The sequence below is a fragment of the Castor canadensis genome, chromosome 13 (genome assembly GCF_047511655.1).
Source record: "Castor canadensis chromosome 13, mCasCan1.hap1v2, whole genome shotgun sequence".
Taxonomy (NCBI): domain Eukaryota; kingdom Metazoa; phylum Chordata; class Mammalia; order Rodentia; family Castoridae; genus Castor; species Castor canadensis.
In genome coordinates this window covers 49,844,308-49,916,396 of record NC_133398.1, presented here as the reverse complement: position 1 = coordinate 49,916,396, position 72,089 = coordinate 49,844,308, and the positions used below count along the sequence as shown (strand labels likewise).

Sequence of the window (72,089 nt, the reverse complement as noted above, 5' to 3'; positions counted from 1 at the left end):
TACCAGACGTTCTTAGAACTAAAAGTGTTTTTATAAACTTTGGGAAGGAAAAGCATGAGATGTTTACATTGAATTTATACTGGCTGGTAAGAAAGGCTAGATAACATTAAGAAGGAAAGTTTTGAGATAGGAGAACAGACCATAGTAAGAAGTAATTATTGCTTCAGATTGGTTGGAGTTAACACTCTGGAAAGCTTATATATAAATAGGGCACAGTGGCCCTTGTGGTTGGGCAATGATGGGATTTAAGTCAATATTTCAACAGAAACAATCTTCTTGGTTGATTTCTTCCATAGCTAATATTAGATTAACTGCCTTGTCTCTTCTCTCCATCTTCTGGTCCTTTTAATTAAGCTTAGGCTATCTTGGAATTTTTCTTTATCTGCAATTATTTACTTGAAATTATTCTGGTAAACAGACACAGTTTGTCCTAAGTAACTTGTGAATAGAGATAATCTAGGGTAATTTAATCCTGAACTAGAGATACATGTTTATGTGTATGTGTATATGTATAAACACATATTAGTATGTATCTACAGTTAAATTAGGCAACATGCCTATATAAGAAATACCTGTGTTTTTATATATTATATTATATCGCTAATATAGCAAATAAAGCCAAGAATGGAACATAATATTCAAGAACAGACATTCAGTGAAAAGTAAGGAGGTCTCTGGAACAAGGCCAGGATATTACCACTCACTACTCTTTTTCCAACACTGTCCTGACGAATGCAATAAAACAAGAAACGGAAACAAAATATATAGAGTGGGAAAAGAGAAATAAAACTCTGTTTGTATATTAAATGATTTATATCATGTAGAAAATTCAAAAGAATCAACAAAAATTTTTTGGAACTAATAAGTGATCTAGCAAGAATCTTGCAGGATACAGAGTTAATATACAAAAGTAAATTTCCTTCCTATATACTAGCAATTAACAGGAATTTGAGATAAAAACACATTAACATTTACATTAGCACCATTCAAAAATGAAATAGGTATAAATCTAACAATATAAGGGTTATATGTGGAAAAGTTCAAAACTGATGAAAGATACAAAAGAAGGAAAAACTGCATTGTTAATGGATAAAAAAATTCAATATTGTCAAGATGTCAGTTTTTCTCAACTTGATCTATAGAGTCAATTCAATCCCAATCAAAATCCCAGTGAGTTGTTTTGTGATATCTATTAACTGATTCCAAAGTTTATACAGAAATGGAAAAGACCCAAAATAGTTACCTCAATAGTGAAAGAGAAGAAGCAAGTCAGAGGACTCTCAATACTCAACTTCAAGAATTACTATACAATGATAGTAATCAAGACAGCATGGTATTGGAAAAAGAATAGATAACAAAGAGCCTATCACAGACTCAAATAAATATGCTCAACTGAACTTTGACCAAATAGCAAAGGAAATACAATGGAATAAGAATAGTAGTTTCAGTAAAAGATGCTATAAAAATTAGACATCTGCATGCAAAAAACTGAACTGCACACAGACCTTAGATCTTTCATAAAACTCAAAATGAATCATAGACCTTAATATAAAGTACAGTGCTATAAAACTCTTGGAAGACGAACTCTAGGTGACCTTGGACATGGTAATAACTGTTTAGATACAATAGCAAAAGTATAATCCATAAGCGAAATAGTTGATAAATTGGACTTCATTAAAATTAAAAACTTTTGCTCTACAAAATATACTGTCCAAGAGCATAAGAAGACAAGACACAGGCAAGACAAGACAAAGGAAGAAAATATTTGCAGGATACATTTGATAAATGATATAAAAAATATGGAAAGAACTCCTAAACCTCAACAATAAGAAAATGAACAACCCAATTTAAAAATGGGCAAAAACCACAAATAGACACCTCATCAAAGTACATATACAGATGATAACAAAATATTAAAGTTCAACATCATGTGTAATTAGGGAATTGCAAGATAAAACTGCAATGAGATGTTACTACATACTTAGTAGAGTGCCAAAACACCAAAACACACTACAAATGATAAAATGAGGATGTCACTCAATTGCCAGAATGCAAAAGTAGTACCTCTACTTTGGAAGATAGTTTGGCAGTTTCCTGCAAAACTGAAAACACTCTTACCATATGATCCAGCAATAATAATAATTCACCCAAATTAATTGAAAATATATGCCTATAATCTGCACACAAATATTCATAACAGTTTATTCATAATTGCCAGAACTTGGAATCGACAAAGATGTTCTTCTGTAGATAAACTATAGCAATCCAAAAATTAAATATTATTCAGTGATAAAAAAAGAACTGTGCTATCAAGCCATGAAAAGGTATAGAGAAACCTCAATGGATATTACTAGGTGAAAGAAGCCAGTCTGAAAAGGTTATATACTGTATGATGTCAACTTTGCAACATTCTATATAGGGAGTTTAAAAAAACTAAACTCCCCCCAAATCAATAAACCAATTAAAAAATGGGCAACTGAACTGAGCAGAACTTTTTCAAAGGAGGAAGTACAAATGACTAAAAAAACACATGAAAAATGCTTTCCATCCCTGGCCACAAAAGAAATGCAAATCAAAACCACACTAAGATTCCATCACACTCCTGTTAGAATAGCTACCATCAAGAACACAAATGACAACAAATGTTGGTGAGAATTCGGAGAAGAGGGATGGGGGTGGGGAAGGAACCCTCATACACTGCTGGTGTCTGAGGGGAATGTAAGCTAGTACAACACTATAGAACACAGTATGGAGGATCCTTAAAACACTTAAAATAGATCTGCCATACAATCCAGCAATACCAATCCTAGGGGTATACCCAAAGGAATGTGAGTCAGGTTACAACAAAGGCACCTGCACAACCATGTTTATTGCAGTGCTATTCACAATAGCTAAGCTCTGGAAACAGCCAAAATTCCCCACTACTGATAAATGGATTAAGAAAATGTGTTTTTACATAATGGAATTTTATTCAGCCACAAAGAAGAATGAAATTTTGTCATTCTCAGGTAAATGGATGGAATTGGAGAATATCATCTTAAGTGAAGTTAGCCAGGCTCAAAAGGCCAAAAGTCACATGTTCTCCTCATATGTGGATTGTAGACCTGAAATAAATGCAGCAATATTATGGGATATGGGTCACACTAAGGGGAGGCCGTGCAAGGGAGGGATAGGGCAAGAGAAGGAAACTAAAAACTTGAATGTGGTTGATGCGCTCACTGTACAGGAATGAAAACAGAAATTTTAAACTGGCTGGGGCCACCATGGGAAGCTATCTTTATCTCAAACTAGCAAAAATGTCATGTTTCTCGTTTTATCTTTTATGTTTTTTCTTCTACAAAATCGGAGAACAGGAAGGCTGAACAGATTCTGAGGGGGGAGGGGGAAAATTGGCACCTGTGGGAGGAGGGAGGTGGTGGGGAAAGGGATAAGAGGATGAATATGATGCAAACAATGTATACATGTGTATGTAAAAGCAAAAATGATACCTGTTGAAACTGTTCCAGGAATCAGGGGAGGAGGAGAGCAGTGGAAGGGGGAAATTCAAGTATGATATATTGGATACATTTTAAGAACCTTTGTAAATGCTACATTGTACCCACACCCAGCACAACAATTAAATTAATTAATTAATTAAAACTTTGCAACATTCTGAAAAAGGCAAATCTGTGGAGACAGTAAAAAGATCAATGGCTTCTAGGGGTTAAAGGGGTGCTGGGATGAATAGGAAGGGCACAGAGAATTTTTAGAGCAGCACGATTGTTTTCTATGATATTACAATGGTGAATACATGGAGTTATACATTTGTTAAACCCCTTAGACTAAACAACACTGAGCGAGTCCTAATGTAAACTATGTACATTAGGTGATATGTTGGTGTAGTGAATCAATTCTGGTCAATGTACCACTTTGGTATGCAGTGTCAAGAGTGGGGGAAGTTGGGCACTATATGGGTGCAAGGGTACATGGGAACTCTGTGCTTTCCACTCAATTTTGTTGTAAAGAAATCTGTTCTTAAAAATTCAAGCTTATTAGTTTAAAAAAGTGAAGGAGTTCAATGAAGCAGTCCTGCAGAACATCCACATTTAAGATACAAGCGGAGGTGAAAAGAAGTTTCTGTTAAAGAAACAGAGAATGGAATTCATCAGTTGGATAATCTGGAGAAAATGGTGTTGTGGAAAACAATCAAGGAAAAAAATTTGAGATGGCAAGGTCCACAGTGTCAAAACACACAGAAAGACAGAGGAAGAAAAGGAGCTATAAAAAAAATCTTCTTCTATCTTTTTTTGCAGTACTGGGGTTTGTACTTAGGGCTTCCACCCTGAGCCATTCCTCCAGCTCTTTTTCTTGTGATGGGTTTTTTTCAAGATAGAGTATCACAAACTATTAGCTTCAAACCATGATCCTCCTGATCTCTGCTTCCTGAGTAACTAGGATAACAGGTGTGAGCCACCATCACCTGATAAAAAAATTCTTTTGAGGGGTGGGGGGACTTGGGAGGGAGCTCAGTGGTACAGCATTGGCCTACTATGCATAAGGTCTTCAACTTGATTCCCAGCACCATAAAAAAGTCATTTGGGTTTGGCAATCAGAGTTTTATTGACTGGTTTTGCTGCTATGAAGAGAAAAATAAACCAGACTCAAGAGAATTAAGGAGTAAACTTCAGCAGCATAGTCAGTAAGAAGTATTATACTTCCAAAAAGAAGCATGAGATAGAATGGTTGGAAGATCAGATTCTGGGTTTGCTAAAAAAGACTTTGTTTTTTATTTTTTTGAAAGTCAAGGAAAGCCAATGTTAAAAATAATAGTCATCTTTCTTCCATTTCTTACTAGAGACCACAGATGACTAAAAGGCACTTAATAATTTTATCATGTTATATGTTCTTTATTATTAAACATATGAGGTTTATTCTATCATTGCCCCCTATTTACAGATGAAGAAATAGAATCTTAGGTTAAAATGCTTTCACACATTGCAACCAATGTGGGACATTGGGACAGTAAGAAAGCAAACCTATGTCTTGAGGACTTTAAAGCTCAAGTGCTTGATTTTTGCCTATATTCTTCCCTGTCTCACAGTGCCTCTCATTCTTTTTTAAAAGCAAGGATTGCAGACACAAGAGAAAAGGGAGATGATTAGCAGGAACACATTTTCAAGGTCATTGAAGGGAACTTGTCATGGTCAAGAGAAGGTGGTGGAAACATAAACTAAAATATTAAAATACTACAAACTTTTGTAGATATATCTAAGATAAAGAATGTCAGACAACCCTAACTCAGGATAATTTGATAAGATATATGAAAAGTACAAAAATATGTATTATTTGATGTCACTTTCTAAAGCCCTTTTCCAGGACTTTATCCTACAGATTCAATTACATATATACTAAGAGGTTATATCTATAAATTCTTTCCACTTAACATTATTTCTAGTAGACTTGAAACAGATAATTGTCTATTAATACATGCAACTGCATAAAAGAATGGCATGGAAAGCCAAACATGGTAGTGCCCAACTGTAGGTTGAAGCAGGCTTATGAGTTCAAGGCCTGGACTACATAGTGAATTCAAGGCAAGTCTGGGCTACATAATGAGACCTTGTCCCAAAAAGCCCAAACGAAAAAAAAAAAAAAGCAAAAAGACAACAAATTTCCTATAGTTTTATATATGTACATATAAACATTTGTGAATGTGGGTAATTAAAACAATGTCTATTAGAATGTCATATATATATGAAACACACCTCAATGGAATACCACTGGTGGTAATATCTCATAACCAATCATGTTATATGTGAAGGGGACAGTGATCTTGCATGGTACAGGAGGAGGTCAAAAAAATAAAAGTTCGCATGGGAGTTAAAACTTGGGTAGTAAAATTTAGGTGGGGTGGGGGAGGTGATAAGGAAGAAGGAAGATGGGGAGAAGGCCTGAAGTGTGAAGATGCAGGTCAACAAAACCATAGTGTGGAGAGATATAGTTCATTGTTGTGGGAAAGAATGCTATTGTCAGGATTGCAAGAGGATAGAAAATTTGAGAATAACCTAAGGGATTAGAATAAGCCACCAGTTGAATGGTCTGTAAATAAGAAATAGGAAAAGTGGAGAAAAAAGAAGGAAAAAAATTTAGAAATGAAAAAGTAAGGAGAAAAACTTGGCAATATAAGACAGAGCCAGTATTTTTTTTTTTTTGAGGAGATGAGTGCATATCATCTGTGCCCTATCAATATACTGGATGCTCCCCCTACCCAATCTCTGGTCTTCAGATTTTTGTCTGTAGTTTTGTTCTATTTACTCATGGATTTACATGATTTACACTGGATTGCCCAGGTGTAACCTGGGGAGGCAGTGGGGGGAGGGGGTGAGCTCTGATTAGGATACCTTCTGAGTGAAATGGTGCATTTCCAGGTATATGAGGTTGGTTGTAGATTCTCCTAGTGGGTTAGAAAGCACTCTGCCACTTTTAGAACCTGTGTTTTTCTCTGTTCAGGTAATTCAGTAGCTGTTTTGTCTTATCCTTGACGAACTTCCCCCTTCAAGTCACATTTTAATGATTGTTTCCTCCAGGATATTTGCTTGATTGTGATCTTTAACACAAGCTCCCACAGAACCAACTTTCCTTTTTTTGTAGCACTTATTTATCTCAGTTTGCAATTACACATGGGTTAGTGTTGTTTGATTAATACTTGGCCTCAATTCTAGAACCTCAACTCCATGACAGTAGCAAAAGTTCCTGCTTTACACATTATCACATCTCCAGAGTGGGTACTCAGCAAGTATTTGTTGAATAAATTAAAGCAGTCCATTGTTTTTAAAGTTACTTTGTTTCCTTTAATGCAAAGAACCTTTGATAAACAATCTACCAAGCCTATTAGTCATACAATACATTATTTATTAGTACGTACATGAATGTCAACCCTAATAGGGTGCTGAATTTTATGCTACAAACAATTCCTTCCTGAAGGACACATGGCTTCATTGTCAGTCTTATTTCTTGATTTTGTCTACTTTGACCATTATTTTAGTGACTTCCACAGTTCTGGGGCCACTAAGAATCTTCATTGTCTCTTAGCTAGAGTTGATTGTGGCATGTTTGTGGAATTTTTGCAGCAATTACTACATTTTAATTTCTTGTAATCTTTACTTGGTATCTTGGGCATATCCTCACCTGTGACCCTATTTATCTTCTCATTCAGGTATTAAAACATTAAAAGACAAATGGCCTGCTGTTAACTTCAGCATCAAGTAGAGGAAAAAGTTGCAGTTTTTCAGATGATAGCCACAGATGGTACTACCTTGAAATTAACTAGGGATGGAGGAGGAGTGGCAAGATGGTTGATTGCTACCAGGCACCACTTCCCTGAGTTTCCACAAATCTGAAAGAAAATCTCAGGTTCATGGGTATAAGGGCAAGTTAGCACACCTAAAAAAGAAGGTGCCAGTATAAGGACAAACCATAAATAGAGTTACCAACTTCTAACTAAGCCTCTAAAAGTGTGAATCTGTCTCGGGGTGCATGGGAGTGGATCCAGACTTGCTCCATTCCGGGCCCCTGCCTGAGGTTTTTTATTTTCCCCTGTCCAGACCTGAATTGCTTCCCACAAGAACCACTCAGAAGGGTCACCTTGCATGCAAAATAACAGGATGGAGGACCAAGAGCAGATTGGAAGCCTTGCCCAAGCCATTGTACAGTAGCTGACCACAGACTACCATTCCTAATGAGCTAGCCACTTTCAGTCCTGAAAGCTACTGCACAGGCCAGCTCACCAAGCCAGAGAAAATTCATTCCACCCCCGAGAAGCCTTGTGACTAAGTGGGCTGAATCTGAACCCTTCCCACCCCCCAGAAAACTTTTGGCTAAGCTGGTTGATCAAATACTCCCAGTTCAGCCCACCTCAGCAGGAGCAGGTGGAAGCCACTTAGCCTAGTATCTATCCAAGGGTGGTTTGGGAAGACAGCAGGCTATCTCACAGGCCAGTGCAGCACGCTGGGCACAAATTTATCTGACCTCCAAGAAATCTTGTGGCTAAGCAAGCTAAATTTCACACACACACACACACACACACACACACACACACACACACACACACACCCCTCCAAGAAAACCTTTGGCTAAGTGGATTGATTGAAGGCTTCCAGAGGGCCCCAGCAAGGACCAGCTGAGACCATTCAGCCCAGCATCTCTATCCAAAGCAGGGGTAGGAAGTAAGGAGGTCACCCAGATAAATCTTAGCATCCGGATCTCTATCTCAAAACAAGGAAGGCATCAAGGTGAACTGCCAGCTTACTAGAGCCCTTAACCTACCACCCAACCCAGGAGTACACGAACAAGAGGAGCTATCCATCCATCACTACCAAAAGAAATTTTAAACTGGGGGAATAGGTGGAAAAGGCTGTTGGGGAAACCATCAAGGAAAGACAGAGCAGTTACTGAATTCCCTGAACGTGAAAAAACACAGTCTGAACGTCCTAAACCTTAAAATGAAAGGCGGGTTTTGCCCAAGGGTTGTTGTATTAGTTTGGTAGGGCTTCCATAACAAAGTATCATAAATGTGTCTTAGTCTCTTTTATGCTGTTATCACAGACTACCACAGACCGGGTAATTTATAAACAGTAATAGTTCATGACATGGCAGGAGGCATTCCATGGCAAAAGAACATGAATAAGAGGGGAGAACTGGATTTTATAACAAACCCATTCTCCAGCTAATGGTATTAAATCATTCATGGAGGTGTTACCATTTTAAAGTTTCTACCTTTCATCATTGTTGCATTGGATATGAGGTTTCCGGCATATGAAATTTGGGGAACTGTTTAAACCATAGAAAACTAGGAATGTTGCAAACCAGTTGTTAGACATAGTCATCATTATCATTAAAAATTAAGCTATATGAAGATAAAGTTATATAAGTTGTTTAAAACAAAGGTAGCAAATACTCAGCACTCATTACTTCCTAAGTATTTTACTACTGTCTATACTTTCGAGGCTGTGTCCCTTGTATGTTTATGATAGAGATACTACCTGACGGAACTCCTTCTCAACTCTGTATTTGGTGATGTTACCCAACTGATATATTGAAATAGGTTATGGATCGAATCTTTATTCCATGGATATTGAAAAAGCTCAAATCAGTTATTGTTTGATATTGTCTACTTTATAATATGATGGAGAAAATATTAATACTGTGGGTTTAATTTGTAAGTGGCTGTAGCTGCTGGGCCAAAAATGTAGCTCAGTGGTAGAATGTTTTCCTAGCATGTTTAAGGCTCTGGTTTTGAAAATCAGTGTCTCAAAAAAAGGTCTGTTGCTCTTAAATTATGAATAGTACAAAAATTAAGGAAATGTAGTCATGTATCCACAACAACGTTTAGGTCCACAGTAGACTGCATGCATGGTGATGTTTCCATAGGATTATAACGGAACTGAAAAATTCCTATCACCTGGTGACATTATAGCTATCATAATGTCATAGCATTGCTGATGTGTTTGTAGTGATGTTATGGTGAACAAATCTACTACACTGTCATTTATATAAAAGTGTAGCAATACAATTATGTATAGCACATAATACTTGATAAACAACTATGATACTAATATATGCATTTACTATACTGTACTTTTATCATTATTTTATAGTATATTTCTTCTACTTATAAAAATGTTTATTGTAAAACAGTATGCTGTTTTATGCCAACAGCTGTCTCATATATCCTCCTTACTATATATTTTTTATTTTATTTTTTCAGTGCTGGGTATCGAACTCAGTGCCTCATGCAAGACAAGCACTCTACCACTGAGCCATACTACCAGACCTTCCCATGTCTTTTGATTGCATCAAGAGGCCATTGGAAGTGTGAATGCATTCTATTATATTCTCATAATTACAAAATTGACTTGCAATATATTTTGCACAATGTAACTAATGTAAATAATAATAATTCTTCAAATGTTTCAAAACTATTTACTGATTCAGCAAAAAAAGTTACTCATGTCAATGATTGACAAACCAGTAATAGTGGTGCACATCTGAAATTCCAGCACTTGGGAGGCAGAGTAAGGAGGATCACAAGTTTGAGACCAGTCTGGGCTACATAGCAAGATGCTGTCTCAAAAACAAAAAACAAAAACCAATGGCTGGAGTTGTAACCCAGTGGTAGAGCATTTGACTGGCATGACCAGGAGGTACCTAGGTTCAATCCCCAGCACTGCAAAAATAAAGGGGCTGGAGAATCAAGTTCAGACATTCTACTCTATTTTACTTGATAATATAGCTGGATCTATCAGCCAACATACATGTCAGAATTACTCTTACTTGCCAATTGCAGCCTTAGGTTGGCTAAAGATAGAAGTTTAGCAAAAATAAGTAAGAGCATTCTGTGAGAATCAGAATAAGGAATTTACAATAAGAAGTATTGCATATTTTATTATTTGTAAGCTATATGATACATTACTTTATGTCAACAAAACATGTAACAAATAGGTATATATATGTGTGTTTCTTTTTTCCAGGAAGCTAGTTGTCAGTTACTGGCACATTACTGAGTACACATGTATTCTCTATAAAAAATGTAGGAGTTATTTGCAACATACATGAGAAAATATGAAGTTCTATCCAGTAGGTATAATCTTAAGAAGATGAATTCACAAGTATGGCTGATTCTTTCAAAAGATATCTTACTTTCTCAAATAAGTACACCACAAATTCTGTTGAAATCAGACCTTTCCACAGCTATGGTCTCTATAAATCCATATTATTACCAGAATTTCTTCATCTAATCAAGTTTTGACAATATAAGAGCAGTAAGAGAGAAATCAATTAGGTTTATTAATTAGGAACCTGTTATGGACTGAATTGTGTCCCCCCCCCAAATTCTTATGTTAAAGCTTTATCCCCCAATTTGACTCATTTGGGGGACAGGGCCTTCAAAGAAGTAATTAAGGTTAAATGAAGTATTTAAAGTTAAATTAAAAGTTGAGACCCTAGCCAGGTGCTGGTGGTTCAAATTTATAATCCTAGCTACTTGGGAGGCTGAGATCAGGAAGATTGCTGTGTGAGACCAGCCTGAGAAAAAAGTTGGCAAGACCCCATCTCAACAAATTGCTAGGCATGGTGCAATGTGCCTGTCACATTGTTATCGGGAGGATTGAGATTCCAGGCCAATGCCAGGCAAAAAAGTTTAAGAGACCCCCATCTCAACAGATAAAAGTTGGGTATAGTGGCAAAAGCCTGACATCCCAGCCACAGCAGGATGCTTAACAGAGAAGGATCATGGTCATGACCAGCCTGATAACCAGAACAAAAAGGGGTTGGAGGCATGGCTGAAGTGGTAGAGTGTCTGCCTCACGAGCGCAGTTGTGAGTTCAAATCCTAGTACAGCGAGAGACAGAAGGAGAGAGAGATACCAAGGGTACATGTGCATAGAGCAAAAGCCATGTGTGGACCCAGTGAGAAAGTGCTATCTGCAAGCCAAGAAGAGAGCCAGACCAAACCAGCAGCAACCTTGATTTTGGAGTTCCAGCTGTCAGAACTTTAAGGGGAAAAAAATTGTTGTTTAAACCACTCATTCTGTGGTTATTTTGTTCTGGCAACTTTAGCAAACGAATACAGAATCTTTAGGTTGTAATAGAAATCAATTCCAGATAGTTTATAACAGAAAGAGGACAGAAAGTCAGGTAAAAGTTTCACTCAGAAACTGGGTATTCTTTCTCTACATCTGCTATCTGCTATGTTCTTCTATCTGTTTTGTTCTGTACCTCTCATTTACTCTATACTTGCCTTCACTCTATACCTGCACTCTCTAATTCGTGAGAATTCACAGAAACAGATTTATAAAGCCCAAAGATACTGACAACTTGTTTAAAGCTAGGCATGGTGGTCCATGTCTGTAATTCCAACAATCAGGAGGTAGAGGTAGGAAGATCTTAAAGTTCAAGGCCAGCCCAGACTACATAGTGGACCATGGCACACAAGTGTCCCAGGATCTATTTATGAGAATGTCTTACATCAAATACATATGCAGTTAGTATAATAAAACTCCACTGCTACTTAAAGAGCTATGGGGTCCCATACTGAAAACAAACCCAAATGAACATCAACAGTAGAAAAGATCAATAAATTTTTGGTATCTTCTTACAAAGGGATACTATTCATGAGTAAAAATAACATGATAGGAATGGGGACATGGCTCAAGTGGGACAGCACTTGCCGCCCAAGTGCAGGGACCTGAGTTCAAACCCTAGTAAAGCCAAACAAACAAATAAATTAAAAAAAAAACCCAAGACATGATGCATTAAAAAAAAACTCCATAATGTTGAACAAAAGAAGAAACAAAACTACATAAAATATACTAGGTATATAAAAATAAAAATAGGCAAACTGGAAGAATATTTTAGGGATGAATACATAGATGTAAAACTGTAAAGGAAAACAAGAAAGCAACTATTATGAAAATCAATCTAGAGGTTACATTTAGGGAGGGTTTGTGGTCAGAAAAGACATTAGAAGATGTCTGGAACTTGGAATATTCTATTTCTTTGCCTAGTTGCTTGGAAAATGAGTGTTTGCTTTGCAATTATTAATTAATATGAATATTTACATTTTGTGTATCTTTCTGTATGAATATTATGCTTCTCAATTAAAAAGAAAGAACAAGGATTGTCCAGAGTGAAAGTGTTAAAATCCCTAAATTTTTGTAGTAAGGTTGAGGCTGACTTCGGTTTCTCACACAACTTTCATTAAAACAATCTACAAGGATCATGGATGTTTCCACGTCATGTTATATAGTCACTTGTTAATACTTTTAATTAAGGGTTGGGGTTATAGCTCAGTTGTTGAGTACTTGCTTAGCTTGTGCAAAACCTGGGGTCAATCCCTAGCACTGCAAATATAATAATAGTAATAGAATCTTAAGTGATCACAGTTCTCCTTAATATTCACTTTTATGTATATTCACATTCAGTGCTACTGCCATGACAACAGTGCCAACATAAATGCTATTTTCATCCTCTAAACATGCAGCTTTATCATCTATATGTCTGTTACTTAGCATATTGTAGCACACAAATGTACCTTGATTGTTTTGTACCATGACTTGATGCCTACATAGACTTTTCGACAATTCGTGTCTTGCCTCCCATACCAGACTGTACGTTTCTTAAGACAGGGGATGTGTTTCATTCTTCTTCAATCTTTACCATAGATCAAGTTCAATCGCAGCTGATTCTACAGCTATTTAAGTAGCGGTGGAGTTTTATTACACTGACTGTGTATATAAACACTGATCTCCATTTTGCGATGCTGTGGATGATTCAGCCAGCTTTCATGTTTATTGGAAAAATTTCTCAGAAAAGGACATCTTTTCCAGTGGGTGGTGCCTTAGAAATTAGGTTTAAAAAGGGGGGAAATTAACATGAGGATAATAAAACTAGGAACAAGAAAGCTATCAGAATGAAAGCAGACATTCTTGTAGGCTCTCTGTCTTTCTTGACCACAGACCATTCCACAGGTGACCACTAATCATAAATGCTTGATGTTATCTCCTTTCTAGCCAGGCATGGTGGGGCATGTAATTCATGTACTTGGGAGGCTGAGGAAGGAAGATCACAAGTTCAAGGCAAGCCTGAGATACATAGGGAGACCCTGCCTCAAAAGCAAACAATTAGAAAACCACTTCCAAATCTGGTATTTCTTAGTGATTTATGTTTATGTCTCAAGGTGGTGCCTCAGTTACTCTCTTTATGTAGTGTACTCCTAAATTCCAAACACAAACAATTCTTTCTTTCTTCCAGTCTTTTGGACTATTTCTTTCACTTGGCAAAATCCATTTAAGATTCTCATGTCTTTCTGTGGCTTGACAGCTTATTTATTTTAACCACTAAACAATATCCTATTGTATGAATGTGCCAGTTTGTTTACCCATTAACCTATCAAAACATGTCTTGGGTGCTTCCAAGAGTTGGCAATGATCAACAAAGCTACTATGAACATTTGTATGCAAGTTTCAACTTTCTTGAGCAGGAATGTAATTGCTACACAGTCAAGATGTCTTCCAAAATGGCTATACCATTTTGAATTCCCAACAGCAGTGAATGATTTTTCCTGTTGCTCTACATCCTCAGCAGAATTTGGTGTTGTCAGTGTTTTGGATTTTAGCCATTGTAATATGTGCATAGTGGGGCCTCACTGTTTTTTCCTTGGCAATTACCTAGTGATATATGATATTCTGCACACACTCAAAAGGGAAGTGATATAAAAGCAAATTACTGAGGCTGTTCTTAGAATAATGTTTGGCATAGAAGTATTCTTCCCATCTTTGTTAGCTTCCTATCAGCGCTATAATAAATTTTTCTCAACCATAGTTGAGAAAATTAATTAATTAATGCAAATGTATTATAATTCTGGAGATCAGAAGACCAAAATGGGTTTTACTGGGTTAAAAATCAAAATGTTAACAGTCTGCATTCCTTCTGGAGATTCAAGGGAATGATTTTTTCCTTGCCTTTTCCAGCTTTAAGGCCACTTGTTCTTTGATTTACAGTCCCTCCTTCCATTTTCAGAGCCAACAATGTTGGACTGAGTCTTTCTCATGCTACCATCTCTCTAATTGTCTTTTTTCTAACTTCTCCCATTTATGAGTCCTTGTGGCTACATTAGGCTCCTTGGATAACCCAGCATCATCTTCTATATATGGCAGACTGAATAATGACCTCTAAAGATTTTCAGGTCTGAATACCTGGAACCTGTAATTATAATTATAATTAAATTAAGGCTCTTGAGATGGGGAGTCATCTTAGGTTATTATAAATGTCCTTTTTAAATTTTTTAGTTTACAAGTATCAACATAAAAGGCAGGCAGAGGCAGATTTGATGATAGAGAACTGAAGGAGATATGATAGCAATAAACTACCTGCTAACATGTAAAAGACAAAGGGGAGTTTTTCTGACTTGGAAAAAGTCTCCAAGACATATTGATATTTTAGCCATTTACAGAATGGTATGTATTCTTTGATAAGGGAAAACAGAATGGACCAAAGCCATAACTCATAAAGAACTCTTCCACCTTGCTGATACCTTGCCAAGCATGGTGGCACAGACCTGTAATCCCAGTTTCAGAGATTGGAAGAACTGCAGTTCGGGACCAGCCAGGGTAAAAAGTTAGTGAGACCCCACCTCAACAAAGAAGCCATCTAAACCAACAAGCAGGCATGGTGGTATATCTCTGAAATCCCAGCTAAGAAGGAGGAAGAGGTAGAAGGATCATGATCTGAGGCCAGCCCCTGGTAACAAAGCATGAGACCCAATATTTAAAAAATAATAATAACTAAAGCAAAAAGTGCTGGGAGCGTGGGTCAAGTGGTAGAGTGTCTCTCTAGTAAGTTCACAGGAAGGAAGGAAGGAAGGGGAAAAGAACAAAGAAAGAAGAAAAGATAAAAGAAAATGAACAAAAGAAAAATCAATATAATTTGCCTACAGGCACTCAAGAGTTATTTTTTCAGCCTTGGCTAGGAGCTGCACCATTGTATCAACTGCCTGGTTTCCTGGAACAGTACTACTTTCCAACTGAAAATGTAAAATGCATGTGTTTCTATTTTACTTTATACGTAGCTGATCTACTGTACCCATCTCTGATTATTTAGCTTTGTGAGAACTCATTTTCTCACTTCCCCATATATAAACTCCTTGATTTTGAAAGCTAAATCTATCTGACTTCACTATTCCCATTTAAATCTTGATACAAACTATTTACATGTTAAAATAGCTTTAAAGGTCTATAATAATTCATCAGTTTTGGTGTCCTGGAGGTTTACAGGGAGAAGAATCCTAAGATTTACTTCCTGAGTTGCTAAGTGCAAAGTTTTTTCACATGAATCATTTACAGCAACAAAAGCATTTCATTCAATGATTTGTAAGGAGTATTATTTTTTTTCTCTCTCTCCACCTCCAATAAAGAAAAAAATACCTATAGTTACTTTCCTCAAGATAAAGTTGGCATATTAATTCATTTAAAAAAAAAAGAAAACTTTTTTTGGCAGTGGTTTCCAAATCAAGGTTTCGGAAGGGGGAAGGGAGAGGGACCCGATCTGTTAATTTACTTCTCCAGGTTGGGGCGGGGGTGTATGTGGAGGAGACACTCTCCGCAGGAGGTAGCAACCACATCAGAACATTGGAAGATTTATGAACACCAGTACTTGTGCTTTTGTTTTTATGTTATCTTTGAGATAAATGGTGAGGCCTTTACTCTTGCTGCCAAGCACGGTGTAGGCACAGAGTAGGTACTGAATGGTTATTTCTTGAAGGAGTTAAGGAATGAGATTACTCGAAACTGTTCACTTGTTTCCCTCCAGAACTCATTTGTTTTTTTCTAGGAATGAGTGCAATCAGGTTCTGAGGCCACATTACACAGTTGAATGAGACAGGGGTTAAGGAATTCTTATTCTCAGTTTGCTCAGAAATACTTAACAGATATTTATAGTAAATTGGTCGCCGGTGGCTCAAGGGAGGACCGCAGTTCCAGGCCAGCCCAGGCAAACAGTTCGCAAACTCCATCTCCAAAGTAAGCAGAGCAAAAGGGACTGGAGGTGTGGCTCAAGCGGTAGAGCTCCAGCTTACTCTCAAATAGTAGCCCACAGAAAATGTATGTGCAGTGTTCTCAGACTTCTTGTTTTGGTTGCTATGCCCTCTGATTTAAAACAAAACAAAACAAAAAGATTCTCTAAGACGACATTGTCAAGCTAGAGGGTGCATGTTGCTCAGTGATAGAGTGCTTGCCTAACATGTCCTGGGTTCCATCCCCAGAAACTTCAAAAACAAATTTTTTTAAAGACTAAATTCTCAGCAAATGGAACTCTTAGCTATTTGAGAGAAAACTGAGATTCAGAAAACCAAGATATTATAAGACAATTCACTCAAAGAAAAGTTCAAAAAAGGGAAATAATAACGTGTTCATTTTGAAGTACGTTTGTTTCCTACTGACTTGATTACTTAAACCATGCACTTGACATCTGGAAGGAGCGGAAGTGTGTACCTTCGCATCGGGCAGGCCTGGGGTGACAGTCGGGTCTCGCGGGCTTCAAAGTCGCCACGTCGGGGCGCGCGAGGAAAGCTTGAATCTCCTTGGGTCGTCGTTGCCTTTTCCTTCCACTTCCGGCTGGTTGGTTCTGAGGTTTCTAGTGTCGTCACTGGAAAGCACCCAACATCCCGCAGCTTTCCCGCATGGGTGCGGGCTGGGAGCCTCCCTCGCTCCGGAACTGTCGTGTCTCCATTGGTCAATGGATCGTCAGGGTCTGAGTAGGCTGGAGTCCCCGGGTGGCTGCAGTCCCCAGTCCCCTCACTTTTGCGACCCGAGCTTAGTCGCCGAGTTTCCAAGTCCCTGCGTGAAGTCGCGTGGCCGGGACGCACGTGCTCGGTGTGCCTGGGGACGTGGGGGCCGCGGGCGAGGAGACCTTCCCCGCAGATCTCCACAGAAGGGCCCGGGGAATAGCTCTGTCTGGCTGAGGCTCTGGGCCTTCAAGTAGGCGCGCGGATGCGCTCCCCTAGACGCCCAGACCACAGCGGAGCTGCTGGCAGGAAGAAGCCGAAAGGCTGCGAATCCAGAACTCCGAAGCAGAAGGGGGAAAGAGGCAGGAGAGAACATTTGGAGGGAGACAGCTGAGTGTTGGGACTAGAGAGGTTCGTACAACGGTGCGGGGCAAATACTCCCCAAATAGGAAGGCCCCGCAGCCCCTGGGCCGCTAAGGCAAGGGATCTATAGAAGAAGGAACCCGAGGCAATTGACGGGTCTACCCTAAACCAAGCAACAAAATTACGAGTAACATCAGGGAAAGCGACAGACTACGGAGCTCTGTGAATGGCCTGTCCCTTCATGCAAAAACTGTCAGAATTGACTTTTGTTGGGAGCTCTGGAAAATAGTCAAAAGTTTAAACAAATGACTTCTGAATAAAAAAAAAATAACTTAAAGGCAGTGTAATGGGAACACGACAAGTGGCCTCAAGGAAACAAAAAGGAATATAAGACAATACAGCAATGTCAATAATTACATCCCAGCATAGAGACACCTTCAGAGAAACGTATGAACCACTAAAACTGATTCAAGAAAAAAATAGAAAATCTGAACAGATTCATGACATTCATAATAAATTAGGTACTTCTTAACTTATTTTGTGAAGTCAACTTTATCCTGGTACCAAAGGGAGATAAAAATATTATAAGAAAACTACAGATCAAAATTTCCTTATAAATACGGATGTAAAAATCGTCAACAAAAGACTACTAAACTGAATGCAACAGTATATTAAGAGGATTATATACCAAAACCAAGAAATGCAAGGGGTTCAATATGAAAATCAGCCTTTGTAGAACATCATATTAATAAAATGAAGAAAAAATAAATGGAAATCTCAACTGATGAAAAAAAAAAGAATTTAACAACATCCAAATGCCCTTTCATGATTAAAGAAAACAAAAAAGAAGGTAAAGATCAGTTAGAGATGAATCAACATGGGTCATAACACGTGTACACCAAAGCAATGCTAGGAATATTTCTGTATAGCTATCCTTAACTCAACTAGCAAAAACACTTTGTTTTCCTTATTATGCTTGTCTCTTTTCTTCAACAAAACTAGTAATTAAAGGGAGAACAGGACCTGCCTGGAACTGAGAGGGGAAGGGGAGAAAGGGTGAGGGAGGGGGGCAGGGGGCAGAAACGACCCAAACAATGTATGTACATGTGAATAAATGAATAATAAAAATAAATAAATAAAAATAAATAAAAAAGAACACTTGACAAACTAGGAGGAAAGAGAACTTCCTCAACCTGCTTAAGGGCCTTTAGGGGTGGGGTGAGGAAGCTAAAATCATAATAGTGAAAGCTGAAAGATTTTTTTCCCCCAAATTCAGAAACAAGTTAAGGGTGCCTGTTTTTACTTCTATTTAAAATTGTAGAAGTAATATTGTGCTAGAAGTTCTAACTAGAACAAGTTGGCAAAAGAAATAAAAAGCGTCCTCTTTGCAGATGGCATGGCATGTAGAGAAAATTCTAAAGAATTCACACACTCATACAAAACTATTAGGGCTAATAAACAAACGGAGTAGCAGGATAAAAAGTCAACGCATAGATATCAGCTGTATTTCTATATACTAGCAATGAATAATCTAGAAAGGAAATTAAGAAAATTCCATTTACAATAGAATCAAAAAAACCAAAATACTTAGAAATCAATTTAACCAAGTAGGTGCAGTAGCTTTACACTAAAAACTATGAAAATATTGCTGAACTTAAGGAAGACCTGAATGACTAGAAAGAAATACTGTGTTTATGGATTTGGAAGACTTAATATTGTCAAGATGACAACAGTGCCCAAAGCTACCTATGTAGTCAATAAAATGCCTATCACAGTGCCAATGACCTTCTTCTCTTTTATTGAAGAATTGGAAAAGCTGATCTTAAAATTTTATGGAATTGCAGGGAGCCCCCAGAATAATCTTGAAAAAGAGCAACAGCTTTGAAAAAGAACAAATTTGGAGGACTCAATTTCAAAACATATTACAAAGCTACAGCACTCAAAATGTATGAAATTTGACATGCAGATAGACACATATACCAATGGATTAGAGTTGAGAATCCAGAAATAAATAAATACATCGATGGTCAATTCATTTTTGACAAGAATCCCAAGAGCATTCAGTTGGCAAGGAATAGTCTCATTAAAAAGGGTACTGGGACAATTGAATAACACACATCAAAGCAATTAAATTAGAACCCTTCATTAGATCATATGTCAAAAAAAAAAAAAACCCAAAAGGGATCAAAGTAGTCCCAGACTCTGATTTCTTTTCAGATCATATAAATCTTCTATTTTACCAAAATGGATCAAAGTCCTAAGTATAAGAGCTAAAAATAAAAAGTTATAGAATAAAAAATTAAGGGTAGGGTTTTTTTTGTTGTTGTATGTTTATTGTTTTTGAAATAGGGTCTTGCAATCCCAAAGCTGATCTTGAACTTGCAATCTTCTTGCCTCAGCCTTGGAGTGCTGGGATTAAGGCCTCTGCACTCTTTATGTTCTTTGATTTGGCAATGAATTCTCAGGTACAACATCAAAAACACAAACAACAACAACAACAACAACAAAAGTATATTAATTATACTTTAAAGTATTATAAATCAAAGGACACAATCAAGAAAGTGGACTAGGGTATAGCATATTTGCATTGCACTTATCTATCATGTAAGAGCATGTAAGAGAGGCTCTGAGTTTGATACCTAGCAACACACACACACACACACACACACACACACATAAAAAAAGTGATAAAACATATATATATATATATATGGATCTAGTGTCAAATATACAAATAACTCTTATAACTCAAAGCAAAAAGCAGAAGTACCCAATTTAAAAATGGGCAAAGAAGTGAATAGACAATTCTCCTAAGAATATACATGTGTTTCAGATAGATACATGAAAAGAGGCTAAATATCAGTATTCTTTAAGGAGATGCAAATCACAACCACAGTGAGATACCACTTCACATCCACTAGAATGGTTCTTTGAAAAGTAACAAAAATGTGTTAGGATGTGGAAATATTGGAACCCTTGTACATTGTTGGTGGAAATGTTGAATGGTGCAGCTCCTGTGGAAAGCAGCTTGGTGGTTCCTCAGAGTTAAATACAGAATTATTTTAGGACCTTGCAATACTACTTTTAAGCCTATATAAGAAAGGATTAGAAACAGGTATTAAAACAAATACTTGTACCAGTTCCTTGCAGCATTATCACAATAGTCAAAACGTGTAAATGACTCAAATATTCATCACCAGGTGAATAGATGCACAAGTTGCAATATTCTCATGCAATGGAATGTGATTCAGCCATTAGAAAGGGAAGAAGCACTGATACAAGCTGCAACATGAATGAACCTCAGAAACATTATGGTAAATGAAAAAAGGCAGACATGAAAGACCACATAGTGTGTGATTCCATTCTTATGAAATATCCAGAATACGTAAATCTGGAGAGACAAAATAAGATTCCGGGGGCAAGAAATAGCTGGTATGCTTAATGAGGCTTCCTTTAGAGATCATGAAAATGTATTGGGACTAGATAAGAGTGATGGTTGAGCAACACTGTGAACTACCAAATGCCAATTAATTATTCCCTGAGACAAAGTCTGGCTATTTTGCCCAGACTGGCCTGAACTCAGGATTCTCCTGCCCCAGCCTCCTCTTTCCTTGTATATGATATTACAGGCATGCCAGCAGCACAGCAACTAAGAGATAGCATAGACAAATGGGACTTCATAAAACTAACAAGCTCCTGCTCATCAAAAGAAATGCTCTCTAAACTGAAGAGAACACCCACAGAGTGGGAGAAAATATTTGCCAGCTACACATCAGACAAAGGACTGATAACCAGAATGTATAGGGAACTTAAAAAACTAAATTCTCCCAAAACTAATGAGCCAATAAAGAAATGGGCACATGAACTAAACAGAACTTTCTCAAAAGAAGAAATTCAAATGGCCAAAAAACACATGAAAAAATGCTCACCATCTCTAGCAATAAAGGAAATGCAAATTAAAACCACACTAAGATTCCACCTCACCCCTGTTAGAATAGCCATCATTAGCAACACCACGAACAACAGGTGTTGGAGAGGATGCGGGGAGAAAGGAACCCTCTTACACTGTTAGTGGGAATGTAAACTAGTACAACCACTCTGGAAAAAAATTTGGAGGCTACTTAAAAAGCTAAACATTGATCTACCATTTGATCCACTCTTGGATCAGAGCAATACCACTCTTGGGGATATACCCAAAAGACTGTGACACAGGTTACTCCAGAGGCACCTGCACACCCATGTTTACTGCAGCACTATTCACAATAGCCAAGTTGTGGAAACAGCCAAGATGCCCCACTACTGACTAATGGATCAAGAAAATGTGGTATCTATACACAATGGAATTTTATGCAGCCATGAAGAAGAACGAAATGTTATCATTTGCTGATAAATGGATGGAATTGGAGAACATCATTCTGAATGAGGTTAGCCTGGCCCAAAAGACCAAAAATCTATGTTCTCCCTCATATGTGGACATTAGATCCAGGGCAAACACAACAAGAGGATTGGACTTTGATCACAAGAAAAAAGCAAGAGCACACAAGGGAGATATGAGGATAGGTAAGACACCTAAAAAATTAGCTAGCATTTGTTGCCCTCAACTCAGAGAAACTAAAGCAGATACCTTAAAAGCAACTGAGGCCAATAGGAGAAGGGGACCAGGAACTAGAGAAAAGGTTAGATCAAAAAGAATTAACCTAGAAGGTAACACACATGCACAGGAAATTAATGTGAGTCAACTCCCTCTATAGCTATCCTTATCTCAACTAGCAAAAACCCTTGTTCCTTCTTATTATTGCTTATACTCTCTGTTCAACAAAATTAGAGATAAGGGCAAAATAGTTTCTGCTGGGTATTGAGGGGGTGGGGGGGAGAGGGAGGGGGCGGAGTGGGTGGTAAGGGAGGGGGTGGGGCGGGGGGAGAAATGACCCAAGCATTGTATGCACATATGAATAATAATAATAATAATAAATATATATGAAAATTAACATGTGTGTATCTTATTATATGTATAGTATACCTGACGTGAATAGCATATGTATAATATACATATTTATTGTATGTGTACTGTAGAGTTAATTTAGAAATCAGAAAAATTTTCTGAATGAGAAGTATTTTAACACAGCAAACATGATAACTAAAAGCACAATACTTTTCTCATAGCAAAATAAAGATAATATAAAATTTAAAAAAAAAGAAATTACAGGCATGTACCACCCTCCTCTGCTAATTGTACATCTTTAAACCGTTACTTTTATGTTGTGAGGAGTACATCTCCATTAAAATAAATAAATAAATAAGTAAATAAATAAACTTAAATAATGGAGCAATGGTGCAGGTGGACAGAAGTGTCTTGCAGCACAGCTGATATTTCAGCCACATCCCTGCAGCATCTCCTGTTCTGTAGAGAAACCTAGAGTTGCATTTTTGCACAAGGGTCAATGGTAACAGCAAGGCAGGGTCAGTGGCAACATCAAGGTGGAGCTCAGAGGGGAAGCCAGACCCCCATTCCAGCCACTGCATAGGGAGAGCCTAGGCTGTGGGTGACATTTGGTAACAGCCACTTGAGCAACATACCCAAACCTCCTGATATTCGCTACTGGTAGCTGGGCAATAACCGAAGGGTCCCTGGAGTACCCTTCCATCCATTATTTTAACTGCATTTCATCGATTCTGAGTCTTGGGGGTTTTGATATTTTATCATCTCTAACATCTGCAGGTGCCTTACAATCCTTGGTGTGTCATACTCTAACTTCAGAGGTACATGAGAGAGCAAATATCACAAATGTCTGTGATTCAGTGAAATTGGAGTTAAAATTTCCAGTCATGTATTTTGTGATTAGTTGATGTGCGTCTCTGTCTCTATATCCTTGGCACAATGCGATAATAGACAATAAATGTTGCCTGAATAAATGAGTTAATGGAAACTATTTTTAAAATTAGAGTCCTGACTCTACCGTTTGCCGGCATTTTGAACCGAGAAAAGCATGTAACCCCTTTGAGCTTTCTTAGTTCTCTAAATGGCTGTAATACAGGCAACAGCGCTGGGGCTGGCGCCGGGTGAGGGTGAGGCAAGAAAGAGGAAGTGTCCACACAGATATGAGCTCAGCACTGGGTACTCAGCCCAGAAAATTCGCAATGAAAAGGCAGGAATACTGATTTTTTAAATATACCTTTTATGGTGATGGGAATTAAGGAAGAGGGAAGGCAGTTTATGTAAAAGAGCAATTTGCATTTTAAAGCATTATTTTTTTTTCGGTGCTGGGGTTTGAACTCAAGACCTACACCTTGAGCCACTCCATCAGCCCTTTTTTTTTTTTTTTTGTGATTGATATTTTCAAGATAGAGGCTCGCGAACTATTTGCCCGGGGTGGCTTCGAACCTCGATCCTCCTGATCTCTGCCTCCTGAACAGGTAGGATTACAGGCGTGAGCCACCAGCGCCCGGCTAAAAAGCGCAATTTTAAGCAAGCAGGGAAGCATTGGGTGACGTCGGACAGGTTCTAGGACTCTTCTGCCTTCCTGGATTGACGATCTACGTCAGGGCTGTCTGCAAAGAGAGGAGAAAACCGGCATTAGAAACCAGAAGTCAAAGACTGCGGTCCACCCCTTCCTCAGATCTTGTTTTCACCGCTGGGTATTCAGGAGGCTTTGAACAACTTCTGCGAATGGCTTCGCCTTCTCTCCATATCCGCCTAGCCAGGATGTAGGGTCATTCTCTGAGTTTATCTGTTCGTTGGACAGGCAGTGCGTGGACTGCTGGTCTGGCCGCTCCACGTGACAAGGAGTATATAAGGAATGCCAAGTCCTTGCCCTACATCGCACAAGAAGTCGGACTTGAAGATGTCGCCTCCCCTTTTCACATCTCCAGGCACTTCTTGCACCTGGTGCAGAAAGAGCCAGTGATTTGCGTGACCAAAGGGCACAGCAGGCTCTGGGGCAGATCCACAGTGTGAGAAACTGGTTCTCCTTTAGCCTCTGACTCCACACCCTTCCCCAAACCCGTCAATGGCTTCCTGTCGTTTGTGAAACAAAACGGATGCGCTTTTTTAATCTACAGGGTCCCTGCAGCATCTGGTTTCTGCTGTCTAATCTCCCGGCCAACACGCTCCAGGTCGTAGGTCCGCCTAATCTTCCAGGGTTATTCTTGCTACAATCTTTGCACTTGAGATTCTCGCTACCTCCAATGGTTACTTCCCTTTTACTCAGGTTCTCTAAACTCTATTTAGTCTCTCCTGTTCACACTTAACTCGCCTCAAAGACTTTATAAATTTACGGTCTAAAAATATAATTGCTTACAGATTAAAGTCTGTTTCCCAGAACCCAAACTTCATGAAAGCAGGATTCTTGTTTTGTCCTTTTCACTTTTGTGTCCTCAGCAACTAGAATGAGGTTGATCACTTAGCGACATCTTTCTTCTTTTTTTTGGCGGAACTGGGATTTGTACTCAAGGCCTCAGGCCTGATAGGCAGATGCTCTACCACTTAAGCCACTCAGCCAACCCAAAGGACGTCTTTACTAAAGAATCGCTGTTGAGTGGCCACTCTGAAGGAAGAGATGGAAAAGATCAAGTTTCAAGGCCAGCGACGCAAAAAAAAAAAAAAAATGTTAGCGAAAGAGACCCCCTATCTAAACGAAAAAGCTGGTGCAGTGGTGCACGTCCGTCATTACTGCTATGCAGAGACATAAGTAGGACGATGGAGGTCTAGGCTGGCAGGGGCCAAAAACAAAAACCCTTACCTGAAAAACAAGTAAAGTAAAAAGGGATGGAAGAGTAGTTCAAGCGGTAGAGAGCCTGCCTAGCACAAAGAGGCCTTGAATTCAAACTCCAGAACTGCCCCCCCCACAAAAATGTAGAGTGCTTGCCTAGTCCTGCGTTTATCTCCCACCCCAAAATGTAGAGGGGTATTCATAGGTTTCCTACCTGTGGGTTCAACTAACCCCCTTTGAAAATGTTGTTAGGTTTACCACGATTACGACTGTACTGAACTTTTTTCTTATCATTTCCTAAACAATACTAGAGTGTAACAACTATCCACTTACTACTTGCATTGTATTAGGTACTATAAGTAATCTAGAGATGATTTAGAGTATACAGGAGGCGGGTAGGAGTTGTAGCTCAGAGGTAGAGCGCTTGCCTAGCAAACACAGGCCTTCTGTTCCATTCCAAGCACAGCAAAACATTAAAAAAAATTATATGGGGCGGGGGACGGTGTAAGTTATGTTCAAATACCATGCCGTTTTATTATAAGGGACTTGAGTATTCTAGAATTTTGGTATCCATAGGGATTCCTGGAATTAATTTCCAAGAACACCTAGGATCCTGTAATTGTACTTGAAGAGGAGGGATTGAAGAGAAAGGGAAAGAGGGAGGAAAGGAAAGAAGATAAAAAAGAAGAAAACGCGCCAGGGTTAGATATCTTATATTTGGTTATTAAGGGTCACTGAAATTATTCAGTTGGTACAATCCCACAGTTCACTCTCTGTGCCTTGGCTTCTCCCGCTTCTCACTCCGCCTTCCAGGAGTGCCGCCATTGATTGGCTTTTCCTCCTAACACCTATTCTGGATTCAAGCTACAAATTAGAGGTGGAGAGAGTGAGAGAGTGGCCCGACTGAAGATATTTGAGCCTCTCACTTCATATTCGCAGCTTAGGTTTTGCCTTCTGTATTCACAGCATCTCTTATCACTCCGTTTTCCACAGTTCTGAACCAAAATACGATTTCAGTTTTACCTTGAATTTCATTTTAATTTTGTATAGTGCTTCATATAGTTTGGATCAAAAATTTTTCTCTATCCAGGAAAAATCGAGTAAAATTGGCACTTCTGGCAGACAGGCGTGGAGGTGGAGGGGATTGGACCTTCGGAAAAGTAAGACTTCAAGGTTACTGAAGATTTGAAAGGAGGGGTGGGGCTATACGCTTCTCTCAGATTCAGCGATCTCCTAGATAAAGAAAGTTTAAGATAAAAAGGAAAAGAAAGGGTCCTAATCTAACTGCCGGTGCAGACTACAAGTGTATCCATCCCAGATACACACACACACACACACACACACACACACACACACACACACACACACATCCTTAAAGGAGCTCTGGAAAACACTGCGTAAGGTGGAGGTGCCTGGCACAAATGGATTTGGAAATTGTGGAGTTGGTCCAGCAACTTAGGTATGTCAATGGGGGGAAATGAGTCCTTCGACTAATGCCTAGTTTAGAGGAGTCGGGGACACTAGACTCCAGCCTCCTTCAGGAATGGGAAGTGGATGGTAGTGTGTGTTTGGTGGGGATGGGGGTGAGATCGGCTTTCATGTGTGTGAGTCCATCATTTCAGGTTGCATCTTCCCTGTCGCTCAGACAAGAGCGATCCCAGTGGTAGCTGAAGCGAGCCCGGGCTCAAACTTTCGAGAGTTCGTTCAGCTTGACTAAGCTCTCAGGGTTCAAATTCTTGGATCATTTGTCCTCACCTGGGGGGGCTTGCGTGGCAACTGCGCCGGCTTGGCTACCTGCGGAGCGCAGGTAGCGCGCGACGTGGTGGTGACCCCGCTCCTCAGCCAGGTCCACGGGCAGACGGCCCCAGGCATCGCGCACATCTAGCCGCGCCCCGGCCCCGTGCAGCGCCACCAGCGTGTCCAGGAAGCCCTCCCGGGCTGCGTCGTGCACGGGTCGGGTGAGCGTGGCGGGATCCGGGCAGTTGGCCTCCGCGCCGTGGAGCAGTAGCAGCTCCGCCACGCGAACGTTGCCCATCATCATGACCTGGGGAAGAGAGGACAGTGGTCAGGGCGAGAGTAGAGGCAAGACTGACTGAAAGAAACCTTATTTAGGAAGCCTCACCTCCACCCAGTGCAGACAACCAAAGAAGTCCAAGGGTGTCTGTCTTTCATTAGCTTCCAGTTACCAACGCCCCTCTCAGGTTCTACCCGCTCCATTTTTCAGTGTACACGGAATTCCACTGTATTCTCCAACCCTTCGAGGAGCACTAACTACACACAACACTGCCAGAGGCACAGACAACAAAACGATGAGGAAAAACTGGCTTTTATTACAACTTCCTTTTCTATCCTTTTGAGACGAAATTATGTTAGAATCGGAAATTTTGTGTAGTTTACCACTATATATCCAAGCCCAGAAGTGGTAATTGTTACAAGGTGTGTGTAAGGGAAGTAACCTTAATTATCATAGGGTAACCATTATTTGGTTAGTGACTGTTCAAAGAGGAATTGCCTATTTTTAATGACATTCTGTATCAATTAAATATGAATCACTTAATTTTCTACATCAATGAACCGTAATAAATCATTTTATTTTTAATCTTGCCCTGAATAAAGTGAAGCTGATTTAGTTTTCAAAGAGAAAAAAACAAGCACTATTCACAATAGCTAAGCTATGCAAACAGCCAAGGTGCCCCATTACTGACGAATGGATTGAGAAAAGTGGTATTTAAACACAATGGAATTTTACTCAGCCACAAAGAATGAAATTTTGTCATTTGCAGGTAAATGGGTGGAACTGGAAAACATCATCTTAAGTGAAGTTAGCCAGGTTCAGAAGGCCAAAAGCCTCATGTTCTCTCTCATATGTGGAATATAGACCTAATATAAATGTAGTAATATTATGAAACACTGGTCATACTAGGGGGAGGTCACACATGGAAGAGGAAGGGTAAAAGAAGGAAAAAAGAACTTGAATATGGTTGATATACTGTCTATACAAGAAATAATATAGAAATCTTAAACTGACTGAAACTGCCACAAGAAAGAGATTAAGGTAGAATGAAGAAAATTAAAGGAGATAAACCAGTTGGGGGGATATATATATCATATATATATATATATATATATATCATATATATATATATATATCATATATATATATCATACATATATATCATAAGGAAACTCCTTGTGTAGCTACCTTTATGTCAAACAAGCTAAAATGTCATGATAAAAAGAAAGAACAAGGAAAAATACAAATTAACTAAATTTCAATTACAATAAGAAATATCGTTGTGCATTGTGTGTATATAACAAAATCCTTCATTTTGGTCATAAAACTGGCCTTAAAGGGTTTTTTTTACATACTTTATGGCATGAAAAAGCTGAAAAGTGATTACATTAAAATATTTAAGTCATAATAGCAGTCCAAAGCAAAAAGAAAATGAATGTTTGGAGAGTTCTTCAATCTATTTGATAGGAAATTAAGTTTAGTCCTTTAAATTTTCTATAAACTGTTTCTGTATTACACAGCAATTTGGTTAAGGTTCTAAAACAAAGCCATTTCCTCTTTCCCCTCCCTACTAAATAATAGTCAAAGGTAATTATTTTTTCATTTTTGTATTTAATCAAATAATGTGTTTTCTAACATATTCTAGAACTCAAAATCCAGACTCTGTATCGTTATGAATCATGAGATTATTTTTAAAGGACTCATGCTTAACCTTGTACAGTCACCCAGTCTGTCTACCTTTAAAATGTCTCCATACTTGAACTTCAAATAATCTCAAATGTTAAAGGACTTTGGTTTTAGTTTTATACCCGTGTTTTAAAGTGTGTAAGATTTATTCTATGTTGCATAGATTCAGGGAAGAAGACTTATTTGTGCAGTGTGCGAAGTTGAAACTGGAGTTACTTCCCTTTGTCTAGTTATGCTCATTTTTGCAGTATGCACTTGTTTCATATAATTTTTCTTTTTTAGAACCAGAAGTAATGGTCACCACTGGGAATAACACTGACTGTCAGAAAGAATTCGGGATTTAGCTTGAAATTTAGAAAGTTTGTAAAAGCAAAAACGAAACAAAAATCCATTTGTTCCTACCCCCATAGAACCGGAGGGTAGAGGGAAAAATTGAAAACTCTATTTCAAGTAAGTTAAACTATATCAGTTAAGTTAAAAATAGCAAAAATTGTTGGGATACACCCTAATGGTAACTAATTGGACATCTCGAGCGAGATAACACTGTTTTTCTTCATATATTTATCTTTATTTACTAAGTTCGTACAAGCATCAATCTCCCTACTCAGTTAAAAATAAACACAATATGTAGTTGCTGCTGAATAATTTCAATCGCTATTTATTACAACATGCACGGTGGCAGATTTCCAATGAAATCTCCATTATCAAGGAAGACGACAAACTCCATTCATGGGTCAGGGTTAATGGTCCTAGCCAATCATTTTTGAAATTCATTTCTTCGTTCGCAAATTTTGTATCTGATAAAGAGCACACCTCAATCTTATACAACAACTTCCATCTCCGCAGCATTTTGGAGACCTATACTCCTTGTGCCTTCTCATTCCTTCTTTGCCCTCCCCAGTCCTGAGCGCGCGGTCTCTCTTTCCAACCCCACCCCAGAAAGCGTTGTTTTCCAGGGTCAAGAACTATCTGCTTCGGAGTCCGCAGCCAACCTCGTCTTCCAGAGTGGCCCGCAGTCCTCTTCTTCCGCTGCGGACCCGCTGGAACGCGGACCTACCTGAATGGGCCTGCGACCATAACGATTCGGGGCGTCGGGCTGCGCGCCAGCCTCGAGCAGCGCCCGCACTTCCTCCGCACGGCCCTGAGCCGCAGCCGCGGCTAGCTTGTCCGCCGAGGGCTCCATGCAGCTCCGGGTATCTAGACTTTCCCTCTCCGCCCTCCTCCGCCGCCCGGTGCAGGCGGCCCGCCCCGCCCTGCGGTGACCAGCCCCCGAGCCCTCCCTCCCTGGCTGGCCAAACGGGGCCCCCACACTTGATCTCCCGCCCTCGCGTTTTTCCACCGTTGGAGGCGCTGTGCGCTTTGAATACCAAGTGAACGTGACACCCCCGAATTCGCCGCTCTCGAGGGCGAGCCTAGGGGTGTCGGCCCGAAGCCGACCCAGCCGAGCCACGCCGCGCCCGGGCGCGCGCCCCCGGCCACACCTCTTCACCGAGGCGTCTTCCGGCCGCCCAGAAAAAGGCGCACGTGGTTCTCGGAGCTACTTCATTGTAAGACTAAATTTCTATCCGTTTCCTTCTTCTCCCCCTCCCCCGCCCCATCGATACCCTGGCATTACAAAAAAAAGTAAAAGCTAAGCGGGCTTTTTCACTGAAAATTTTAGGCGGGCTTCTTCACTGCAAATTCAAACCAAGCGTTTAGATTGCTTCCTCTTTTAATCTGAAGAAACCTCAAAGCCGCCCCCCGCCGCCCCCCCATCCCGCGTGGTAAGAGTCCAACTGAGAATCGGTGTTACCCATACTAACTAAGTTTGAGACGTTGCTTTGTTTCAGATAACATACTTCCCTCTCATGCCTTTTGTTCAAGGTCCAGGCTGATCTACAATGCCAGAAATCCTACTTAAAGAATTCATGTTGGCAACTCGGCCAGCCTGCCTCCTCGCTCCCTTCCCGGTACCAAAACGGAAGTCTGGGCGAGGGTTTTTCTGAAAGGAGTGCAATGCCTGGGTAAGGTCTGGTCCTTGAAAAGATTAGGCACAGTTGATGTGTACAGGGAAGAATCACCCCCCTAAACAAATAGGAAAGTAAAGGAAGGTGTCTTTAGGAGGACAGACTTTTGGTAATAAGTCATTCTTCCTAGACCAGAAAAAGTGCTCAATGTTTTAGAAGCAGAGTTGTGCAGTGATTCAGAGATCGTGCTCACCGGCTGTTCCCGGCCGCTCCCCGAGTCCCCTTCCAGCTATTTTCTATTGGAAATACCTTGCATTTTTCGAAGATATGAAAAGGTGGCTGAAAGTAGCCCCTACTGTATGAGGCTGTTGTGAGTCTAAATCAATTGCTGCAACATAGCGACGTTAAGAACAGTTACGTTCATAAGCTAGGTAATATCTGTTTGCTGTGAAGCACTCTTCGCTTTCCCCAACTCAACCCTTGCCACGATAGGTCTGGAATTTAGAAAATCCTAGCTAAACGAATTCATTTTAGAAAGTCGTCTGCCCACCAGTCTGTTCCCTCTTTTCTTTCCCATGTTAAACGGCTGATGGGCATTGGTTTTTCTGAAACGTCCGGAATAGCTGCTATGTGGACTGGCTCTTAAAAAGGTGAGGCCTATTTAACAGGGATGGAGAAGAATCCTGCCTGTAAGCAAACAGGAAAGTTGGGGAGGCAGTTGGTTGTAATCTTGTGAAGCACAAAAAAAGAAAGTGCTTTGGATAGTTATCAATATTACATAAAAGGAGAGATCACGAAGACCTTAATCACTGGAAAGATGACGGACCCCTTCCTGTATCCTTGCAGGTAATATAATAAAAGTTAAACAGAATTAAAGTATAGCAAGCAAAAGGAACTACAACAAGGTTTCTTGTGATTACTTTTACGCTTTTAAAAACATGCATTTAAAAAAATTAGATTGCTTAAAATCAGTTTAAGCATATGCTTTATATCTGTCTACTGGATAATACAGCTCTGCTTAAAATTTGTTTCAATCCCTGGTTGATTTCTCTTGCAGACCTAGAATACCTTGTTATATGTAGTTTTCGTTGCTGCTCCTCAGCAAAACACACAGTTTAAAAGTCATAGCAATTACAATGATTGTGGGATGTCAAATCTGCTATAAAACACAATGCAGGCTGGGGGCATAACTCAAGTGGTAGAGCACCCGCCTAACAAGCAGGAGGCTCTAAGTTCAAACCCCAATACTACTCCCCCACAAAAGCCTACCCCCAAAAAAACACCAAAAACAAACCCACAGTGCATTATTGTGCTGTCTATATTTTCCTCCAGACATTTCTTAATTACCTGGTTGACAATGGTATGGAAAATTCAAATTGAAGATAAAGAACATAAAATTCAACTAATTTAGCATAAAATATTTTGTGATGGGGGAACAGGAAATAGTGGTTTTGCTGATGGGAGGGAAGGAACAAATTTCCTGTGTGATATGTCTGACTTTTAGGCCAATGTCAAAATTAGCTTCCATCACTACAATAATAATGCTTCTTAATCTTAAAGAGAGTGAGAATTGTAGGCTCCCTTAAGAGTCTGTTGGGGGCTATAAGTCTTCTCCTCAAAAGAGAGAGTAATAATTGTTTTCTTTAAATATGAACCTTTATTTGGCAATAAAGCTGATAAAGACATTGATTCACTCAAATTGTCCACTGAAATCATCTTTAAAAGGTCAATGACTACCCTTCAACTAACAAGCCAAATAGGTATTAAATACTCAATTGGGTAATAAATAACTATCATATAAATAAAATAGTTCTTTAGAAGATACTGGGGAATTTGGTTAAAGAATTCAAGGATAAGATTATTCTGATTATAGCAGTTCAGTTTGTTGTAATGGATTCCCGTTTGTACCACGTATGAAATTGAGTTTAGGGATGTTCTTAAGGAATCCACTCTTGCACAATTCTATTGTTATCAGTACTATAGTTCAGGTGAATTGGGTGATATCTAGCATAATATAGTAACAGGTCTTTTGCATTTTCCAACTTCATTTTGGGAAAATTTGTGTTTCTTTGTATACAGCCTTAATTACTTGCTTCTAGATCCTCCATATTTACTTATTTCTCCTTTTTATGCCTTTTGTGTATTAGTACTTAAATCAGAAGTAGGCTGGAATTATGTTTCATAACTCACATGGCTCTCTAATGAAGATCATTTGAGACTAGGGTGGAAATTTACATTGCTTTTCATTTTTTATTTCATTCTTCACAAAGCTTGAAAAGTAAAGCCCTCTGGCTCCCATATGGAATACATTTTGAGGTTTGATGACAGGGTCAGGTGGAATAAAACATTCCAGTCCTTTCTGGTATAGGTCTATCCTGGAGTATGCCAAGGTGGGTGCTAGAATGGATCTGGCTCTATAGTCCCACTTCATATGTGTTTTACATATAAACTTCAAGTATGTACAAGACTGCTTGACCCCTATTTGGAGTTGTCAGAGAATGTTAGTCAATGAGTTAGACAAGCTTTCTGCCTCAAGTAGCAGAACACCCAAAGAACAGTGGCTTTCTTTTATCAGGAAAGTATACTTTTTTCAGAATATTCACTTCTTCTCATATCCAGATGTCCTTTTCATCCACTGCAATCATGCAGATTTCTCACTGGGACACCTCTATGTGCGAAGGAGTATGGAAAAGTGAGGGGGAAATATTAATTGTCCTAATAATCATGATGAGTTGGTTAGGGCCTGTTAATATTGCTGTCTGAATAAAATTGAATCTCTCATGGCATGGAAGAAGTGGATGTTAGGTTGGTAAGTCACAGTTTCAGCCACAGCTTGGATAATTCCTGAATTTAGAGAACAGTCAGATCAGGGAAATAGGACACTCAAAAAAGAGTATGTGTTAGCTCTCAGGATATTTTAGCATTGTTCCCATTACAAAGCAAGCTGTTTGTATAGCACAAATGAGAAAGTATTTAAAGGATTAATACAAGGATTAAAAGATTCATATATAGAGAATTTAGGTGTAAGTGATAAAGGTGGAAAACAATTTCATGTACTTCTGAATAAAACTTTTTTGGAGGAATTCAGAGATTGATCTGTTCAGTTGATTCCTACATCAAGAACTCTTTCAGTTCTTATGTAATACAATGAAGGAAAGAAGGAAATGGATGATGGAACCATTAATAACATTCTTTGGGTGCATATACAGATGTGTAGGTTGGCTACTTTGGAAATACCAAGAACAGATTTTAGATATGTTTACACTAGTTCAGGTATCTGTAGCAGAGCTCCAAAAGATTATGGCATCTTTGGGTATGGCCCCTTTTTACTGGAAGTTGACCCTGTTATCTATTATAAATATTGTATAAGTAGTTCATAATAATGTGAAAATGTTCCAGTTTTTAAAAAACATGTCACACTCCCAATTTACTCATTACCTTAATCAGGCCAACACCCCAGGTGAATTAAAATCTAAAATCCAGGATACTCATATTGGTTATGTCTACCTCAAATTTCACGACATAAAATGAGATCTTAATATTTCATGGCTTCATAAATTAATATGATGTATGTCAAAGAGCCTTTTCAATTTTGAGGTCTGATTGTTAGAAGAAGTTATTATTGCCATACTTGCTTTTCTTTTTCCCTGAGAACACCATGGAATTTTTTAGGTTAGTGCTGCCATGGCAGTTTTGAATACCTGTACTATGAAATTTAAACATGTCTCAATTCTAAGGTATCTTTTTAGAAAAAGTAAAAGAATATCACTTGTTATTTCACTCAAAGGTTAAGGGTAAAGCATGGGGGATGGGACAGGTTAAAGGAATGGGCTTTAGAGTTAGACTACCTGCGTTCAAACCCCTTTTCTGCTTATTCATTCTCTAACTTTGAATAAGGTTACTTAATATCTCAGGGCCTGTCATTTGTATGATTGGGATAATTAACAATAATTGCCTCAAGTAACTGTTGGGGGACTAAATGAAACTCTACTTGTACAAGAGCAGAAAGAAGCAGAGGATGATAAAGATAATGAAAGGGGGACTGAGGATATAACTCAGTGGTAGAGTACTTGTCTAGCATGAGCAAGGCCCTGAATTTGATCCCCAGCACTGCAAGAAAGTAAGATAATGGAAAAGGAATGAAACTCATTCTTGTGACTTAAGCAAAGGCTTCCTGGATGCTAAGAGGTCACCCCAGCCGTGTGTGTGTGTGTGTGTGTGTGTGTGTGTGCGTGTTGGGGGATAAAGATAGATAAGAAGGGGAAAGGTGTTTCAGGCAGAGATGAGAGCCTTAGCAAGAGCACAGAAAGTTAGAAAAACAGATTAAGTCACTGAGATGTATGGTGAGAAGCTGGAAAGAAGCTGATATTTACAACTTCTGGAAGAAGATCCTGAAAAGGAGCTTACAAAGGATGGCTCATAGAGATAGAAGTAAACCCAGAAGTGAATGAGATGACAAGAGAGTGGGACACTGCTTTCCCAGGTTGGCTGTAATGGTTCAATGCCATGTACCATGAAGTAGATGAAGTGAGGTAGATGGAAAGTGGAAGAGACCTAAATACACATATACCCTGAAGGGAAAGTGCCTGGGGGAAGAGAAAGGGCAGATGGGGCTGGGTAGGGGTATGGAGGAGAGATGGAGGAAGAGGACAAGGAAAAGAAGGTAAAGTTGAGGACACAGGAAGAAGAAAAGAAGTTGAGGACACAGGCAAGATATCTCAGAGGACCTAAGTTTTCTCAACTATCAGAAAGAAATGGAATCCAAGTTACAAGGCAGCCATATATTTGGACATATAAGATATAGGCAGATTTGATGAGGGAGAAAACATCAAAGTCAGGGAGGTCAAAATCAGGGAGGAAATTGGGGTATTTCTTTCCACAAATGAGGAGGTTGGCTTGGTAACAGTGAGGATAAAATGGTGGGTCAGGAAGTTTGAGTAGTGAAGGTTTAAAAGACCTCTTATTTGATAAGGAAAGAGGTATGAGCCTGAGTAGGAGTCAGAAACAGAAACCCATTCTATCAGACTGGTGGACCTAGCTCAGAGTGGAGATCAAGACCATGACACCTTGGAACACCTAACTACTCAACTAAAGAAAGCCAGAGCACCAAAAGTCCTACAAGTCAAGGAACAGTAATACTAGAAGTGACTATTAATTCAACATATCATCAAAAAAATACAGAAAGGTATTTGAGCAGGTATATATCAGAAAAATACAGAAAGATATGTAAGCCTGAAATTAGGTTCTAAATCTAACCAGGCTTTATAAGATTGGCAGAGTATGATATACAAGCATCTCATGATTAGGAAAGCATTTTCATGTTAGGAAAATAAAATGAGCTAGAGAAATAGCTCTGGTCTTGGACAAAGTGACAGTCCTATGTATCTAATGAACTGTTTTTAATTGTAAAATAATTTGAGACTATTTTTAGCTTCAATGTCTATATTCTTCAAGATGGGTTCTATCTTTTACATCTCATGAAATTATTATCAAGTGAAATCATACATATAAAAGCTGTTTTAAAGGCAAGTGTGTGTCTCTTTTCATTTTTAATATTATTAAAAATCAATCATTAAAATTAAGGTTTGAGGTTAAAATAGCATATATAGACTATCTCTGAAAAGATGGAGAAAAGTCTGTCAACTATGGGGCAGATAAATGAAGCAGTGGGATGGGCATGACACCTTTCACATTCTGCAATGTGTTTGAATTGTGTACTTCAAACAATATACTAACCATTCTAATGAATTAAATAAACATTAAAAAGTTAATAGACAAATAAGAGTTGCTTTTCTCAGAATCATCATTCATACTTCATTTGACAGAGTAACTATTTACTGTGTGTTAGTCATTTGGTTTAAAGTTGTATATAAAGAAAGAAGTATCTTTATTCAAGAGCATGTGTTGGTAACAATCATCAGTATACTCTATTTGCTTCTCTGGAGAAGGTGATCTTTAACTGAGATGAGTCCTGAGGGAAGCCTACACTAACAGTATAGGGAAAAGAAGACCGGAGTGATACCGACACTTCAAACCTGTGCTACCAGGAAAAAAAATATATATATATATACATATATATATATTTCAGGGTCTTGAAAGGCTCTCATAATTAAGGAGAATTCCTTAGAAAATAACTTATCAAAGCAAGGTATAAGCCTTGTGTTGGAGCTTCTAAGTGTAGCTGTGTTGAGTCTGCATAGATGGGCTCTAGGATAAAATACCAGATAGAGGAGAGAATTATTCAAAGATAACAACTATGCCTCAAGAGATTGTTGTTTGACTCCTACTAAAAGGTGTTTTTCAACATGTCCCTGAGTAAAAATTGAGGTTCTCTATCAAATCTGAGTGATAAGAATATTTTAAATTGGAAGGAAACACTTAATTGAAAAATAGCAAGGAGTTTATTTATTTTTCACAAGGAGAAAATACAGCTTTAGTATGAAAGGGAGACCTCTGAGAAAGTAGAAGTAGATTTCAAAACAAGTTTGTTATGGAAAGACTGTATATCTGCTCCTGGAGGAGACTCCTAAAAGCTTCAAGATGGAGGATACCTCCTTCTTCCTTTTACTATTCTCTATTTAACTCAATTCAATGTAGCAAAATTTTTGAGAATTATTTTCTATGAGTATGGCACTCTTTTAGGAACTCTATGCTATCTCTGCTTATTCAGAATTATTGTAAAATTTCTTTTCCTTCTTAGGCATGACCATAACAAGGGGCACAAAACTCAAAATGTCTCAACTTATCATTATGTGTAATTATAGGATTGTCACACTATTTCAACCTCAGTTTCCAAAGTGTTAACTGGATATAGAATTTCAAATGCTTATCATCAACTTATCAAGATCATTTTGAGGAAAACTTAGACGTATACTACATGTTATAAAACAGATTTTTAAGTTGTATTCAAAACAAATTTGATTTTAAATCTACAGAAAGAATTTACTATTAAAATGTGTTAAGAGTAGACTCTTGAAATACGCAATCTTTGAAGATCATGAAAATAATTACTTCCTAACCTAACTATTTTGTAAATGCATCCTGTTTGTTGGTTGAGAAATTTCTTATGGTGAATTACTGACATCTATTTGTAGCTCTTTGACAAGCTGAGAAAAAAAAGATTTAAACAGTATGTGTCTATGTACATAAATGTGTACATATACCAGGTGTTTGTATGTATAGTTTTTAAATATATACCTGTGTATTGAGAAGTAGTCTCATCCCGATGAACAAAATTATAAGGATTATGATTAGAAAAGAGAAATAGAGACAGTAAGAAATTCATTCAAATTTGCCAAGAAAAATAATGGCTATCATTTATTGAATCTCAACTATGTGTCATGCATTGAGCAATTTTACATGTATCATTTCTAATCTCACAGGTACTATCCTTTCATAAGGCAGAACAGAAGAAGTCAAGAGTGCTTACAAGACAAAGTATAGGAAGATGGAATTCAAACTTAGGGTTTCCAGCTAGATCTGAGAGGTTCAAATTCTCCCTGTGACAGATATGTTTCCTGTTGCCTAATTTACACCGTTTGTGGTATACAACTCAGCAAAATGCTTCCTTTTCTTTGAGGATTGTGCTCTCAAACATGTTGTAAAACCTGGACCAAGGTGACAGGGTCTCTACTTTCAGGAGCTATTTATATTTTTCAGTAGTAAAACATGCTGACAGAAACTTGGATCTCCAAGTTCCCTCAAAGTCACTTAATCTGGTCACCTCATTTTAAAATGATTTTTCCTGAGTATAGCTCACATATGTAGAAAAATTGAGGGATGAACTGCCTAAAGAAAATAAAAAAATCACACAACACAGAAGTGACAACTGCTAATGTTTTGGAATGTTTCCTTCCTGTCTTTACCTGGTGGATATCACACAATTTTGAAAGGAGATTTTCCTCTCACTTATCATTAGAACATTTTCCAAGAATACGTCATAAATACTAGTTTAAACGGATGTACCATATTCTACCAAAAATGTTACAGTTTACTTAAAAATATTCCTGTTGTCAGAGTATGTAACAGCAGTAATAATTACTACTATAAACAGTACTGTACTTTTTAAAACACAGAAGACTCCCCTTCCCCCGCTGCTTTTGGCAGTGCTGGAGATGGAGCTCAGAGCTTCATGCATGGTAGGCAAGTGCTCTTTCACTGGGTTACCTCTACATCCTTGACAGATATTACAAAAAAACCTTCTTTTCCAAGAGCTACCTCTTTGATTCATAGCTAACAAAATAGAGGGGTGGTACATTGCAATAGTTACCCAGTAAATGAATGTTTTCTGCAGATCTTGAACTCAGTTCTTCTCCCCATATTCCTTCTATGGACACAGCCACTTACTTTGACTTGGATAGATGTGGGTGGTACGAATGCCAACCTACACCCTTAATCATAATTGTGGAGGGGACAAAAATATAGTGCATGATAATGACACAGAGAGAATTCAGAGAGAACTGACTTCCTGATTCACCACCCCTGTATGTGTATGTATGTATGCATACACATATGTATGTGTATATAGTTAATATAGATATACAGTTAAATATATGCATATGCAACATATATATAGAGAGAGACACATATGTATATATAGTTATTCTCCCTGTTGAGGTTTTGATTTGTTTTGTCTTTTGGAGACAGAGTATCACTATGTAGTCCACGTTGGCCTCAAACTCCTAAACTTCCTGACCCCAGCCTCATGAGTGCTGGAATTACAGGTGTGGCTTAGCTCAAATAAATTGTGCAATTTATTACCTCAGGTTTGAATTAGTTATGTAAACTTTCTGAAGTCTGTTCCCTCAACCTTAAAAATAAAACGTACCTCATAAGGTTATTGTGGAGAATAAAAAATCTGATATATAACATGTAGGCATACAGCAGGCTCTCAATAAATGGAACTTACTATTTTAAGAGCACATATAACATTTACAATTATGTTTCTTATTTAGGCCATGAAAGTCAATTTTCTCTTTGATATTTTTTCACACATTGCTGTAAATTCTGGAAGGTGTCTGAAGGTTCAACAAGGAAACGCCCTTCTAAAAGGTATGACTGTCTTTCCCTTCTTTGACATCTAATCATCAGAGCATCTTTGTAACAAAGTTGCCTGTATTCTAATAGAAAAAACTTCCACAGAAGAACTCATTAAATCATGGGAAGTGACTGTGGAGTGCATCACTGTGTTCAATATTTCCTCTGCTTTAACTGCCACCTGCCACCACTCCTGGAGTGTATTTCAAGTAGAACTATAGTTGGAAAAGTAGGCAAAAGTGAAGAATTGCAGTTTATCTTTTCTAAACCTTTATGCTCAACATCCTTCTTTTTTTTCCTTGATGGAGTAGATTTTCTTTCAAAAATGTGCTGTCTATTTAACTGCTAACTCTGAGGAAGACTAATGCTTGGTGTATTTTGTGTCTTTGGTATCCTACTTCTAAATAACTCCTCAAATTATTATTATCAAATTATTTGATTAAATGAAGGCTACCTTCCAGACATGTTGAAAGTTTTGAGGATTACTTTAATATTTCTATCCTTCTCTCCCCACCACATACACAGTTTCTTATACTAAAGAATTTTTAGGAGAAATACTTTGGCCAAAACTGTTAATTTAGATATTCAGACTATGACAACCATTCTGAAGGCATTAAGAATATAAATGAGTACCAGATGGAAAGAGGTGAATGTAGAGCATATGGGAGGGTGAATACGATCAATGTACTTTATGTACTTGTGTGCAAATAGAACAGTGAAACCAGCTGAAATTGTTTTAAGGGGTAGTGAGGGAGAATGGTGGAAAGGTTGAATCTAATGGAGGTACACATTCTAAGCACATATGGAAATGTCACAATGAAACACCCCTGTACAATTAATATATATGCTAATACAATGTGTTTAAAAAAAGAATCCAATTATCTTCAGTGCTCCCATTAGAAATTACAATTCCTGATAACTGAATGTGTTGATAGACTGAAGACAGGTTAATAACAATTGTTTTGTTTTTTTAAAAAAAACTAATTTGACTTTTTATCTTAGGAAATAGAGGTTTATGAATATTGTTTAATACATATTTATGAAGATGAGTCACACCCTATAGGGCTTCTGTTCAGGTGTGGATTAATAAGTGGGCAAATCTACAGTGATTTTATGTAACATCTTGAAATGTACCAGGGATTTGAATAAATATTGTTTTATTATGATGTATACATGCTTTAAAATGGAGTTCAGGAATTTTGAGCTACTCTGAATAATTACACTCAATAATATAGGCATTTATTGTAAAAGTAAACTAACGTACTTTCCTAAGAGCATGATTTAGACACTTTAATAACAGCTGACAGGTGTATGACTTGAAAGTTTACAATGAATCTTTTATGTATTTTATCTATTTTTTATTACATAAGTGCTATTCATTACTGTGTCAAATTTGCAGATAAGAAAATGGAAGCACTCAGAGTTCTAGTACTCAGTCTTAAAACCACAATAGCTCGCAAGTAAAGGAAATGAACTATGGTAACACATCATGTGGACACCAAAAAAAAGATCATTCTTCTGCATGCTTCATGGAGCACAGGTTTCCCATTTATTGCTTTTAAATCAAAGTAGGGATAAGTAATTTATATTTATAAGGGAAATTTCAATTAATTATGTGAGATTCAGTGAATTTTAGAGCCCATGAGAACTTCAGTTATTATTATATTATTTTTCAAACTTTTCATTCATTTAATAAATTTTTACTGGGATATATGTAGATGATGCTGAGTGTAACAGAAACCTAACAGGGCTAAACAGTTTATAGGACAATAATTAACTAGAAGAGAAGGAACTGAAAGCATGTAAGTGTGTGTATCTGAAATCATGTAGGTATATGAACATATATATATATATATATATATATATATATATATATATATATACATATTTACATCACTCCAAAAACAACACAATTCAATAGTACATAATCACTAACCAATGACATTTGGCAGGACATGCAACCTATCTGAGCCTTTCTCTAAATAGAGAAAGTTAAATACCTAAAACAAAAACATACTGTAATACTTAAATGAGATAATGCAAATTGTTCTATGTCTATTAAACTCCTCATAATTATTTTTGAGGGAAAAGGCTTCTTTTTAAGAAATCAAGTGTTACATTAAATATATTCACCTTCAGCTATTCGGCATGTAAAATTTATGCAGCAAAATTCCAAATGTCCTATATTATATAAGCATTTAATTATTTCAAACTTAAAAGACAGTACTTTTTGCTACAGAGTGGGAAAGATTTTCAATTGGAGGGAGTCATTGCTCTGTACATAGCTGCTGTTTCTTTAAAACTGGGTGAGAGATTTATACAATTGCTGAGTCAGATGATCTGGCAGTCTAAGAGAAAATGGTGGCACTAGAGAAAAGAAAGCAAAACACAAGCTTTTTCCTAATACATCAGCAAACTCTGGTATAATATCAGACACCCGATAGCCTGAAGGCACACAAATTATGGTCATAATTGGGGGGGGCATGATATCTTAGGTTTTCTTACAACCGTACATTATTATTTAGCTTAAATTATTCATCTGTATCCCCTTACACACACACCCTGTGCTTTTATAGAGACACAAAGATCCATTATTTTGTTCATAAGTGCTTTATTCTGACATTTTAACTGCAATCTCGTCTTGATCTTAAATGATTTCAACCAGTGAAACTCTTCTGTTTTGCTTTTTCTCTCTTACATCATTTCACATTGTCACGTTTATCACAAGTCTAGTTGGGATAATGAAAGAAAACCTATTACTATCTATATGGAGAGAAAGAAGAAAGAAGAGAGAAGAAAGGAGAGCAGAGGAGAGGAGGGGAGAGAGAGAGAGAAAGAGAGAAAGAGAGAGGAGAGAGAGAGAGACTTTCATCTTGTTTAAACAGAGGTGAGTGTGTATAGTATTTGAAAAGATAAGATACTGTATTGTATATGTCCTATGTGAAAGTTTTCTGTCTGCTGCCTGAGAGCTTTCAAGCACCAATATATCCTGTTATGTCCTTCCCTTTCAAATACTTCCTGATGGTAAGAATCTGGCATCTGAGACACAATCCAGTTCAAACGAAAGATCACTTAATAATAAATGGTCTGTACTTCATTTGGTGAAACATTTTCTTCTTGGATTACTCAGATTCTCCCTGGGATCTGCAGTGTAATTGATTCTAAAATTCAAAATAAGTTTTCAAAAAAGTAGCATTGACCATATTTGTCAAATTCTGTCCCAGGGACCACTTATAACAGGGTCCCCCTCAGAAGTTTATTTAAAATGCAGATTCCTGCTTCCCACTGCATGAATGCTGAATTAGAATTTTTGAGAGTGAGCCTGAGAAATGTGTATTTTAGCCCGATAATGATGATGCTGATAACCTTCACATACTTCTTTAATTTCTGGCTACTTGTATACTTCAATTAAGAAAGTAAAGGCATTTTATTTGTATTACCCTGATTGTACAACTGTATTGCTTTCACTTTGCTTAAGAGATTATATATCTTTGTTCACATAATTTGGAACCTCTGCAAAACATTTCTCCCTTAAAAAAAAAATTCCTACAGGGGGTGGGGGTGGGAGTGCAGTAGGAGAGCACACGCTTTGTATGTGTGAGGCCCTGGGTTCCATTCCAGCAAATCTCCCCCTTCCCACACACACCCCCCAAAAGATTTTCTACTGGCTTTGTAATCATTTAAATAATTCGTGAGATTTTAAGGTGAAGGAGAAAAATGAGAACTAGTTGAAGAAGAATGAAAGTCCTTTGTAATACAACGCTTGTATTTTCATGAGCAAAGCCAATGTTACTTGTAATATGAAAAACAGAAATAAGCTTATTCTTTTTAAAAAGGAAATCTGATGCCTTAGTAATTTATATCTTGTAGCTAATGATTTTTAGTTTTTCCTTTTATTATTTCTTTCTGATTATATAGTTCAGTTGAAACACAACTGGCCATTTGAGGGCTCATGAAATTACTGTTCAGAGATCACCTCAACAATTGTAAATACATGTGGGCTTGTGAGTGTACATTGAAATAGCATGAATTAGAATATGGTGACTGTTGAGGTGCATAGTTGGTGGGTATTTTCTAGGAGGGGTCTGAAACTTTAAAAAGACCTTCCTTCTGCTACTGAAGAAAACCTTCACTTACTCCTAGGTTTTCTCCATTGGTTGGCTTGCTGTCCTGGAAGTGGGTCTTGTTTTAATAGCTACGGATATTGTTTTATTTTAATCTATGATTTCATTTGAATGTTTTAACTGAGGGGGAAATTTGCAATACAAAAAGAAAACAAAGTTGAGGGATATCACTATTGTAGAAATAATATGAGCACTCTTCATACCATTCTGCACCTCGAGACAAAGAAACTCAGGGGAGTCCTTTCAACACTCTTAAAAGTTCCTCCGCTCAGCTCCCTGGCTCCTCTGGGTGAACTTGACTCACTCCTCATCCAACTCTTCTCCAAATCTCCGAATGAATGAATGAATGAATGAACAAAAGGCCTCACCCTATCATAGTTGAGGTGGTGACCTGGAGATACGACTTGACATAGCTTGCCTCTTTCCCGGAATCCAGTAGGCTCACTGATCTTTCTGGGTTGCCCGCCAAGGGAAGCCCCAGTCCGGCTCCATGTCTAACCCCTAGCCTGCAGGTACTGTTACTCGGATCAAAACTTACCTGTGGAAATGGGGAAGGGATATGGGTCCAGAGAAGGTTAGCAGTGGAAGGGGTGCTTGCAGGGTGGGGTGATAAGTGCATCAAGCTTCTATACTCTTGCTAGAGGGTCCTGCCCCAATAGCCAGTTAAATCCTTGGGACTGGGCACTCTCTAGGAATCCAGAGGGTCGGGAGGTGAGAACTGAGGCGGCAGTTCAGAAGTAGGGGGTTCCAGGCAGCGGAATGTGCAGGGCGCGTGGCTCATCTCCCCTGGGGTCCGGGGTCACTTTCTGCACTCTTAGCTTAGATGTTGAGTTCCAGGTCGGGCGCCCCCGATGGGGTGAAGTGGGGAGGAGGGACCGAAGAGAGGGGGAGCGCAGGGAGGACGCAAGTGCTGAGACTAGGGGCCTAACACCCAAAAGCTTTGACACCCAGCTGCCCTTCATCTAGATACAGCTAGCTGTGAATAAGCACACAGTGTGCCTTACAGTCTCAAGTCACCGCACTTTCTACTTTCCCAAACCTTAAAGCCACCATCAAATACATGATGCTTTGCAACTCCCTTTTCTAGCTTTTCTTCCTCTACATTCAGCTAACGTTAATGTGAAGCTCTTAGTGCATCCCTACTGCACGATTCTTAAGATGTCAAAGGCTTTGAAAATTACATATGAGAGCACCTGGGAAAAACTGAAAAGTGTACCGACAAAAGTAAATGTTATCCCGACCCCTGCCACTCTAACGACACCATACAAGTACAGGAAAAGAGAGAGAGAGAGAGAGTGTGTGTGTGTGCATATATAGAAAATGGGAGTGAGTAAAAATTACTTACTGTTTGGCAGTTCACTTAAAAATCACCGTTAGAATCACTTTATAATGTAACAGTTTCATATTCTATTAAATATATTAAACATTCTGCAAAACACACAATTGTCAGCCACACGTGGTAATGCACGTCTGTAATCACAACACACGAGAGTCTGAAATGGGAGGATCCGAGTTCCAGGCCAGCCTGGGCTACATATCCAGATCACTCTCAAAAATAAATGAACAAATAAAGAAAACACCCATAATTTTCTAAAATTCAAGAGTAGAACTGTACCATTAGTTAACCCTTTACTGGTAGAATTTTAGGCAATTTTCAATTTCTTGAAAATACAGACTGTGGACTATGTGTGCTATTTAATCATCCCCACTAATTCTTGTTATAAGTTCCTTAGGATGATGCCTGTATGTTGACTAAAGTTCTACACACTTTTTTTTTTCTTGCGAGGCTTTATGAAAGTGCATTAATTTTATCAGGCTAATAAATAGAGACAATATTAGTGATTAGGTATATAAACACCAGAACTTAGAGAAAAGTTCATACTCAACCTTGTAAAGCTATATTTAGAAAATGAAACACCCATAGTTTATATAATTTAAATGACATAAATACCTTCTATCAGGTTGGGATGGGTTTTGCAGCAAATAGAGGGCCTAGGAGGGTATTCAGAGCTTTAGTTTTGATTTGGCCTAGGGTGTTTTACCATGTGGGGACAAGAGAGATTTTAATGTTTCTCAAAAAGAGTGAAACGACTGGGCCAAAGGTTTGGTTTTGCTGTAAAATAGTATTTTTTAAAAGAGTTCATATCACCTTACTAAGAGCAGTACTCTAATATTAGGAAAATGGTTGAATTTAATTCCATTGTAGTGACTACTAGTTACCTGTAATAGCAGACCTGTAAAATATTATGACATAGATATCAATAGGCTGTCTTCCTACTGTATGATGACAGTGGATGTTTTTTAAATTCAGCAGCCCTCAAAGAAGTAAAATGAATGTGAATTCTCCATTAATGAAAGGGTTATTGTTCATTTAAAACAAAATACCAACAAGGGTCATGTACACATTGGGAATAATGGCTATGCTAACTGCCCAGTGCTTACCTTGAGAAGACTCCATGCTATTAAAAATAAATAAATAAATAAGTTTCTAAATAGCTAAGAACAATGACTATTTAATGAAAATATGACTATTTTATAAATACATCACGTAGAAGCAACAAGTCAATAGTGAAATTCATCAGGTTTTTGTAGATAAGAAACTCGTGATGTAGATAGTAAGGTGGATTTTGTGTTTGTGTATGTGGTGTTGCTGAAGGTTGAACACAGGGCCTCTCACATGCTAAACTGGTGCCCTACCGTCAAACTACATCCCCAGTCCAATACAGAATTTTATTATACACATTTCCAGTCATAAAAATGATGAATATATTAATTTATTAATACACAATACATGTATTTTCAGAAACTTAAAAAAATGTTAGAATAATGATGCCTTATATATTTACATTAATTTTAAATGTTTAACCACTTGTGTCCCTCAAAGAATTGATGCTCCTAATATATAAACGTGAAATATACATAATTATTACTTATAAGTAACACAGAGATGTTTATATTATGTGTATCATTTCACATAGGAAGTTGAGAAACTGAACATGTTTTTGAAACATATATTCTGTTTTATCCAAGCTATATGTTCTATCATCAGATACTTGGAGAAAATGGGACCCTTTACATATGTATAGTTCTAAATAATTTTACAAAAAAAATCTAAAAACTGATTTATACTTAAATAACAAGAAATTAATAGTTTCTTTCAGCAAACCTATTTTATATTGCTCATATTTTGTACTACAAATACACTATGAAATGCTAACTTAGGCTTTAAATTCCTAAAATAGAAAACATAATTATGACATTAATATATACTAAAAATTTCTACTTCCTAACTATAGATTTCCAGTAGCAACCTAGTGATTAAAATAAAAATATTTTAAGACAGTACTATTAAGTAGAGTAATAAACAACTTTTTAATAGAGAATAATATTGATATAAATTTGAGCTTAAGTATCACAGTGACTAAACATTTGCTGATTCAGAAAAATCACCATTAAGAAAAAAAATATACAGGATCTTGTGAATGTTTTAAAATTAACTAAAATCGAATCTTACAACAAGCCATGAAATGTTGTGTAAGCTCTTTCGACTGATTTTTTTTAAAAAAAATGAACTGTCAGAATAATACAAAAGTACAAAATAAATCTGCATTTACCCTATGAATTATACTTTTTTTGTTAATAGAAAAACCCTGATAGATTTAGCAGTTTTACATTTCCACATCGAAAAGACAAATTAACGTTGCAATAAGAAATTTTCTCCTTCCTGCTTTTTTGGAGCTGTGTATTTCCAGGGAAGTGATGGCACAAAGAAGGTTACACAATGAGGTCTCATTGAATTATTTTTAGACTTATTCTCTAAGTTTTAATTAGGAATCTGCATTTTATAACTTTACATCTTTTGCAATTTTCCTGTTCAGAAGAAACGACAACCAAGTAATGATCTACCCGAGGTGAGAACAAAATCTATCACAGATTCTATTTTTCAAGAAGTAGGCCTCATTTTAAAAGTATGTTAATTGTGGTCTGAGGTAATTAAAATGTGATCAGCTATGATTCCTCAGGGGGATTACTGTAACTCCACCAACTCTGGGAACATCGTCCAGAAGTTTCAATAGTTTAGGCCGCCTAGGCCGCCGAGTAAGAAGCTTACACTTCATCAGGAAAACCCATCTTCCTATGAGCTGCAGAATCCCTGAGAAGCAAGTCTGCTCCTTGTAGAAGTTATTACCGATCCTTCAATCGGTCTTAGTATTTGAGGAAGTCATCTACGTGTATGCCCCCCTCTCCCATGTCCTGCACAACTCCTGGAAGGAGGGTGGGGTGGAGGAAAAAAGGCGGCCTATAGAAAACGAAAACAGTTACTAGTAATTTCCCCCAGGGGGAAGAAAAGAAAATGAAATACACCTTACCCTTACCCACTGTGGAGTGTGTGTGTGTGTGTGTGTGTGTGTGTGTGTGTGTGAGTGAGAGAGAGAGAGAGAGAGAGAGAGAGAGAGAGAGAGAGAGAGAAAAACCCGAAAACGTTAGTAGTAATTTCCCCTAGGGTGAAAGACAAAGAAATACACCTACCCACTGTGTGGGGTGTGTGTGTGTAAGTAAGTGTGTGCTTCCCACCCAGGAAATTCAGGAGTCACCGACCTCTAAGGTAGGATTAGAAGCTCTCGGTTCCTCTTGAAGTTTCATAGAATTAAGGTTTGTGAAGGGGGCTCCAGGCTCCATGTGTTAGGAGAACCACATCTGTAAGTAACCCGAATGGGGAAAAGGCGTCCATCCCGGTCACCACTCCCACCCTCGAAATCTTCTCCTAGCCTCGTCCAAATGATATATCTGTGTATTAAATCACGTCAAACAAAGTCATCCAAGTGTCGTGGCGCCCGGGATTTTTTGAGGGCCTTTCCTACCTGGTCTTTCAGGACGCGGCAGCTGTCTGCTCTGGCTCCTCACTCGCATCAGCACGAGGGCCGCCACGGTCCGCGCACTCGGCGCTGCCTGCTCACCCACGGGTCGCGGAAACTGCACCACGAAAGTCCTCACTCGCGGTGGGCCGCCCGGGCGTTGAATCCGAACAGTCACCAAGAACCTGCGTACCATGTTCTCGCCACCACCACCACTGAGCTCCGCAGCTTCTGCGCCGCCCTTTGGCACCGGAGGTAAGCAACACAGCGCCTGCCCTGCAAGTGCAGGAGGGACCCACACGCCGCCCCCCGCCCATCTCCGCGCCGCGGGCGCGCACCCGCGTTCCCAACGCGCGCTATTCCTCCCCCCCCCCCCGCCCCCACAGCCGGAGATCTCAGAACCGTTCAGTGCCCTGCGCGCGCGGGAAAGGCTGCCGGAGGCGCCCGGAGGGAGGCGCGCGCGGGGCTGCTGGCGTCCTGGGTTTCTTTCCCTCGGGCCTACCGCCTCTTTCCCGCCTTGTCCGCGTCCCCACCTCTCCGCTCTTCCCGCTCCGCCACCTTCCCACCCTCCGCGCGGGCGCCCCACGCGGTGACAACCCAGGGGCCGGACGCCGAAGTGCATCTCTAGGCAGCCGGCCCCCAGGCAACATCCGTCACCTGACGCGGCGCTACCAGAAACCCGCGCGCTACCCGGGTTCTGGTCCTGCTCGCGTCCCGGCTCCCCTGTGTCCCATCCTTTATTCCTTGCGCCCCTCGTCAAGAGGCCTGAACATCTCTGCATTGGATTATTTAAAAGAGAAAAAGAAAGAAAGACAAGCAAGGCCATCTCTTTGCTCTATCCTCCAATCAGGAGGCTGAATGTCAGTTTTGAACGAAAGTGCCGCTCCGCTCCTCTTCTAGCTTTAGGAAAGAAGCGAATGAAAAGAAACCGCTGCACGCAGCCTACGGGAGAACAGGACACTGGTGCAAGGGGCTGGCGCTGCTGGAGCTGCGGGATGGACTCCGTACCAGGTAGGTGGAGCCGAACGCCAGGGTCCCAGTTGGGTCCCGCGCCCCTTTCCCTCTCATCAACCGCGTCGCTGAAGTTGCCGGGCTGGGGCTAACACCGAGTCCGCTTTATCTAGGCCATTTTTATTTTCGGTTTTAAGCTGAAGACACCGAGGAGCATCTGAGCGTTTCTTCCTCTTTCCTCCTCCCCGCGCTTCCCTCCCCCACGGGCTGCTCTCCGCCTCCCTGGTCTCGCGGTGCGGACCAGAGCCGGTGGGTCCGCAGCCTCCTCCTCCTCTCCGCCCCGGGCTCAGCCACCTTCGCTCTCGGGCGCGGCTCCCGGCGCGCGCGCGCGCTCTGCCTTTCTCCGCCTCGTACCCTCTTTTCTTCCACCTCACTGACCCATTCTTTACTCAGAACAGGAAAAGCGGGGGCAGGAAAGGAGAGAGGGGCAGAAAGGAGGGGTGAATCGAGGACACCGAGACGGCCCGGGGACGCGGAGGAGTCGGGTCCTACTGCGCGACTCTCGGCTCTGGGTCTGGAGCTCGGCAGGAAGTCGAACCCAGGACGCCGAGTTCAAGCGCGTGGCGCTGACCCGGTGCTCAGCCCTCCCCGGCCCGCGGTCGATGTAGATTTGTTCAGAGTGTCACCGGCAAGAGCCGCGGCCTTGGCGGCCCGGCGTGCGCGGGAGAATGTGGCACTAGGCCCCGCTTTCGGAGCGTGGAAATGGGCCCCGCAACCTAGTGGCTTCCCGTTCATGTGCTCTGGCCTAGTGGTCTGGGTGCCGAAGTGGAACCACTTCCACAACAGCGTGAAGGTTGACAGGGCTTTATCGATCAGAACACAAGCCCTTCCACTTTACCGAGGAGGAAAGTGAGGCCTGGGGTGGCCAAACCGCCCACCCAAGGCCACTCAGAAACGGGCTCACCCTGGGCAGCGGGCGGCTTCTCCTTTCCTGTCACATGACATTGCTGCCGAACCTCTGCCCGACCCCAGAAAAAGAAGAACGGGTCGGTTGAATGGAGTGAGATTTAACAATCACCCTTATATTGCCTCTCTAAATATCTGCCTACGTTTTACAATGCGCCTCCTGATAGATGGCTTTCAGAATTTACTGAACACCATGCTCCACGCCGGGGCTACCTGCCACCCCTCTGTCTGCAATGAATGTTCTTTCTCTTCAGGAGGTTCGCTCCTTTAAAGTTCTCTTATTGAGACTCTCCATTGAGACATGCCTCGCGTTTCGGGCACTATCAAACCACTGCGTTTTCCCCTATGTATAGCATTTAGCGCGCAGAAATGATCTTACTCTTTTTTTAAAAAAAATTTGTTTGTGTGTCTGCCTCCCACAGTAGATTTTAAGCTCCAAGAGAACCAGATCTTACTGTCTTGTTCTGTACCCATGACACCCTCTCCTCCCCAAAGAACATCATGGGAAAGAGGCACTGGTACAAACCAACAACTATAGTAGTAGGGCATTTGGTTTTATTGGCCACACAGGAGGGGCACTTTAGGCAGGGGACAGTTCAGAGAAAGGATCCTGGAGGAAATATTGCTGCTGGATGCCAGCATAGAATTTAACAATTCTAGGAGAATGGAGGAGTGGAGTTTTCTGGATGCTGATAAGATGATAAACCGTGGTCATAAACCATAGTAGGGAAGAGAGAAAGCCATAGTCCTCTTGACATTTGTTATTTATAGCAGCCAGAGATTTCCAGGAAAAATACACACACACATACACACACACACACACACACACACACACACACACACACACATATGAAATGAAGGAAGAGGGAGACTGAGGCTGACTATTTTAAGAAATTGGCTCAGAAGGTGTTGGGTGCTGGCAAGTGGCTGATTTGCAGAGAAGGCTACTAGGCTGGAGACCCAGGGAAAAGTCACTGTTGCAGTCTTGGGTGTGAAGGCAGTGGAGAGCCTTATTCCTTGAGAGTCCTGTCTATTCTCATAAATCCCTCAACTGATTGGATGAGGCCACTTACTTTTTTTTTTTTTTTAAGACAGGATCTAGCTACATAGCCCAGGTTGGCCTTGAACTCTAGGTCCTTCTGCCTCAGCTTCTTGAGTACTGGGACTGCAGGTGTTTATCACAACATGGCATCATGCCTGGCCCAGCTCCCCCTAACTTAGGGAGGGTTATCTGCTTTATTCACAGTCTCCTGACTTAAATGTTAATCATATCTAAAAGATTTAAACAGGTGCTTCACCAAAAAATTGGTCACCACAGCCTAGACAAGTTGATACACAAAATTAACTATTCTATTATCCCATCATACTCGAGGATGGTGCTAACCCTGTTTCCTATCCAAATTTTGGTTCAGGGATCTACCTACATTTACTGGACCTGTATAGGTTAAACTGTATAGGAAAATTGTTCTGGGGATAAGGTCAGATGTCCACTTTAGAGGAATGCCATTGGAGTAAGATGATGATTATATAGTAGGATTTCTGTTCAAAGAATGTAATTTAAAGAATTTGAACTTTTAAATTCCATCTTTGTTTTCCCCTGCTGCCCAGTACTACCTGTTCTCTGTCAGTTGTGGTGTGAAAGGGAATTCTAATTTTAATATTAGTGTAAGCAAAATGTAATTATGAAGGTGTAATATTCTGAAGACTTTGGGAATTTCAAGTTGCTTTTGGCTATGTGCTCTTCAAAAAAATTGGTAATGAACTGAGCAATACTATTTGTACATATTTTCACTTGAATCACTCATTTTATCCTCACAGTGGCCCTTTGAATTTGGAATTATTGCCATTTGGAACTTTTTTTGCAGGTGAGAAGACTGAGGTCCAGAAAGGCTCAAATCTTGTACACTATTTGGCCAGCAAATCCAAGGGCTGAAATCAGGAGGAAGGTGCTTGGACTACAAGCCTTGTGCTCTTTCTGTTTTCTCAAAGACCAGAGACAAGAGGGAGTAGGTTATCTGTGGGTCAATTTGCAGACAGAATCATTGAATATTGGAACTTCTCTTTGCTCTCTTCCACTGGCCTAACACCCTGACAGTCAATTTTCTGTCTTTTAATAAAGGAAAGCAGTTTTCTGTTTTGTATCAGAAAATTAATCCCAGGTATAAGAATAGGAGAGAAAATCTTACTGAACATCCTTTGTCCTGTCCTCCCCCTCACCTGCACATAGAATGTTCCCTTGGACACAAATTTATCCCTTAGACAATTCTTCATTATCAAAATTCCATGAGAGAGAAACTTTCCTAACATTGCACATGCCCAAACTCAAAGTACCAAAGGCATAAGACAAAAGACACCATAAGCAAGATTTAACAACAATTATTTAATCATATGATTAATTTCTACAATATAAACATTAATACAGAAAACACAAATATATAACTAAGTAGAAAATGGACAAAGAATATAATGGGAAGTTTGTAATATATACAAATGGTCAAAAAAAGGAATGAAAAGATATTCAGTCTGACTCATTAGTAAAGAAATGTAAGCAGAAAAACAATGGAATATAACTATTAAGTGTGGCAAAAACAAAAAGGAGCAGTAAAGTTGGCAGTTGCTCTTACGCACTAATATAACTTGCTGTAATTGTATTGGAAGGTAACTTTACATATTTATCAAAATTTTATGTGCATATATGTACCCTTTGACTCAGCTGTTAGACTCTTATTCATATGAGTATGCAAAGATAAACAAAAAGTATGAATATATCAATATATACACACATGTACACAAACTGTGTATGTAGTATATATATGTATGTATGGAAAGAAGTGTATATTATATGTTTAGATATATGTGTACAAACATACAGACACACTACACACACACACACACACACACACACACACACACACACCCTTTGGCCCAGGAATTCTGCTCTTGTATGAAAAATATGTGCTATATATGTGTGTATGCACATGTACATATCTTTAAGTGTGGAAAGCTACACATACATCTATATATACACATACATAAGTATGGAAAAATTGTAAACACACATGCATATACATATGTATATATAGAGAGTATATAGAGAGATGTCCCTTTAGCTGCAACAGTTTCACTCCTATTGCTACATATAGCTCATATGAGTACACTGAAGACATCTGTTATAACAGTAGCATTGGACAAAAAAAGCAAGAAAGACAAAAGAAAACAATATGTTTGTAATATGGAGTTTTTTTTAAAATTAGGCTTACCCATAAAATGCAAAACTACGCAGTCATAGAATGTGAAGGGCATCCATATGTGCTGATAATGGGCATTGTCAAAGATCTATTGCTAATTAAAGAAAGTGAGTGATAGAATAGTTTGATAACACTTGTGTTTTCCAAATATGTATGTTGGGAAAAGGATTTTTATAATTATGTATATGTACATTTCTGGAATGATAAAAGCTCTTTTAGTTTTGTTCTGGTCTGGCCTTCGACTGTGATCCTTTACCTCTTCCTCCAGAGTAGCCACCACTCCAGCTTTTTTTAGAGATAGGGTCTTGCTTAGTTTTGTTTAGGCTGACTTCAAACTGTGATCTCCATCTCCCAAGTAGCTGGAATTACAGGAGTGTGCCAACACACTCAGTAAAGAATTTTAAACAGTGGTTACTCTTGGATAGTAAGAACAGGGGTGAGGAAGTTTCAGATTTTTCCTTAACATTTGTTGCTTTCTGTACTGTCTGAAAGTTTACTCTGAGGAAGCATCATCACCATAGTAATCACAGACACCCAGGGGCTCAAATCCAGGTATTCTAATTCTGTAGACCTGGAGCTGACCAGCAAATATGATTTTTACAACATCTCCAAGGTTGAGAACTATTTCTCTCAAATGGAAGTGATTTTAAACTTGTTGCCCCCAAGTGACTACTGGGTATGACATCATCATTATATAGGAAAAGTAAATGCCTGGGATAAATGTAGAATGGAGTGTCATTTAATTTTTCCCTAGAAAGGAAATGACATTAAATTTTCTATTTGTGGTAAGATGTAAATAGGTCAGAAGTCACTATCAAATCCTGGAAAAGGATTATTGTGATAAAGTAGTACAGGATGATCAAACAGATTTCAGGCAGGGTTATAGTTTATACACTTGTAGGTGACATGTTTGCGGTGGAAGGGCATTTCTGTGCACTAGGAAAAGTCGTAGAACTTAGGGCCTCATAATTCAGATGCAATAAGGAGCCATTCCATACAAATCTTTCCAACAGTCCCACTTTAGAAGAAAACACCATGTGATGGCAATAATCTGCTGACCTGTGTATTTGTGAAGTGAATAGGTTGCTCACCATTTTGTGTTTAGGTATTATCTCTTATAAACATATTACAAAATATATAACACACAATGATATACATTCTTTATACCTTTATTAAAGAACTCCAAATATATTTATATTTATATTTATATTAAGGAAATTCAGAAATCTGAGGAACAATGGATAAACCTTACATATTTGGTTTGAGATGACACTGAAAGCTACACCAGACTCTGACTCCTGCTTTGTTATCCATAGCTTGATAGTACGTATCTGATGCAGAAGAAAGTGAAATTCTCAGGAAGACCTAGTTTTCAGCTAAGGCAAGAAGATGGAAAGATTTTTGGACAGATAGCAAGTAGAGGGGGGAGAGGAAATGAAATGGATACCCAGAAATCATATAGATGAGTTCAGAGGAACGTGCTCCAACCACGTAATAATAATATGCTAATGAAAGGATAGATAGAATATTATGCATTTGAGGAGGAGGCCAAATATTAAAAAGAAATTGGTTTTAAAGTTTTGACATGAACCGTTGGAAGATATTTTCTGTGTCAGAACTGACTCTATATCTCCCAGAAGTCTAATGTGGTGTATGTGTGTGGGGTAGGGTGAGGCTTCTGGTGGAAAGGGTGTTAACAGATTTTAGGGTCCTTTGTAAAAATCTAGTATAATGTGAATAACTGTGAGTTGTCAGCAGTCTTTTTTTTTTAACATTCCATACTTTTATTTTAGACTTGCAAGAAAAGCTATTTCAGAACCTACTAATTTAAAGCAAGCAGCTATATAGAGATGACAAACAAAGAACCAGAAAGCTTAGCACACAGCATCCAAAGCACCCAGGCATGAGACAATGCACAACTTACTGCAGGCCAGAGGAAGGGACTGAGGAAAAAAATGTAAACAAAACATGAATGTTTCCCAGTGCTTCAAATGCAGTGCAATACAGCAAGAATGGCAATAAAGAGATAACTGATCTCCATACCATTAGGTATGTCTACCGAATACTAAGCTATTAGCAGTTATTTCAATATGTTGTTCATAGTGCTTTTTTTGCCAGAAAAGCCTTTGTTTTATATTTAATTCAAGCCTCAAATTAGTACATCAGAATTGGCGCTTAATTTGAAACATACATTGATTTACATTACTATGTTTAGTATGTAGTCCATGCCAGGTACATATTATTTCATTATGAGCATGGATATCAAAGCAGATTATCCTTTATTATGTAATTAATAAGGCTTAATATTAATAGTTAATAAGAGTTTCTGTAAACCAAGAGATTTTCCTTACACATGTGGTGGATATTAAACCTTTCTGAGCAGGGTATTCAAAAGGCAAAAATGGAAGAGTTCTATTTGGAAAACTGAAATTGAGATAGAAAATCAGGACAGTTGTAGGTAACGAACATGTATCTATTATTTTAGGCCTGGGAATATTTCACCAATCTGACCAGCATGCAGACCCAGACACAATTTATTTTGGTTGATTAATCTATTGCACTGCTGGTCCATCTTCCACAAAATACCATCAGGCTGCTTCTCTATTTCTTCTGCTGTTTTCTTTTAATCTCATTTTCTGCCTTCCTGAAATGGCTGCCATGCACATAATTATGTAATACAGTCCTCCTTCCTAACCAGCTGGTTTCTACTAACAATTAAAATTGAAGGTCCTAAAGTTTTAAGGACTTCAAATGGGACAAAACAGAAAATGGCACCTTTAGGAATGGTTCTGTAAAATCCTTGACAGATGTTCAAAGAGTTACTCAGACTCTAGTGGTTTTTTAAAACGTATTTTAGCTTCTTTTGCCTTTGCACTTTCGGTTTCTTTCAATGTACCTAACCTTTTCTCTTGGTCAGAATTCCTGCACCAACCCCAGTCAGGTCAGAAAGCCTTGTTAGATGCTCATATGAAAGTCTCTTTTTTCTTCAGAGTACTTATATTAGTTTAGAAATACCTACTTCCACAGTATGTTATACATTGAACTTATTTGCTTAGTTCACTTTAAGAAACTAATTGTTCCAGTGGCCTGAATGGCATGAGGAAATGCAAAAAGCAACAGAAAAAAATCAGGTCAAGGATGAAGTGAGAAAGACTTAAAAATTAAACAAAATATTTATTTTGCACAGGCTCTTTTCTGTTCTTGTTCCCACAAATTTGTCTGTGATTTTTCGGAGAACTGGTGAAGGTAGTGCTTATTAAAGGATTTTTTTCCTGCCAGGGCTCCTGAATTTCAAAATCTGTTTCTTCTTTCTTCTCCATTTCTCTATATATCTTTGCTTAGCGCATACTATGGAAAATAATTACTCATATACATATATGTGTATATGTGTGAATAAATATATGTGCATATGCCACTGTCATGTATGCAATGGATGTACAAAGGTATAGAATATTAGTGGTAACAGGAACTTAGAATGCATCTTGTCCAATTCCCATTTTTGTCTGCAAGGACAATTGCATCTAATTAAAAGTTACATGACTTAGCAGTCATTTATTGAATTAATTAAAGAGCAATGTGGGAGCCAATGTCTTTTACCTTCCAGGCAAGTCCTCCTAGTTTCCCTTTCTTCCATTTACTCTCTTTTTCCAGGAGTTATAAGTAGAATGGAGAAGATATTAAAAATATCCAGGTTCAACTGTTGCCGCTTCAAGTAATTTCTAAAATTAAAACCATCTTAATTTTAACATGTGTACATGCATGTCTATCTGTCCATCCATCTATAGCTTAATAATAGAACACTGTAAAATTACCCAAAACAGTTCCTGGGAATAATGACAATCTAGTAAGCAATGCAAAACTTAGCTGTGACTAGGAGGTGATATAAACAGGATAGCACTTTAAAAGACACTGGCTTTTGCATTTGCCTCAAAAGGCAGTCCATACTCTTCAGGTGATTTCTATAAGTCTTGTAGATAATTAAATTCTACTGCTCTGCTTTTGGTAATGTGTGAATATATTGAACATTGTAAAGAGTATACCCCATTATAAAAATTACCAGCCTTTGGTAAAGCAGAAGAGATGATGAAGCCGAGTATGGTGGTTCACACCTGTAATCCAAGTTCCTCAAGAGGCAGTGGCAGGAAGATTGAGAGTTTGAGTCTACCAATCTGGGTAAAATTAATGAGCTCTATCTAAGAAACATAATACAAACAAAAGGGGTAAGAGAATGGCTCAGAGCTTTTCTAATATGGAGGAAGCTGTGGGTTCAATCCTTAATACAAACAAAAAATTAAAAAATGGAAAAAATATGTATCTTTCAGCTTTTGAAGTAATTGAGGGGTATTTATAAAAGTAGTAAAAAAAATCCCTATTAGCTTATATATAAATGCTCATAATTTGTTTTTAGCATTTCCAAAAAAGGGCAGTATAGAATCTCAATATGAAGTGTAAATGAAATTTGTTGTATATATATTTACAGAAGGTCTGTTGCCTAAATTCTTAAGATACACTAGCAATCCTGGACATTAATTGTACTTGCCATAATATGGAAATAAAGTATCATAAAAGTATTCTTAAGTAACATCATCCTTAAGTAACAGGGCGTGGGGGGGGTGTTATGAGTCTTGCTTGGTCTCTCCTTTTGAATGTTTCATTTTGTAGATCTGAAATTACTAATTTTAACCATTAGAGCATAGGAAATTTATAACAGATTTTCCTTTCATACTAAGTCACACTTGCTTTTTTTATTCATTCACTTTGCTGAGAAAAGGAAGATAAAAATGAGGTCAAATGAATGAATTATTGAATTTCTAAATTTAACTTCTATATCATCTTGTAATAAAGAACCCGTAGGTAGTAGTAGGATTTGTAAACACTTTGGTAATATTTTAGACTTATATACAAACATTAACAAGTATACTTAATTTCCTGTAATTCCACAGTGGAGCCTGAGCAGGGTTCATCAATATAGTAGTATATATTTGTTTGTATGTATGCTTCAAAGTGAAATCCTTAACAAATTTAACAGGATATTTCTCCTTGTGCTGCTGATAAAACACACCAACCAGACCTGTGTCCCAGGTGACTTTCAACTGAATTAATTTTAAATGGCATTAATAAGTTACTGTTTCAATACAGCCAGGTGGCAACTGGTTTCCAATAATGTCTCAGTTTTTACTAAAAGAAAAACCCCCAAAAAACAAAAAACAATGCAATTGCATTGTGGGATGTACTGAGTACTGTGGCATTCACAGTAATATTTTGTTTTATTTTCCTGTATTAGGAAGTTGTCACTACGAAAGATTCTACAATTACTTTAAATTGGGAATAAAGTGACATATTTCACCATACACTTATTTCAAGAGTTTATAACCTTTCATGATTTAGTCTCAGGTAAATAGAAAATTCAAATACTGTGTTGTACTTAAGAAGTAAGGGAGAAATTAAGGGATTTTATAAATCGAGTGGGAGATTTATTTATTTTAATAGTACTAGGATTTGAACTCATGGCCTTGTGCTTGCTAGGCCACAACCCCAGTCCTAAGTGAGAGATTTAAATTATCCATTGACTTCTTTATAGAGAGTAGACTTTAACAATTATAAAACAATATCAACTTAAAAATATTATTCTTGTAGCCAATAATGATTGTTTTACCACTTAAGTAATAACTAGAATTATTTTCTGTTTTTGTGGCTTAATTGAAAAATAAAGGTTCCATTAATTTTGTTCCAAAAGTTTTGAGTTTTTGGTCTTTTTTTTCTTGGGGGGGGGAGCTACTCTCCAAAAGCCATTTAAAATATATTTAAAAGAATCTGTTAATGTTTACTAGAGCTTAAGGAAAACTCCCCCTAGAAGGGAGATCATTGTGTATTTCTGCTTTTTAAAAACATTAGTTGTTTTTGGAGGGCAGAATGGTGCAGTGGCAACAAAAAAAAAACCTATAAGCTTTGTGGTAAGAATTTTGAAATTCCCTTTCAGATATTTTGAAACGCAGTGCTCTGTTATTAACTATATTCACCACAGTGTTTAATAGAACTAAAAAATAACATATTTCTCCTGAGATTTTGTATCATTTGACCATCACCCCCATTCCCCTACCCCTGAATCTCTATAACTACTATTATTTTCTCTCTCTCTGAATTTGATTGTTTTAGATTCCACACATAAGTAAGAACTTGTGGCATTTGTCTTTTTGACATTTCATTTAGCATGCTTTTTGAGGTGATAAGTGTGTTAACTAAATTGATTTAATTATTCCACATTGTATTTGTACATCCTAACATTATTTTGCACTCCATAAATGTGTATGCTTATAAACTGTCAATTTATAGTAAAATTAAAAGAAAAAGAAAAAATGAATGGAAAGGCAGAACACATGCTCTACATGTTCTGAACATCCTCAACATTTCAAACTTTTACAGAGAAATTTTCATGAACCAAACTTCTTTTCAAGGCATGGATCACTCCTTGTGCTGATGCACTTAGCAATTTACCCAGTGCAGATAGGACTGTTCTTTATAGTTCATTTGTAGTTTCTCTGCAGTTAAATTACTACAAACTACCAACTTAGCAGTTACTGGTAGTGGTACAGTATTTTTTTCCCGTAAGTCCTCAATAGAATTGAAAATTCTGCACACTAAAGAAAATTACACAAGAGGTTTAGGATGTTAGCTTCTAAAAATATGCACCTCTTCTAAGGTTCTATAAATACAACATACTTGTGAAACTAATTTTAAAAATCAGATAAAAAAGATTCATGTGAAGAATGTTTTGCATATGTATAGTTAAATAGTTCTTCCTATCATTCTGCATTATATTATCACAAAATTATTTAATCAAAGTACATTTTTGCAACATTGCCTCAGCAAATGAACTACTTTCACATTCTTGAAGTGACTTTTATTATTTATTTTTAAAAATACTTTTCTAAAAAACTGTACCTCAGAACAGCTGGGGTAAATTAATTATTGAGTAGAAAGAATGTATATCACTGTTCTTTCTTTAGATGTGATTTTCTCTAAGTGGACATTATATTTACCATAAAGATTTTTACTTTCTGAAAATTATTATTGTTGTTCTAATGTAAAATGTCCCTTTTTTACAGTTATCTTTGTATCCTGAGTCTACGCTGTTCCAGACACCGATTTACAGCAACTACAAAAATAAGTAAGACACATTTCTTGATACTTGTAAGTTTACAATACCACAGGAGAGAAAGACCAGCCACTATTATATGGTTTGAATAATTCTATGCTAGAGAAACATGTAGGGGCCTCAGTTCAGGTGCTGTGTGAAGGAGGGCTTATACAGGTCAGTTATTCAGTCTATGATCACTCGGTTATTGAAGGGTTTCCTTGAAAACTTGTTCCTTAATCAGAGCCTAGCAGAATACATAAAAGGCAACCAGATTAATAATGTAGGACCAAAGAGGAAACTATATGCAAAGTCACGGGGGGAGAGGGGAATATAGTGTATTTAGAAAACTAAAAAACCTTAGCATGGCTGAATATTTAAAGTGGTATATAAGGGTCACTGCTATGGTTAAAATTGTTCCCTCCACCAAGCATGTGTTGGAAACTCTAATGTAACAGTGTTGGGAGGTGTTTAAATCATGAGGGCTCCACCTTCATGAGTGGATGAATGTGATTTGTGAAAGTGCTTGAGACTTGTGGAGCTTGGTCTCTCTGTCTGGAGATGTCTTGGATGCGATGCCTTCTGCCATGTTGTGATGCAGCAGGAATGCCTCACAAAATGTGACCCCTGGATGTGCAGACTAGACAGCGCCCAGCCCCACACACTCTATATAGTTTTTTTAAATATATAGCCACAAACTTTGGAGCCAGAGACTGACTTTGCACTTAAGGAAGTGAGTATCTTCTGGCAAGGTATTCCATATTTCTCTGCCTTATTTTCTTCGTCTGGGAAACAATACGTACTTCTTGTGTTTAAACATTAAGTAAACAAATGTATTTTGAAGCATCTGTGTGGGCTGGTGGAGTGGCTCGAGTGGATGACCACCTGCCCAGCAAGTGTGAGGCCCTTAGTTCAAACCCCAGTACTGAAAAAAAATTAAAAAGGTACTACAAGTATCCCTGGTATAAATTGTGTGTCAGTAAACATATATGTCTTCCCCAAAAAGATATGGTCTGGTTCTCAACCTTCTCCAGTTATGTGTTATTTAGGGTAATAAGGAATTGGTAGGGAAGATTGTGTATTTAGCTCAAAGGCACCCTTTTATAAGTCTCTACTCTCAAATTATTTTTGCTGTTCCTTCTTTTAAATGTATATTTAGCAGACCAGATAGAGGCACAATGTATAAATTTTATGTTAAACTTTCTGTAGGATATGGAAGTCATTTTTAGAAATTGTTGGAATCCCTTATTAATGGCTGTTACAAAGAGCAAAAGGAGTGAATCTCTTTGAACCTTCAATATTTCAGGAGTTAGTAAGTACATGGATATAGATATATATTTAAACCAAATCATCCACATCTTAAGAGTCCAATCTCTACTGTTTATTTTTATTAAAACAGTGAAGTATCAGTTGTTCCAATGCTATGATGAATCAAGCAACATTGGGAACCAAATCCCAAAGCAGTGCACAGGTAGTTTCTTCAGCAGACATTCACAAGCCATCATCCTATAGTTCTGACAATTTTATACTCAACCTGCTTTTTCAGCAACCTTTGGGAAATATCCCTAAGATAATTTACTGGTCAATTGCATCTGTATTCTAAGAGACATTTGGATTATTTCCCGAGACACTCTATGAAGGAAACAATCAGAAAAAAATTAACAAAGAAATAAATAGGTTAAGGATGAAAGCAATCGAGGTGTTGGCAAAAGTTTGCCACACACCATAGTTTAATTAAAACATGTAATTCAGCTGGGTGTGGTGTTGCACGCCTGATATTTCAGCACAAAGTACAAAATATCATGAAAATCTTTTCAAATGGTAATTTACAGGGGGATTTCAGTATCCTGTTTTATATAGATGAAGCAAATTGTTACAATTAACTGCTACAGTTGCTCTGGCTATGCAATGGACCACTTTACTGTGGCTACATCAGAACGCCAAGGCAACTGTGCCTTAATGGAATAAAAGAGCCAGCACCTTTTGAGAGCTCCTGTACATTATTGTGATCCACAGATTTTACGATGTGGGGCAGATTTACTGTGGTTCTCAAGTCTTCTCTCTCTTCTATGTATTCCAGAGTACCGTTTTGCACGTGAATTGCCATGCAATACAGCTGCAGCCCATGCTGAAGCCTACCTCAACCACCTCATCTGGTCTTCAGTCTTCAGATTTTCCCTCCAGCATCTGGAGTTCACTGGGAGCTCTTCCTCAGTCAGTGGTACAAAGGTACCCACCCACTGCCCCAACCAAATGCCATCAAGGCTGCCTCCAATCCCCACCGCAGCAGCATCCCTGTGAAGGACTTCACATGCGCTTTCCATCACAAAATCAGGAAAAGTAAAGGACGCCTGGAACTTCACACACTCCTAAGTCTCCTTGGTGATCCGTTCACTCCACCTCTGTGCATTTGGCCTCATGGTGAGTGTTTCACGGCTGGATACAGATTCATAAGCAAGTAGGAACAGGAACTTATTTTCCGGTTGGCTCCTCCTTCCTCTGGGAGCCATAGTTGCTCTGACAGGCTTGCAAGCTTTGTGCCGCTCCACGTTTGCAGCCTTCACTGAAGTAGATCGGGGTAGGGTGCTGGAGAGAAAAGAAGTCCTCGTGGGCGGCTTTGGGAACCTGCCATCAGTCCCCTACAGCTGCGTGCAGGTAGCGCGCGACATGACGGTGGCCCCGCTCCTCAGCCAGGTCCACCGGTAGACGGCCCCAGGCGTCTCGCACATCCAGCCGCGCCCCAGCCCCATGCAGCGCCACCAGCGTGTCCAGGAAGCCCTCCCGGGCTGCATCGTGCACAGGCCGGGTGAGCGTGGCGGAATCAGCGCAGTTGGGCTCTGCGCCGTAGAGCAGTAGCAGCTCCGCCACACGAGCGCTGCCCATCATCATGACCTGGGGGAAAGAGGACAGTTGTCAAGGTGAGGGTTCCCACCCAGACTGGTAAGCCATTTTTATAGGACTACATGCCTATTTGTGAATAGCTAATGTAGCCAGCTCTGAGGTGCAAAGAAAAGGGTGTCCGGTTTCTCTACTGTTTGCTTATATGTTCCCCAACCCCCACAAGTTGTACTCTTTACTGAGTTCAAATTAAATTTCTATTTTATTCTCAAAACGTGTAGAGATAAGAAAGAGCCGACGGTAAAGTGACTACTTGTCACTGTAGGAAAAGTTTTAAAAATTTTCACTGGAACATGGAAATTTACTGTTAAAGGACTTATGGGAGTAGGTAAGTTTAAAGGGCTTTTAAAGTCTTAAATTGTTTTACATGTCGCTTTGCCTACCTCCCATTAATTCAGATCTAACAATATTTACTAGGTAGTTAACTGTAGTTTTTTGTTTTTAGAAGTTGGGGTAATTTTTTAGGGGAGAAAAATAAACAACTAAGGTTTTTTTTTTTCTTTTTTTAAGGTATACTTTGTTTAGTTCTCATAGTAAATTCCCTGCGGAAGGGTTTTGCTTTTTGATTGTCATATGTGTCTGTGCTCATAAACAGATTGTAGTCTGATAATTTGCATCAAAGTTAGAGATTAGAAAAAAAGTAAATCAAGTCACAGCCCACATTTTATCAATTATGTAAATAAATGATTTATTGTAAATAAGTGCTTCACCATTTTTAACATTTTATGTTAATATTACAGATATGGGATAAAATTTAATGTCATGTACTTAATGTAATATATAAAGTTAATATTACATTTACAGTCTATAGAATTTCATAATGTTCAATAATAACTTCTGCTATATAATAAGAACTGGGATATTAGCAGTCAAAACAAAACAATGCATAATTTAGAAGAAATGATGTCTTGGAAGCATAATCCCATAGCAGACATTTGTGTATGTACACTATGCAGGTATTTGCTTTCACATTTTAAGGTAATAGAATTGTACTGTAAAATTTTGGTACTTAACATCCAAAACAGAGTTATTTGTTCTTTTGTGGGTTTATGTACTTTGAAATGTGCCATGTAAGGCCATATACATGTAGTGTTTTTTGTTTGTTTCATGAATATTAGAAGCATTCATTTCCTCCCTTAAAAACTATGATAACCATAAATTGTCATTTCTGCTAGTGATGTAAAGGCTATTTTACCTATAGGAAAGAAGGTGGAAAAGTGCTTTAGTATCTCAGAAGATGGTGAATTAAGATAGAAACTGTTTTTATACTTATTTAAAAAGTACAAAAATCATGATCATAGATATTAACGGAATGTAAAAATCAATAGTAGTTAAAGCAGGATTAGTAGTTACACTGAATAAATATATCTTCACAATGAAGAGGCAATTTAGCAAAATCCTTTGCCATTCAAAAAACACCTAACAGTCGCTGTAGAAATGCTTTTGTAATCCAAATATTATCATCATTAAACAATCAAAAACTATAGAAAGCATATTTTCTCACATGCGCCATTCAAGAGACGCTGCTAACATAAAATAAAATAAATCAAGTACTGTGACTGGGGAATCCTGTTTTACTCCTTTGAATTCAACTCTCTTCTATTAGGAAAAATATAAAATTCATACTGTGACTTTAAAGTTCACGGTGAACTTTTTCTCACGTACTATGATTTTGTAATGTCCCTTAAATTCAGTCCAGATTGTGTAACTTGTAATTTACTTATCTTTATGGGGGAAAGTAGACAGACAAAACGGTCCTCCCCAATCGATCTTGCCTTTGCCCTTTTCCTCACCATTCCCAATTGAATAGCTTCCTTGCATCTCTGATTACGAGATGGCAGAACAAACAGTGGTATTTTTCCACCATTAAAAAGAAAACCGGGGACTAGGGATGTAGCTTGTTGCTAGAGGACTTGCCTAGGATGTACATGACGCTGAGTTCCATCCCCAGTACTTTGGGGTGGGGGGAGGAGAGGACGGAAGAGAGCAAGAGAGGAGAAAAGAGAGAGGAACTAGAGAGAAAGAAGAGAGAGGTGGGGGAGAAACAGACAAAGGGAGAGAGGGAGGGAGGGAAAGATGGAGGGGGAGGAGGGGAAAGAGAGAGGAGAAACATGAACCAAGCTGAAGACGTGGGTGTTTTAATCCTTTCTTAAGTATTTTTGCTGGGTAAAAACCAGGGGTTCCAAATTTCCAGCTACAGAGACTGCAGCCCGGGGCTACGTCGGAGCAAAACTTGGTCGATCCCAGCCCCGCGAGCTGCGCACTCGCGCGCCCCCTGCCGGCCAGGCCCCGGGGCCCCAGCTACCTGGATCGGGCGCCTCCCGAAGCGGTTGACTCCGTTGGGATCTGCTCCGGCTTCCAGGAGCTGTCGCACCTTCTCCACCTGCCCCCGCGCCGCGGCGTTGGCCAGACCCGCATCACTGGCGCCACCGCCGAGCATGCCCTTGTCGTCCTCTCGCATTCCACAGCCTCCAGGCACAGAACGGCCAGGATAATCCGCCGCCAGCGACAGTCCACCGTCCTTCCCCACAGCGCCCGGGCGCACCCTCTCTTCCCTAGAAGAGCCCAGCACAGCAGCTTCAGTCTCCTGTCGCCGTCCGTCCGTCTGCTCCTGGGGCACTCCCCGTGCCGTGACCGAGTGGGACGTGCTTAGCTCCGGGCTTCTCCAAGCGTCAGGAACCAACGGCCGCGGGCGTTTCGCTCCGTGAACCAGCGCCTCGCGCGGCCAAGCCTCGCCCCAGCCGTGCGCGGAATGAGCTTGGTTCCCAGCTGGGCGACGGGGCCGCTCGCCCCACCTCCTTAGGCTCCGCCCTCTCCCATCCCACTGGGGCTCCCAGGGAGGCGGGGCCTGCAGCAAAGGACGTCACCCGGACGGGGGTGGGGGTGGAGTTTGGGGCGGGGAGGAGCTCGCCAGGAGGTCCGGGACGCATGCGCCAGACTTCGGACCAGCCAGCCGCCTGGAACGAGTCTGCTGTGCTGCTGCTAGTGTCCCGGAAAGCCAAGACTAAGTTTTTCAAAATGTTGACCCACTACACCCAGCAGGCGGAGCTGAGGACTTGTATTTACTTAGCCCTAGACATCTGGAGAGGTTAATAGATCCCTTACAATCAAGTGCTGAGAGAAAGTCTTGGGTGAGGGGGTGGGAAGAATCCCACTTTCTTAAGGTGTTTGAAAGTGACATCTCTGCATCTGTCATGCAGGATAAACTCATCCCCAGGCAGTACTGGAACTTCATAAGTTTCACATTGTGCATCAACCTTAACAGTTTTATTTTGGGTGTGTCTTCGTGTTTGAATTACTCAACCAGAAAAAAAAATAGTGAAAAACCCCTAGAATCCTGTTTAGCATGTGCATCTCATTTAAAAATGCTTTCTATCTTTGGACTATTGATGCGATTCTAAAATAAATGGATAAATACATTGTTAGAAAAGATGTTAATAGCGACGACTCTACTCATGTAACACTCAAAAAATATACTTTAAGAATCTGAGAGGGAGAGGGCAGGGTGCAGGGGGGAGAAATGCCCAAACAATGTATGCACATATGAATAAATGAATAAAAAAAATCTGAGATCACTGTGGTGTTACTGTAGTTCTAGCTACTTGGGAGGCTGAGACAAGAAGGTTTCTTTAGTCCAAAAGTTCAAGGCTAATATGGGCAACATAGCAAGACGTCTTCTCAAAAAACAAAACTAAATCCTCCTGAAACAAGCCAAAAAAGTCTAAGATTCCAGCTTCATGATATTTGTACAGTATATCTTTGTTTGCCCTCTTACCTATTTAAACCCACCTCAGCAGTATTTGACTTTTGTTTATCATAAGTAATAAAGAACATTTACGCAGTAATAATGAAACATAATAAAACATGGGTGTGGTGCTGGGCCTGCCATTAAACAGGCTGAACCTGTCATTAAATCCTCTTCTGAAGATTTAAAGATCAAGTGCCTCTTTTCCTCCAAATCTTCCTAGGCAAGTTGAATCAATGTATTATACAATTGCATGTATTTATTAAAGATTTAAAACACTGCAACTGATGCTATATTGAGTAAGGAAGAGAACCACAAGTTATGCATCTACTGCCTAAAAATTCTGGTGAGGAACTCTTTGAGAGTTGACCTTTCTTAACATTAAATAGTTCTTAATTACAAGTTAAAGTCAGAGTGCTGAGGAAGCCAAATCATAAAGGAAGACCAGTTGTTCTTATTTAGAAAATGAGATTTTGGAACATGTTTCTTCCAGCATACTTTAAAGACTCCACTTGTAGAATAAAAAAAGCTCTTTCTATTAAAGGTAGTAGGGCATGGAAGTGATGGTTAGGGATGAAGCTATGTTGACTGAGTCTCAACAAGGCTGAGATCCACCTGGACGTGAAAGGGAAGGAGGTAGTGTTAATTACAATTTTTCTTTTTCCCCATCTCATCACATTTAAAAAATTCAGTTTCTTAATTCCTCTACCTTTTATTCTTATTTGAACTTCCACATTTATCTGGAGAAATATCTTTTTATTTGTTGATGGCCACTCCATTCTTAGGCTTGGACAGAGAAATAAAAGTATGTTTCTGGATGAAAAACACAGAAAAACTCTTTGTCTCCTCTTGGGAAGCAGTGCCCATGGAGAGAAAGGAAGGAGGAAGAAAGATGAATATAGCGAAGTCAGATCCTTGGAAATGAATGCCAATGGTATTTTGCTTGTAAGTAGCCTGAAGGACTGAAGCACCAGACTGATTGATGTAAATGGATGTGGTGACAAATGGACTCAGTCCAGGATATTTTCATCAGAAAAACCTAGCAACTCTGAAATTTAGTGCACAGTCAAATGTAACGCAGAAGACTGCCTTTTAAGAAATGTTAGTAAAAAAACTAAAGTCCCCAAAAATCAATGACCCAATAAAGAAATGGGCAAATGAACTGAATGGAGCCTTTTCAAAGAAGTCCAAATGGCTAAAAAACATATGAAAAAAATGCTCACCATCTCTGGTAATAATGGAACTGCAAATCAAAATCACACTGATTCTACCTCACTCCTGTTAGAATACCTACAATCAAGAACACCAACAAGAACAAATGTTGGCAAGGATTTGGGGAAAAAGGAACCCTCATACACTGCTGATGGGAACATAAGCTAGTACAACCACTATGGAAAACATTATGGAGGCTTCTTAAAAACTAAAAATAGATCTGCCATATGATCCAGCAATCCCACTCCTAGGCATATACCCGAAGGTTATGATAAAGATACCTGCACACCTATGTTTATTGCAGCACAATAGCTAAGCTATGGAGACAGCCAAGATGCCCCACACTGCTGATGAATGGATTAAGAAAATGTATTTATACACAATGGAATTTTACTCAGCCACAAAGAAGAATGAAGTATTCTCATTTACAGGAAAATGGATGGAACTGGAGAGCATCATCTTAAGTGAAGTTAGTCAGGCTCAGAAGGTCAAATGCCACACGTTCTCCCTCATATGTGGATTATAAACCTAAAACAAATGCAGCAATATTATGGGATGCAGGTCACTGTAAGGGATGGGATAGGGCAAGGGAAGGAAACTAAAAATCTGAATGTGGTTGATGTGCTTACTGTACAGGAACGAATACAGAAATCTAAAACTGGCCAGGGTCACCATGGGAAGGGGACTAGGGAGGAGTGAAGAGGACTGGAAGAGACAAACCAGTTGGGGTTGTAATACATATATGCATGGAAACAACAAAGGAAGCTCCCTGTGTAGCTATCTTTATCTCAAACTAGCAAAAACATCATATTTCTCTTTTATGTTTTTTCTTCAACAAAATCGGAGAACAGGAGGGTGAAATAGGTTCTGCCAGGGGATGGGGGTTGGCACTGGTGGGAGGGGGAGATGGCAGGGAAAGGGTGTAGGAGGTGAACGTGGAGCAAATACTGTGTACACATGTATGTAAATGCAAAAATGATACCTGTTGAAACAGTTCCAGGAGTCGGGGGAGGGAAGATGAAAGAGACTGGTAGAGGGGGGGTAAATTCAAATGTGATATATTTGATACATTGTAAGAACCTTTGTAAATGCCACAATGTACCCCCACCCAGCCCAGAAATAAAGGAAAAAAAAAGTCCAGAAAAAAAGAAGTGTTGTTAGGACCTCTTTCTGATAGAAACAATCTAATTAAATCTAGTTCAAAAACTCAAACATATCCTATATTCTATGAGTTCACAGTTGAGTAAGTTGTGAAAGTCTCCATACTGGCACTCCAAACTGATAGAGAATTTCAATTTAATACAATAACTTTACCAAGATATATCCACATGGTATTTTGGGATTAAGGAAGAGGGGAATTTAACTCAGGGTGAAGGTGCAGGGACTGTTTTAGAAGAGGGCCAACTGAAGAGAGTCTTAGATCATTTAAAGATGCATCAGAAAAGACCTGCTTTCTATGATCCCACTTTGAAAAGATAGTCTGTATCAATTTGTGAGCCACCTTCCTGAGCAGTAGGAGCGGCAGTGTGCCTGAAAAAAAAATGGAGTGGTTAAGGAAGTGGAAAAGAATTGTTTTTCTTTGAGGGGGACATAGAGGAACAAAAGCATGCTAAGATAGGAAAAAGGCCAATGAGCAGAATGAAAATTTTGCATGAGGAGATAGGTGAGCTTTGCGAAGCAAGTTGACTGAATAAAATTTGGAGTAGGGGAAATGTTGCTGGGCATTGGTGGTTAACTAGCACCACGGACAGCGCCCGGCTGTCCTGAATGTCTGGGTGGTCCTAACTCACTCCAAACTGAGAATTCTAGAAGCATCAAACTTGGTCTTCCAGTGCATTTTTCTACCTTGAAACCAAGAGGAACCTTAATGGACTTTTTTTCTCCAGAACAACTTGCTCAACCTAGCTTTCCAAATATTATTGGGTTATCTAATATTCTCTTTATAAAGAATAGTAAATATTCTCTGTAGTTAAAGAAGAGAGGAAAAAACCCCACACTTTTTAGGTATCTTGTTAAGTGCCTTCAAGTATTGTTTCATTTATCCCTCATAAAACTAATATGCAGCATGCATTAGTATCTAATTTTACATACAAGACAAAATGATTAGAGAAATTTATTGTTTACCAATGATAAATGAATCATCGTTTGAGTTAGGGAGGGGTCTAACCTGGGTGGCTTCAGAGCCTCTATCTTCTATACTAAATAGTATGTAGAAGCAGTTGTGGTAAGCTTAACTGGAAAAAGGCAACAAAATGGCTTATAATTGTTTTTTACACTGTGTTTTCCAGATGGCTCACCTCACAGCACACCCTTAATAGACTTCAAAGATGACATTTCACATATAATACAGTAGCACATTTGTCTTGGGCAATAGAGTAAGATAATGAAACAATTTATTTCTCTGTGAAGCCCAGCTGTCTCTAGGATGAAGCAGTCATTAATGCTTTAAATATATTTAAGAGACAAAGTGGATGGGAACATAGTTGAAACATGAAATTGTCACAGGTATATATTTTGCATTTTTGTTTTATTTGTTTACTTATTTTGTGGTGCTGGGGTTTGAACTCAGGGCCTACACCTTGAGCCACTCCACCAGCCCTTTTTTTGTGATGGGTTTTTTTGAGATAGGGTCTTGCAAACTGTTTGCCTGGGCTGGCTTGGAACCGTGATCCTCCTGATCTCTGCTTCCTGAGTAGCTAGGGTTAGCACCACCAGCACCTGGCTACAATTTTTATTTTTTGTTAGCATATATTAGTTGTGTGGGGAGGGTTCATTGTGTGTGTCCCCCCCTCCTCCCTTCCTTCCTCTTCTCCTCCCTCTCCTCTTTTCTCTTCTTCCTTATCCTCTTCTTCTTTTTTACATACTGGAGCTGGAACCCAGGGCCTTGCATATGCAGAACAAGTGCTCTACCACTGAGCCACATCCTCATCCCTGTCTGTGTTTC

At 38.9% G+C, this 72,089-nt stretch overlaps 3 protein-coding genes and 1 long non-coding RNA gene across 4 annotated transcripts; 1 reads left to right on the top strand and 3 right to left on the bottom strand.

The window, feature by feature from the left end:
* Positions 1-23,804: 23,804 nt before the first annotated feature.
* LOC109701107 (cyclin-dependent kinase 4 inhibitor B-like) lies at positions 23,805-30,312 on the bottom strand. The gene is made up of 3 exons (XM_074052638.1): positions 30,086-30,312; positions 27,084-27,372; positions 23,805-24,168 (listed from the first exon to the last, which is right to left on the bottom strand). Exons 1-3 carry the CDS (start codon positions 30,209-30,211, stop codon positions 24,122-24,124), a joined length of 462 nt encoding a protein of 153 aa, XP_073908739.1. The 5' UTR covers positions 30,212-30,312; the 3' UTR covers positions 23,805-24,121.
* A 16,659-nt stretch (positions 30,313-46,971) lies between these two features.
* On the bottom strand, positions 46,972-49,324 carry LOC141415642 (tumor suppressor ARF-like). Its single transcript, XM_074052639.1, has 3 exons — positions 48,997-49,324; positions 48,734-48,832; positions 46,972-48,434 (listed from the first exon to the last, which is right to left on the bottom strand). The coding sequence occupies exons 1-2, from the start codon at positions 49,184-49,186 to the stop codon at positions 48,783-48,785; spliced, it is 240 nt and encodes a 79-aa protein (XP_073908740.1). The 5' UTR covers positions 49,187-49,324; the 3' UTR covers positions 46,972-48,434; positions 48,734-48,782.
* A 121-nt stretch (positions 49,325-49,445) lies between these two features.
* On the top strand, positions 49,446-63,507 carry LOC141415418 (uncharacterized). The gene is made up of 3 exons (XR_012440422.1): positions 49,446-50,001; positions 61,262-61,323; positions 63,371-63,507. It is a non-coding gene; the product is annotated as an uncharacterized lncRNA (long non-coding RNA).
* Positions 62,650-66,649, bottom strand: Cdkn2b (cyclin dependent kinase inhibitor 2B). Its single transcript, XM_020186511.2, has 2 exons — positions 66,494-66,649; positions 62,650-64,182 (listed from the first exon to the last, which is right to left on the bottom strand). Exons 1-2 carry the CDS (start codon positions 66,647-66,649, stop codon positions 63,922-63,924), a joined length of 417 nt encoding a protein of 138 aa, XP_020042100.1. The 3' UTR covers positions 62,650-63,921.
* Positions 66,650-72,089: the final 5,440 nt, after the last annotated feature.

Coding starts and splice junctions, on each gene's coding strand:
- LOC109701107 (XM_074052638.1), bottom strand. CDS start 30,211: ATGGAGCCCTCGGCGGACAAGCTAGCCGCGGCTGCGGCTCAGGGCCGT. Junction 27,373..30,085: donor ATGGTCGCAGGCCCATTCAG/GTAGGTCCGCGT, acceptor TCTCTTCCCCAG/GTCATGATGATGGGCAACGT. Junction 24,169..27,083: donor TGCCACGCAAGCCCCCCCAG/GTGAGGACAAAT, acceptor CTCTCTTTGCAG/ACAGCCCTGACGTAGATCGT.
- LOC141415642 (XM_074052639.1), bottom strand. CDS start 49,186: ATGGTACGCAGGTTCTTGGTGACTGTTCGGATTCAACGCCCGGGCGGC. Junction 48,833..48,996: donor GCCGCGTCCTGAAAGACCAG/GTAGGAAAGGCC, acceptor GGTTACTTACAG/ATGTGGTTCTCCTAACACAT.
- Cdkn2b (XM_020186511.2), bottom strand. CDS start 66,649: ATGCGAGAGGACGACAAGGGCATGCTCGGCGGTGGCGCCAGTGATGCG. Junction 64,183..66,493: donor TCGGGAGGCGCCCGATCCAG/GTAGCTGGGGCC, acceptor TCTTTCCCCCAG/GTCATGATGATGGGCAGCGC.